This window comes from Polypterus senegalus, chromosome 1 (assembly GCF_016835505.1).
Source record: "Polypterus senegalus isolate Bchr_013 chromosome 1, ASM1683550v1, whole genome shotgun sequence".
NCBI classification, from domain to species: Eukaryota; Metazoa; Chordata; class Cladistia; order Polypteriformes; family Polypteridae; genus Polypterus; species Polypterus senegalus.
This window is the reverse complement of record NC_053154.1, coordinates 36,580,630-36,645,961: the sequence shown is the minus strand read 5'-3', so window position 1 is coordinate 36,645,961 and position 65,332 is coordinate 36,580,630. Positions and strand designations below refer to the sequence as shown.

Genomic DNA, 65,332 nt, shown 5'->3' with positions numbered 1-65,332 from the left:
ACCTGCAATTGGCACAATTAACATTTTAAAAATGTAACTGTTTATTAGAATACAATACAGCTTCACAAGCAGAGATAACTCGTTTTTTATGCTGTTTATATTTCATCATTGTGGCCAAAAAGGTGACTTGAGCGGTGCAGCAGCAGTGCCAGACATTGCACCACCCTGCCTCCGTGGGATCAAAGAAGACTGGACACAGTCAGACTTCAATCACAGATTTCATCAAAGCAAAGGAGGAATGCTGAAATCAGTATCCAAAGTCAGAAAAAATACGTAGGGCTTTTAAAGGCAGAAAATTCAAAGTGGCGTGTCATGACTGAGGCCGCTGGCTCGTTTTTTTAAGTCACACCAAAGGGCTCTCTGGCCTGTCTGTGTTCATGCTTTGCATTTTTCTGTCTACCAAAAAGATAGAAATGTCTTGTAAATAGTAATAAACCTTTTGTGATTATTATTATTACTTATTTCATAGAGTCTCCTGTGTTTAGGTGGGGTTGTCAGGCTCCTTCGAAGGAGACGTCTGCACAGGACACGTGCCTCCTTCTCTTATACTGACATGGCACTTGAAGATCGACCTGCACATTTGGCTACAAGCAGAGTCTGTAATGCAAATGATCAGCATTATATATACTCGGGTGGTCAGTCCCAGCTCTGGAGAATGTTGTACTGGCCTCACAAAACATTATGGGGTGCTGGTATTAACAAAAACCTCCTAAACCAGCCAAACCATCACTATATAATTCAATGAACAAGGGCGAACACAAACACAGCAAATTCACTGCGAATAACGCTTTGGTGAATTTCACTGATCGACGTTACCGATTACTGAAATCCAAAATGTCAAAAGAGGAAAGTAGCCGAGGTGAAAAGCAGATAAACAACTGCAACAGCCTAACCTGAAATGTTTCACAAGAAAGCGCGAGACGTGTCCTGTAATATCCAAAAGCTTCAGAACTCACACAATACCGTCTTTCATAACGGCCATCCAGTAACACCTGCTGTCATCTCCGCCTTTATTACATTTTTATGGGATTTCCAGGATGGCTTTACACAAAGTATGCGTTGATCTCCGGGTTTTAAAACTCAACGATCACGAAACGTAAACTGAGGAAGTGAAAGATTGTTCCCCATTAGGCCACGACGCCATCATTGTTAGCTTTGGCACTGCTGGTTTGGGGTGTATCCCAATGTCATGGCATTGTCACCCAATTCCACAGATTGTGCGCCGCCTGTGACACCACTGGAGCACAAAAGTCACTCCAAACATCTCCAAAGTATCCGAGTTTTACACTCAAATCTTACGAAGCCTTTTACTCCTTTCAGCTACCCAGCATTTTTGATCTCTTGCTCTCGATTCTAGGACTGACCTTTTGTGCCGGCCTTAACTTGCCTCTTGACTACGTGTGTCGTCTTTATTAAGAAGTGTGCCGTCTCGCCCCGAGTGAACGTAATAACACCAGTGATCACCTGGGTAGCAACAGACATCATTGCAAAACACAATATGGCTGTGCTCCTTAAAAACAAGCATAAAATGCTAGTGCCTGCGGTTAAAATTCAATTTAAAATGGCTGCATGATGATGCGATTGACACAATGAAAACATAAGCAATCACCACAGAGAAAAGCTCGACTTTCAAAAAGCTTTTGATAAAGTACCACACCAAAGATTAATTATGAAACTAGAAGCTGCAGACATCAGAGGTAACCTCCAAAACTGAATCTCTAGTTGGAGGGGAATGGGGTCACTAGTGGAGCCCCTCAGGGGTCCGTTACTTTATGTGATTTCTAATAATGATTACAGTTTAGTTAGGAAACTGATGAAATTTGGAGATGACACTAAAACTGGAAGAATTCAAGAAGCTTCAGAAATGGACGAACACTTGGAACATGCAGTTTAATGCAGAAAAGGGCAAAGTGCTACACGTGGGCAAAAGGAACATCATGCAAGATAGCAGACAATGCCCTGCAGGAAGCAACCTCTGAAAAGGATTTAGGGCTTTATGTTGACACAGCATTTACATCATCTAGAAAATGTGCAGTAACAATTAAAATACAATTAAAGGTTATACAGTGGTGTGAAAAACTATTTGCCCCCTTCCTGATTTCTTATTCTTTTGCATGTTTGTCACACAAAATGTTTCTGATCATCAAACACATTTAACCATTAGTCAAATATAACACAAGTAAACACAAAATGCAGTTTTTAAATGATGGTTTTATTATTTAGGGAGAAAAAAAAATCCAAACCTACATGGCCCTGTGTGAGAAAGTAATTGCCCCCTTGTTAAAAATAACCTAACTGTGGTGTATCACACTTGAGTTCAATTTCCGTAGCCACCCCCAGGCCTGATTACTGCCACACCTGTTTCAATCAAGAAATCACTTAAATAGGAGCTGCCTGACACAGAGAAGTAGACCAAAAGCACCACAAAAGCTAGACATCATGCCAAGATCCAAAGAAATTCAAGAACAAATGAGAACAGAAGTAATTGAGATCTATCAGTCTGGTAAAGGTTATAAAGCCATTTCTAAAGCTTTGGGACTCCAGCGAACCACAGTGAGAGCCATTATCCACAAATGGCAAAAACATGGAACAGTGGTGAACCTTCCCAGGAGTGGTCGGCCGACCAAAATTACCCCAAGAGCGCAGAGACGACTCATCCGAGAGGTCACAAAAGACCCCAGGACAACGTCTAAAGAACTGCAGGCCTCACTTGCCTCAAATAAGGTCAGTGTTCACGACTCCACCATAAGAAAGAGACTGGGCAAAAACCGCCTGCATGGCAGATTTCCAAGACGCAAACCACTGTTAAGCAAAAGAACATTAGGGCTTGTCTCAATTTTGCTAAGAAACATCTCAATGATTGCCAAGACTTTTGGGAAAATACCTTGTGGACTGATGAGACAAAAGTTGAACTTTTTGGAAGGCAAATGTCCCGTTAAATCTGGCGTAAAAGGAACACAGCATTTCAGAAAAGAACATCATACCAACAGTAAAATATGGTGGTGGTAGTGTGATGGTCTGGGGTTGTTTTGCTGCTTCAGGACCTGGAAGGCTTGCTGTGATAGATGGAACCATGAATTCTACTGTCTACCAAAAAATCCTGAAGGAGAATGTCCAGCCATCTGTTCGTCAACTCAAGCTGAAGCGATCTTGGGTGCTGCAATAGGACAATGACCCAAAACACACCAGCAAATCCACCTCTGAATGGCTGAAGAAAAACAAAATGAAGACTTTGGAGTGGCCTAGTCAAAGTCCTGACCTGAATCCAATTGAGATGCTATAGCATGACCTTAAAAAGGCGGTTCATGCTAGAAAACCCTCAAATAAAGCTGAATTACAACAATTCTGCAAAGATGAGTGGGCCAAAATTCCTCCAGAGCTGTAAAAGACTCATTGCAAGTTATCGCAAACGCTTGATTGCAGTTATGGCTGCTAAGGGAGGCCCAACCAGTTATTAGGTTCAGGGGGCAATTACTTTTTCACACAGGGCCATGTAGGTTTGGATTTTTTTTCTCCCTAAATAATAAAAACCATCATTTAAAAACTGCATTTTGTGTTTAGTTGTGTTATATTTGACTAATGGTTAAATGTGTTTGATGATCAGAAACATTTTGTGTGACAAACATGCAAAAGAATAAGAAATCAGGAAGGGGGCAAATAGTTTTTCACACCACTGTATTGTAAAAACTGTTGAATATAAATTGAGGGACGTTACGGTTAGACTAGATAACACACAAGTGAGGCTGCATCTGGAGTACTGTGTGCAGTTCTGGTCACCACGCTACAAGAAAGACACAGCAGCACTTGAAGTCGTGTAGAGGACAGCAACTGAGCGCACCTCAGGACTTGGAGACGTGTGAAACCGTGACAGACTCGGAGAATTAAACCTGTGTAGTCCCAAGTAGAGGCGACTGTGTGGGGTCCTAATCCGGGCCTTCTGAATTCTCCATGGAATTGATCAGGTAGGTCAGCAGAATTCTTTCAGCTTAAGGGTGAATCTCACACTCGAGGGCACCAGTAGGAATTGAAGGGAAGTGAATTTAAAACTGAAGCCAGGGAGTACTTCTTTACGCAAAGAGTTGTGGGAATCTGAAACAAACTACCGAGACATGGAGTTGAAGCAGAAACCTGGACAACCTTTAAGAAGAATCTGGGTGAGATATTGGGACAGCTTAGCTATTAGCTAAACAAACGGGCCTGATGATGATAACAATAATATTTTTATAATTACATGTTATTCTTTACAAGAAGTCCCTTGCCCCCAGAATTTACTGCTCACTGTTACTACACTATTTTATTTCCACTCTGACTAGAACTGTTTTTTTTTTCTCTCCAGTTTTACTGCTTATTCTTTAACATAAATCACAGACTGATACTCTGTGGAGGGGTTGGCGCTCTGCCCGGGATTGGTTCTTGCCTTGTGCCCTGTGTTGGCTGGGATTGGTTCCAGCAGACCCCCCGTGACCCTGTGTTCGGATTCAGCGGGTTAGAAAATTGATGGATGGACAGACTGATACTGCACTTGAACCCACCGTTTCAGCCACAGCACAAAGAGATCCAAAAGAAAGGCGGCGTCTTACCCTTCAGTCTGATGAAGCCTGTCTGTCAAGTGCAGTTGTACCCCCCAAGTTGCTTAAGTAGGGGCTCAGTAACAACAAGGGGTGTTCATTGTTGATGGCCCGTCTCCCCCGTCCTGGGCTGATACCTGAAATGAAATAAGTAGGTTTTGAAGTTCTTCAAATAAATTTACTGTATCATGAATATTATTATTATTATTACCTCCGCCCTACCATAACTAAATAGAGAATCAAGCTATACAGTAATTAATACGGACGATTACTACCATCATATGCAACAGCAGCCATTTATAAACTTAACTCCCATAATCCACAATAGGCCTGCCTGTATTATTAATATTTATTTTAATGCCAGACACCCTTCACTACCTTTAGAACCCCTTAAACCAAAATCAATGTCCCGGAGAGCTGGGTCTGTGCAGGCGCTCAAGACTCTCAGGGCACAATGATCGGGCCAATCCCGAGTCGTGAAATGTTTTTTTTGTGGAGTTTTTTCTTCTTTTTCTGTTCTTCTCGCACTTTATCCCGTCCCCCTTTTCGATTTCTATTCTCGGCGCCCGGATTCGCGACTTCTTATTTTCTTGTCTTTAGTCCAGAAGAGGGCCCGGAGATCCTTCGCCTCGAGTCTGTCCACTTTGGTTTACGAGGCAGAGAAATAAAAAAGAAAGAAAGTAAGAAGAAACGGAGAAAGGCGTCTCCAGTAACAACGGGTTAATCATTATCAGGCGGCTGTCCCTCTCTCTCTCTTTGATGTAGACCCCCTCCCCTCGTTCCTCCAGTTTTTAAAGTGACCCCTCACCAGTGGGACTTCTCGCACCTCAGCGTGCAGTCACAGAAGCAATTCGCACCTGACCTCCACTGGAATACGGCGTTTTAAATGGATTTCACACCGCTTTTTGAGGGCGCGGGACGGAGGACATCGTTACACCTTGTAATAAAAATTCAAAGTGGCGAGCCAGAGGGAAGTCGCTTTCATCCTGACTGACTTCCTGGTGGGCAGCGAGCGCCGTTTATGTTAACCCGTTTCAAAGTGCTTTGTGTCTTATGTACTAAATTGTGTGGTTGGTGAAGTTTGTATGTGTATTTTACCAGAGAACATTTCCCGGTGAAGAGTGGAATATAATGAATGTATGAATGAACAATAAACAAACCAGAAATTAACACCAGGTCCCCTGTCGTCCTCAAATTAGCCGAAACTCGGAGCGAAAGTGAAGCGCTGGGTGCAGAGTCTTACTTTACAGTGCGAAGTTGCAAACACACGTCAATAAATTATAAGTAATAAAAAAATTATGTGAAGGTAACGCACCTAAATTTATTTGCGCAGGCTGACTGCTCCTGCAGGTATGTCCTCTTTCCTCGTCCTGCCACTGTGTCTGTTAAGTCTGCATGTTCCCCCAGTGTACCTGTAGCTTTCGTCTCACACCCTTTTGATATACAAGCGTGGTGGACTCATGAATGCAGGGGTCCGTGGAGCATTCACTATCACAAGGTGCCTACCAGGACTAACAAATCGACAATACATTTAGAACATTAGAACACTCTATGCCTCGCAGTTAGGAGACTCGGGTTCGCTTCCCGGGTTCTCCCCTTGTCTGCGTGGGTTTCCTCCCACAGTCCAAAGTCTTGCAGGTTAGGTGCATTGGCGATTCTAAACTGTCCGTAGTGTGTGTCCTGCGGTGGGCTGGCGCCCTGCCCGGGGTTAGTTTCCTGCCTTGTGCCCAGTGTTGGCTGGGATTGGCTCCAGCAGACCCCCGTGACCCTGTAGTTAGGATTGGATAATGGATGGATGGAACAATCTAGACGAGAACAGGCCATTCAGCCCAACAAAGCTCGCCAGTGCTATCCACTTATTTCTTCCAAAAAAACATCAAGTCAAGTTTTGAAAGTCCCTAAGGTCTTACTGTCTACCACACTACTTGGTTGCTTATTCCAAGTGTCTATCATTCTTTGTGCAAAGAAAAACTTCAAAATGTTTATGCAAAATTTACCCTTAACAATTTTATAACTGTGTCCCCGTGTTCTTGATGAACTCATTTTAAAGTCACAGTCTCAATCTACTGGACTAATTCCCTTCATAATGTTAAACACTTCAATCATGTCACCTCTTAATCTTCTTTGTAATTCAAAAATCAGACTGTATAATATGATGAAATCACCACACACAGGAGGCAAAGGACATGCAGCAGGAGGACATCTTGACTTCACACAGCAAGTGATGACTCGAAAAGGGCAGTGATGTAAAAGAAGGGAACAAACAATAGTGACAGGCCGGATAACATGATAAGCACAGGTAACAACAAAAGACTGTACAAACAGACCAACAGAAAAAATCCAAGTAGGTCCTTCATGGCCACCAAAACAAGGATGTTCTGCCTGCCTTAAACTGCCATCCATTCCAGAGGTGGGTTCCTAGCTTGTTTCTGATTGTCAGGACAGGCTCTCGCCGCTCACAACACTGCATTTTCCGATGCACTAAATCCAATGGATACACACATTCTCAAAGTCACAATGCTATAATGCTGACTGAATACAAGCTTGCATCAGAATGAAACACGAGTGCAGATTCTCTCACAGAGCACTTGCCCTCTTTTTTAAGACTAAGACCTCCAAATGTCAGAGGCCATCAGATGGGGGTGACTTTCCCACTTGTCACCTTTGGCCGTATGGACCTTGGGATAAAAAATCCCTATAGTGGCCCCTGATGTCCCTGCACCCGGTGACGCTACAGTCTTCATTGCAGCCTCGCAGTTGCCCAGTCCCTGTAGAGTGTCTGACCATATCAACTGGGTTGAACAATACAAATCCAGTGTCTCCTCCTTGACGTCACTCTTGAACAAGTAACCAGGAGTGTCCTTCCTCTGCTCGTACCTGTCAGCTAAAGCTGATACCACATTACGTGACTTCTAGTAGCCGGGTATATCAGACTTGCCAACCACAGTAGATCTCGTTGCCAGACTTTATCAATTTATATGACTGAAAACTGCTGTCCATGACTACTTTAACAACTATATGCTGATCAGTGTTGCCATGTCCATGGTTTTCTCACCCAACTGGGCTGTTTTTGATTGTTACCCACAGGGTAACACAGTATTTTGGGCTATTTTTCAAACCCCCTTCACCATGTTTTTACCAAATTTTCATCTCTTTGTCACCCCTACCACTGCTATTTGCAATTGTATACTGTAAATTCTTTACTGTTGTAGAATCCCTGTGGGGACCCAACCAATCCGCAGTATATGATGGTATGCACCCATTCTATCACTCTGAAATATCTCTGAGGGGGCACCACCCAGGCCGGGCTTTGATGGCATGTGCCTAACGTAATTTGCTCTGACACGGCCTCCCACTTTCCAGTGTGTCATTTTGTCTAACTTAGGCACTGGGCAATTTTTGGGCAAGTTTGCTATTTTTAAGCTTACCTTGGGCTATACATTTTTTTAAGGGCCTGGCAACCCTGATGCTAATCTTCCAGCACTGATGTGCTCGCCATTATTTGTGACAGCCATTAACGTGCTACCTGATGGAGCCAGGGGTGTATGAAGGGTTATCAGGCATGGCGAGTTCAGCTACAATCTCTGCCCTTTTTCCTCTTTTCCATCCTTTCATGGTGCACAAAATACAAGACAGATCAGCCTCTTTCTGTTTGGGACGTCTAAAACACCTGCCTTCCTTATTCCTGGTCACTGCTTCCTATGAGTATTCATTGGTTGTCAGCTCTCATACACACACAGCCTGATCCTACGAATAAAGACAAAATCAAAGCTGTTTTTGGCAGCAAAAATTGCATCAATATCACAAAACCATAAGAAAGACAAGTGAATGGGGTCACAAACTCTACTAGGTTTGTCCATAACATCTCTTTTATTAAATTGCAAATAATTTATTCTAGAGTTGTATCGACAAACGTTTTTTCTGTATACATATCACCTACAGAATTTCTGTAAACTTCAATGACTTTTTCCGAGTAAGAAAACCAGTCTGAATCCTGCCACCTCCTCCGCAATCTCATATCACTCACATCGTTCGCCCTTTCTCAGATCCTGCAATCCATGAAATACACAAAGTGCTGGAAAATTTCTAGGACACTCGTGTGCTGAAAGCAGGGCATGGCCATTAGGCTAATCAATCATTCAACATCCCTTCATGCTTTCAGTCAAGTTAACATAAAATCCAGTTGCTGATGTTCTTAGCAAATACTGAACAGACAGGGGAGCTCAGAGACGGATTGAGGACTGGCTGTCATGAATACTAGTGGCAGTTATTACAAAAATATTACAATTTAAAAATACCTCTTCAGTTCTCGATTGCAACAGTGTACTTACTGGACACATCGTTCAAAAAAAAAAAAAAAGAAAGGGGGCTGCAGAAAAACTCCTACGGGCTGAGGACATGTTAATCAGTTTTATATCACATTGTTATCCAGTGTATTTGAACAAATCTGTCGTTATGTGTTCTAATACTGCACTTATCCATCCATTTTCTAACCCGCTGAATCCGAATACAGCGTCACAGGGGTCTGCTGGAGCCAATCCCAGCCAACACAGGGCACAAGGCAGGAACCAATCCTGGGCAGGGTGCCAACCCACTGCAGGACACACACAAACACACCAAGCACACACTAGGGCCAATTTAGAATCGCCAATCCACCTAACCTGCATGTCTTTGGATTGTGGGAGGAAACCCACGCAGACACGGGGAGAACATGCAAACTCCACGCAGGGAGGACTCGGGAAGCGAACTCGGGTCTCCTAACTGCGAGGCAGCAGCGCTACCACTGCGCCACCGTGCCACCATACTGCACTTAGTAATTCGTAAAAATGTATACAAGTTGAGAATCCCCAATTCAAAATGTCTGGAATAAGAAGCATTTCAAAACTTGTCAGATTTTGGAATATTTACATATGCAGGAAATATTTTGGGGACACCTTTGATAAAATAGGAAAATGCAGCAATCGACCCACATGACAACTCGTGCATATAATAATTTATATAAACCAAGTCTTGTATCATAATGTGCACTGATGCGACAAACATATTCAAACCTCAAAAGCAAATAATATGAAGTACAGACTGTATTTTAGTTTCCCTATTAAGAGGACCAGTGCTGCATAATTGTACTAAAGAACCTTTTTGGCTTTTTCATCTGTTTATATTGGGTAGCTGTGGTCACTTATTAGGGAACTGGCCAACAGTTCAGGAAAATGTCAGCCAAGCTGCAACTCCATCATGCCAGCTGTGTTAGAAGCCGTTAACTGACTGGAGACTCTACATTTAGTTTTGTATGGTGTGGGTATACATACATACTGTAAATGTAAGATATTTGCAAACGTAAGATATCTGCAGTAGTGTCCAGTTCTCCTAATGTAATCAGAGCAATTGACTTGCACTCATATTCCAGTAAGGGCACCGAGAATAAAGTTGTTTTTTTGTTAATCGTAAGCAGTGACGATCCATTAATGCATAGCATAGGTGTTGGCATTTCGGTCCCACAACGTCCTATGTAGCATATTGAAAATGCCCTGCATCTTTTATGCCACTTCGTGGCGCCTCACGGGGACCATCTCCCCAATAGTCGACTGACAGTGCTTTAATGCTATCACTGCTTCATGAGAAACCCCAACCCCAGCTGATGTTAGTATGTCCTAGCTTCATGGCGCTTCACAGAGGACAACCTGCCCCTTCAAGCTCAAAATGAATTAATCCACTTGGAATCTGAGCTTATGTTCTTCACATCTACACAAGCAGTAAATAACATTAGAGGGCACATATGTGGTGTTACATCAACTCTCAAAAAAGTCTGGATTTTAATATTTCAGATTGGGGATACTCAACTTGTACTTGCATTTTACAAGAGAACTTGTCACAGCGCTCCCGGCATGCACTCAGTTAACAGCGCTATGCAGAAATAAACAACTGAATGGAGGCTTAGCCAGGGATGGAACTGGAACAGGACTGTGGAGCTGAGGTAAGAACACCAACCACTACACTACTGCTCAGGCAATTCATTTCAACTCACTTAGGTCCGGACAGAACACAAAGCCATGCTGAACAAAGAACACCTTTATGGTTGGCTTTCAAGAATTTTCTCTTACCAAGCCCTAAACTTTACCAAGTTCTTTTACCTTCCTACATGAAAAACAAGAAATTGTGAAGCTAACATAGGTGCACTTCAGAAAATTGAATAATTTAGTTAGAACAGTGACAGATGAAATAGTTATCAGGAAGTCAAAAGAGTGATATGTATTAACAACTCACATTAATTTACCCAAATTTTAGGAATTAAAAATCTTACCTTTTAAACACACACGTCTAGCCACTCAATCTTCTACTTCTAATGTCCATTTCAAGAACAAGATTTCTGTTTATCACAAGCCAGAACACTTTTTTGCTGCAAGAGTTAAGCCACAGTTCTAAATGTTACTGAATGGCCCCGCCATTTCCACTTTGGAATTTAACATTTTCTTGCATTTAACAATATTAAGAAAAACTTCTTTCCAATGGCAAACATTTTGGTCTTCTTAAAATATACATGGATAATAATATTAATAACAATATTATACACAAATACATAAAAGGATGAATCTCAAAAGCCCCCACACCCTTATTGAAATTTCAGGTTCAGTTAATGTAAAGGCAGAATTCAAGACGGATTGTGGTAGACTTTAGTAAGATTTGGTGAACAACGACATGTAAATGAAAAAAATGAAAGTGTTTTAATTTAAATAATTCTTCCTAAAAATTATCGTTACATCAGCCCTTAACTGTTGTTTGTTGTTTACAATAACTTATCAAAGATGAAAAACGTCTACAACAATCGGTCTTCATTTCAGCCTTTTTGTCAACAAAGCTGAAACTTCTTAAGAGTATATACTTTAGGTACCCACTATGCATATATATTTTTATATGAATTTTGTTAAGTTTAGGAATCATTATTTAACATTTACAAAAACAATACAATGATGCAATTTCAAATCCTTTTGTTTCTCTTAAGTACAAGTCATGGAAACATTACAGTATTTTATATTCCCAACTAAAAGCACTGGTAAGGACTGAAGGCAAACACCTCCTCTACTTGGATAAGTTCACAGTATGGTGCCATTTAAAATAGCTTGGCATCAGAATGGACATAAGTAATCAAGACGCAAGAAAAGGAAGAAAGAATTTAGAAAATACAGAAGACACGTACACACGGTCCAGCTTAACTCAATCTTGACTATAAACATCTTGTATAACAAAGCAGCACAGTGCCACCTATACAGTGCACACATTTCCAAAGGACAGGACTGGCTGACATTTTTTCTTCTTTATATTTAATATTACTCTAAAGGGAAAAAAAACAGGATCAAAACATGTAATTCTTTGAAAACTGTTTAACTGAAATGCAAGCCACATGTATTAGTAAAATGTGCAGATTTTTGTTTATTAATAATCGCATTTTAAATTATTTACAAGTTAAATTTTTTTCATCTTAAAAAAACAATTTTGAGTGCATTTTAACTATTGAAAAATAAACACCAAGCATTCAGATACATTCTTGAACTCAAAAAAGATTTTGTTTACAGCATTTCCTGTACATTGCACATTGTAACACATTCATTTGCCATGAAACATTAAAACTTTTATATGTAAAAAGTTTGGAATCTGCAATGCAGAATTTTTTACAGATGGTGTAAAACAGCAAATCCTTTCAGACAGCCTGGTGTGATTACGAAGACTGCCTCGCTGTCCATGAATGTGTATCAGTAAGACTTCAGGTATAAGAATGGCAGTCAATAAGGCATTTCCTAAAGCAGTAGTTTTATACAAACAACAGAGTACATATTATGCATTTTCTTTAAATTACTTTTTGTGCCTATTTCAGGTCCCGTAACCGGAATTAAAAACAACGGCATAAAAAGATAAAAGTTGAAATACCGCACAGCATTTATACATCACTCCCTACTATCTGAAAAAGCAACAGATGAATAACTCAAATTTCAAATAAATTCACAAGCTAAAATGCCTTGTCTTTACATGGCAAGCAAGCACTTTTAAACAATATACACAGGACAAAAAATTTAAAACAAACCGTGCAAAAAGCAGCCCTAGAAACTTTGAAATTAATTCAAAACCTGTGAAACCATAGACTTACTGTACATTTTACAATTGAAACAGCGAACCTTGTAAATCAATATTTCTCATCAATGACCAAGAAGCAAAGTGCATAAGAAACATCAAAATGAACAGGTGGGTTCATACTCATTTTGGCTTCCTCTAGGATACAGCCTAGTGGTAGTTCATAAAGCCAGCTTAACAGCTATCTCAATTACTGAATTTGGCGCAAGTGGCACTGCCACTATTATTTCAGACACTTCAATGCAATTACAGGCTTTACAAATCAAGGCACTTGGTGTTGCTGTAGTTTGTAGTTTCTCAGGGCAGAACATGGACAACCAACAAGCATGTGTGTAGTCTCAGGGTTTTAAAAGTGACATAGAGCATTGTCCATGTAAGGGATATTAAAATCAGTAAGCTGACAAAATAGCAGCACCATAGAGCAACATAGTGATGAAAGTCATCAGGGCATATCAATCAATTTTTATAAGGAAAAAACAAACACTGCTCAGGCGCTACTTCTCAAATGCACTGGGTTTCCATTCCAGACCACAAGGTTTAGTTGCCTTCAAGTTTTTGTTGCTGCACTATCAGCTATTACATTAAGTTATTATTTGCATCATGTGATTCTAGGATTTCTCACTTTTCATCTCAAATTCTTAGGTACAGCTTAGTTGTCTTCAGCAAAAAACAATTTAGTTAGCAGTGATCAAACACACTATGGCTAACCACCTTGCGGCCAACACCTACAAACACCTGGCTTTAGTAATAAAACATGATTTTCACTTTTACGCGCAATAAGAATGTACCCCAAGACTATGTTTAATTATTTTTTCATCCATCCTTCCTCTTTCTTTGTTATTTTTAGGGCCACTATTTTTTTTTAGGAACCAACACCTAAACAGATACCAGTTCATCATGGGGCATGCTAATGCACACACCCACATTCACTCATACTAAACCAATTTAACCTTCCCAACTGAACTAGCAGGTAAGAGTTTGGGATGAACAATGAATCAAAGTAGTTTGAATTCAATATGTCTGGTGAACATAAACCTGAGAGTCAAAGTAATCTATGATGCCCTGTCTAGATATGCATTTTTTATGTCTAATGCCATTCTTAGTGCTGTGAATGTCAGCTATGACAATAAGGCACTAGGGCAAGATTGACTGAGTAAACTTTAGGGGAGGATTTCATCATCATCATCATCATCATTCAACAGGCCAAATGTTGTTAAGCGGGCCTGAGACAGATTAGGACTGTCAGTCAGGGGCAACAGCAGAACATCATCGTCATTATCAACTGCATGAGCATGAACTGGAAACTGTGTTTCAGAGCTTGCAGATTGAGGGAGTAGCCTGCCAAAGTATGACAAGCGACCTCTAAGTGCAGAAAACACAGACGACAACAAAGAGGTGCTTCTGTTCACAGGAATGTCATCAAGTGTTAACAAGGGAGCTTGAGCTGCAGCTGGTGATTCACTATTAGCAGTGTATGAGGCTGTACTTGGGCCATCTGCCTGTGGCACAGTATCTCTTTGGGCTGCGGACTGTGGCTGCCAGCGAGGTTCAAAATTAAAATTCATTTTTTGAGGCAAAGGAGGAGCATTATCTTCAGACTGATTATCATCATCATCATCTGCTGGGGGAAGATTGCTCACCCCTGTAGCTCCACCCTCCACCAGTAGATGAGCATCGCCTCCACTTGCTAGTTCAGTTCCACCTGTGTTTGAAGAAGCCGGAGCTGAAGATACGGTAGCCACCTGAGGTGCAGCACCGTTTCGTCCGGAAGAGGAAGCTGATGTAGCTCTTGGCAGCAAACCCCATCTCCTCAGTCTTCTGATAGCTCGTCTCACATACCGGTTGCGTCGTCTTCTGCGATTATGGGGGCGTTCCTGTCTCAAGAGTTGAATAATTCCTCTAATGTTCCCTAAAACTGAGGTCTATAGATATGGAATAGGAAGGAAACAAAAACAATACCAAATAAGAGAGAGAACATTTAAAGTACTAGTTTCACGATCCCCACCTAGACTCTTATATAAACCAAGCTCTGACCTACTTAGACAAATACAGTGTTGTCTTGTCAACCAATCTTTGTTTTATCTCACAGAAGCAGCTTAGTATTGTCCCATATTTTCTAATCTGACACCCTACTTACATCATGAATACAACACATAAATCTTTCAACAAAATACTAATACCAAGTACTTACATCATTGGGGTTCTCTGTGGGAAAGTCATCAACTGGAGGAATAAGGCCCTGGGCAATCAACTGCCCATAAGATGGTGGGGCTTGCTGCTGAATAAATTCAGCCTCTCGTGCAGAAATAGGGGCAAAAAAACTGTAAAAACATAAAAACATTTTTTTACACCTATGAAAACATTCCTTAGAATGGACTTTAAATATTATCAGTTGTATTCAATGTAGAATGTGGCATTTAAGTCTTAAGGCTTGCTAAAGTAATTTAAAAGTAAAATTCAAATGTATAACTTTAAATTGTAAGCTGGAGGACATCACTGCTTTTTTCCTTGTATATCAGCTATAGCACACAGAAATAGTGTTTCAATAATTTATTTCCCACGTTCACCTCCTAACAGCGCAATCCAAACCCCTAAAACTAAACCCATGGCAGAAGCTCTTAAGTCAACTTTTCCCCATAATAATAATTTAATATGTCAAACTGGAGGGAAATTGGTGTCATGAAAATGATTAGAATATGTTTGGGATGAGGGGTAAAAATGTTTTCCCTTCACCACTGTCCTTTCAAATAACGCAAGTAATTTTGTTGTATTTTATGTATGATGAGAATACAGTAACTTATCCCAAAATATTTTAAACATTCCTACAAGAGTCAATATTCAGCTCAACCACATAGATAATACAACATGTTAGATGTCTGCAACTTTTATTTAATTGCCCTCAGATAAATGCAGGATAAATTTAATAAACCAGCTTATACACTGACCTGGAAAATTGAAAGTAAAGGAAAAATACACGCCATGACAGCAGTTTAAAGAGAATCTCATTTTCAATATGACTTAGTGATTGCCTAAACCCCAACTTCACTGGCGGTCAAGAAGGTGATGAGATAGACACCCAGAGTTCCAGCATCTCTGTTTCATCTGGGGGTCTGGCTCAGAAACTCATCTCAGATTGGGCATAATTTATATGTATTCTTGTTAGGCAACAGTTTGCCATGAATACTGTGATTGGTTCTGCATCAAATAGCATAATTTCATGGCATATGAATTTTCATGAGCCTCCTGAAAACTAATGAATTTATAGTGGTATAGTCAAAACTTGGCATTGGTATTATAATGCTCAAAACAAAACTGCCACCACCCTGCTCTACATAAAGCAGGCATAAAAACAGATGGTAGACAAATACCAGTATTTTCATATTAACACCTTTTCTTAGCAGCAACCCACAGCTTATTGCATATTTTTCCCAGTGTGTACAATAATGGCAGTTGGGTGCACACACTAAAAATACATCTACAAAATTGAACATAGACATAGCATTGAATAAAATCAGAGAATGACAGGTTAGCTTAAGGTCTGTGCCAGCATACTTATGACAATTCCGAAACTGCTGAAGAAGTATCTCTTAACAGGTGCTACTGCACAACTAGCAGGGTGTGATGTCACGTGCCCATTAAGACAATACCGATGGAGCAAACCTTGTTGTCTGTTTACAAAGAATGGGAAGTCAGGAATAACAGCAGTCAGCTACAAGGGACCATGGAAATAGTCTGTTACACCATTCGTCTCTGCCAGTTAATGGTTATTACTTTAATTTTTTTGGATAAATTGCTCTAACCATAATGAAAAGGTAACTATGCAAGAACCAGAAATGTGACAATGCCTGCCTGCTAAACACTGGCTAAAAACTAGTATTATAAACTTTTAATTTAATGACAGCACTAATGCCAAATTAATGGCAGTTATACTGTATTACACACAAAAACACCAAGTATTGTTAATATTATTTGGAGCATTTGTGGTCATAAGTAATAATGACAATCCTTGATTTTCTGTCAAGCATGGTAAAATTTATAACTGACATGCTATTTTATCTTGTGCAAGGCTTTTTAGAAACACACTACTCAAAACAAAATCGAAGAATTGTGCATTGCATGTATATAGTAAGGAGACGTTGCTATTAAAAAACTGATTGCGGGAAAAGACAGAGAAATATGTCACTTAATTGAACATCATTAATTCAGCAGTAATGATTTCATGAGTACTACATGGGCACTAATGCTGTATTCATGTGCTATTGAAAAGACAAGCTTCCCAGTGGGAAATATTCTGTGAACTAACTTGCAAGTGATAGCTCCCAGTGGGTTAATTCAGAGGAAATCCTGTCACCTGAACTGGATGGGCTGTGATGTAATGTTGACCTCTCACCTCATTTCATTATACAGCATATATAATAAACACTAATCAGATTAGCTGAAAATGACATTTAGTGGATACATGTTATCTGCCAACAACGTAATAATCACCTAAGGGGTTACCCATGCTTTTTATTTTAATTGAAAAAACAGAAATTGGCTATAACATGTCCTGCCGTCCGTGGAAAGAAGGCAGGCAGATGCACAGTCCTAATGGCAATAAGCGCAAAAGGAGGATGAGAAACTGGATAAGTTGTAAACTTACATACCTCTATGCATACATGTAACTTGTATGCTTAAATGTTTGTTATATATTTTTTTTATGCTAACATAACTCCTTACTGAATTAAATAACCTATTTAAGCATAAAATACTTCCTTGTACAGAACATTTTAAATAAACACTTTCATTTTATATCTGCTTTTCTGTGAAAAGAACATTATTTTAGCATTTGTTCTTAATGTTTCTTTAGACTAGAGGTAGGTAAACTATTGCCTAGCTGGACAAATGTGACATGGGTGTAAGCAGCCCACAGGCTGCTTGTAGAAATTCATAATATTCTGGCCTTTGCGAGGTGCTCTTAACAAGATGATGTGTTGGCTGGTGTATGCGTAGTTGCCATGTGGCGTCATCTAAAAAAAAACAATTAAACAAATGAGCTTTCACCATACAGGGACAATCTCTAGTACAGGTAGAGACTGGGTAAAAGGGTAAGTGTACATGTCTTCAGCAGCTTGCAGTTTGTCTTGCATGTGTCTCTTTAAAGAACATAAGTGTAAGCATTTTGTCAGCAATGGATTTTATTTACAGCACAACCTGGGGTGTGACTCCTGAGCCCTGAAAAAATTATTATAAGAAGAGCGATTTTCAACTGTGAAAGAGGAGATTAAAAGGAAAGAGGGGTTTTTCAGATTGACCAAACCATATTATTGCTGTACTTCAATGTGTGTGTTTGTTGAGGCAAATAGTAAAATGCACAGTAGCATCACAAGACTTTGTACAATGTATTTTTCAAGCTCTTCATCACTTGAAGGAGGTAGTTATGGTTCCCAGATGAGCTCATTTCAGTTTTGGTATGGAGTTGACAATTTATCTTTGCTCATTTTTCAAACTTTACAACAATCTGAGTGAGCTGCAACAGGTAAAACCCATTTTTCTAATTTCAGTAAACAGAGTTTAAACAGAAGACTGGCCTGCACTAGGTATACAGCTACAATTACCTTCCTTTGTGGTGACTTTGGTAATCTCACTTACAGAACTTTAGGCTGCAAGACTGATTTTGCAATTGTTGATAAACTTTATATTATTTTGAAATTGTTTCCAAGGCTTTTCAAGTTTGCTGTGTGCATTATATTTGGTAGCACAGTTACAAGAGATCTCTTCACAAATGTAAATTAATAAAAGCAAATACTGTATAGCAATGCACTGGCATAAATTGTAGAGATGTCTAAACATCATGGTTGCCGAAACAATTTGTACAGAAGCAAGCAGTTTCATGTTCATGACTAGAACAAAGTTAATAGCTAAATCATTTTACTTAAAAATTGCTCTCCTATTGGTACTTGAGAACTGCTCTTATCACCCTTCAATAAAAAAACTTTTATAATCAAATCATTTCTTGAAAAAATATTTTTGAAGTTAATTTTAGCTATCTGAATACAGGTGCTGGTCATAAAATTAGAATATCATGACAAAGTTGATTTATTTCAGTAATTCCATTCAAAAAGTGAAACTTGTATATTAGATTCATTCATTACACACAGACTGATGTATTTCAAATGTTTATTTCTTTTAATTTTGATGATTATAACTGACAACTAATGAAAGACCCTAATTCAGTATCTCGGAAAATTAGAATATCAATTAAGACCAATGCAAAAAAAGGATTTTTAGACATGTTGGCCAACTGAAAGGTATGAACATGAAAAGTATGAGCATGTACAGCACTCAATATTTAGTTGGGGCTCCTTTGGCCTGGATTACTGCAGCAATGCGGCGTGGCATGGAGTCAATCAGTTTGTGGCACTGCTCAGGTGTTATGAGAGCCCATGTTGCACTGATAGTGGTCTTCAGGTCTTCTGAATTGTTTGGTCTGGCATATTGCATCTTCCAATTCACAATACCCCATAGATTTTCTATGGGGTTAAGTTCAGGCGAGTTTGCTGGCCAATCAAGAACAAGTAATGCATTTGTGCAGATGAAGCAGGAAAACAAGTTATAGAAAATATGGCTATTTGAAACCACATGTGGCTAACTAAATATACTGTAGTACACCTTGTGTTTTATGTCTTCTGTACCTGTTACAATTTCTCTCTCAAATACTTCAATTCCCATTTATCACCAATGTGCCATATTTTTTGTGTTTGTATTGTGAAGTGGAAGATGCAATACGCCAGACCCAACAATTCAGAAGAGCTGAAGGCCACTATCAGTGCAACATGGGCTCTCATAACACCTGAGCAGTGCCACAGACTGATTGACTCCATGCCACGCCGCATTGCTGCACTAATCCAGGCCAAAGGAGCCCCAACTAAATATTGAGTGCTGTACGTGCTCATACTTTTCATGTTCATACCTTTCAGTTGGCCAACATGTCTAAAAATCCTTTTTTTGCATTGGTCTTAATTGATATTCTAATTTTCCGAGATACTGAATTTGGGACTTTCATTAGTTGTCAGTTATAATCATCAAAATTAAAAGAAATAAATATTTGAAATACATCAGTCTGTGTGTAATGAATGAATCTAATATACAAGTTTCACTTTTTGAATGGAATTACTGAAATAAATCAACTTTGTCATGATATTCTAATTTTATGTCCAACACCTGTATGTGCTAGACTACATGGTTTATAAATGGCCCACTGCATGAGTCATTATTGACAACTCGGCCAGCCACCAAAAAAGATTGCTCAGCCCTGCTCTACAGTAAGTAATGTATGCTTGGCTATGTATGAAAACTAGCACTGGCAAACAAATACTGAAATATCTAAAGTTTGCCAAACGATGGAAATGGAGGGCATGGCACACATGCTTGAAAGCCAAAATATAGCACGAAAATTAATAAAGTACTAGATTATAAACACATCTGCATCAAACTTAAAACCTTTATTATTAATGTGGGTTGTACAAATTGGACTTTATGATGTGTCCTTATTATTTCCACTCATTCCTAGATGTTGCTTACCTTTATGCTATACACGGCCTGGGAATGCTTGCAAAGGTTCAAATTTGTGAAATCTTAAGTGTCAACTGTGAGCACTCATTGAAGATATATTTGAAGTAATGCATTTGTGCAGATGAAGCAGGAAAACAAGTTATAGAAAATATGGCTATTTGAAACCACATGTGGCTAACTAAATATACTGTAGTACACCTTGTGTTTTATGTCTTCTGTACCTGTGACAATTTCTCTCTCAAATACTTCAATTCCCATTTATCACCAATGTGCCATATTTATATTATCTTTACAACTTGTGTTTGCTTCAGTCCTTGCCAATCATATATAAAACATAAAACACGAACCAATAAAACAAGTTGTCCGTCTTAGCAGTGGTGTCACCCAGTTCAGTATTCAGGGCTAGATTAAGACCCCCAAAAGCGCCTGGGTGACTTGATGGATAGAGCTCCTTAACAGAGAACTGATCATACTTTAAACAATGCAGCAAATGGACACCTGGCTGTTTGATGCAGCATGTTAACAGGTACTACTGGGGTCCCAAAAGTAACTCAATTTGATTTGATTCATCTTGCAGGGGTACCCACTTGTTGATTTCAGCCCGAAACACTGCACAGAATTTTAGAGACAGTCATTTAGGTGTCACCTGGCACAGTCTACACCCCCTAGTGAAAAATCAGTGCATCCCAGCTTAAACAACAAATATTGTAAAAACAACAACACTACAAAGAAAATTTGGAAATTACATTACATCAGTTAAAAATAAGAAATTCCCTGAAAGACTAAACTGATATTAACTCAAGCAGTGTTTACTTACATAACCAGCCATAAGAAAAGGATAGGCAGCAGACTAACCTGTATTCGCGGGCACGTAGGGAGTACAGCTTACACGTACAGCCCATGGCAATGACAAGTAAAAGACCACAAATGAGACTGCCCACTGTCGCTGCTGTGATGACCTTCCGTGGCACAGTAAATGAACAATTCATCTCATCAGTGCCATCCTTACAGTCTGGTTGACCATCACAACGCCAAGTCTCAAAAACACACCTGAGGACAAGGAAATACAAGGCATTTGGGATTTAATAATATGTTTACAGTAACTGATACATTTTGGTAATATAACCTTTATTACAATATTTCAGCTGATAATTGGTCTAGTGTTATTAATAAGAAATACATGACATTAAAGATCATTATTTTTTTATGAAGATCAGAAATGGTACAGTACTACAAATACTCTTATTTTATTGATTTTAAAAACTGCATTGCAAAGAGCACATTACCTGTCATTAAGTTATCAGTACACTGTATACACACACACACACACACACACAGAGGACATAACCTCTTAACTGAAAGAGTTCACATACCTTTGCCAGTTTTAGTGTGCTACTATCTAGTCTCCAGCACATATCACTTTTGTTAAGAAAAACAAAATGTTACATAAAAAGTTGCATCATTAAAATGTCCACCATTAGGCCACAAAAGTGTGAAATAATCTGCACTTAATTATGCAGAGTTTTATGGGTGGTGGGCCACACTGGTGAATTAAAAAAAATGTAACAAGGCTTCATACCTTTCTGCATCACAGTGAAATGTGCCCGGCTGACAACTGTGGCAATTTCTCTCATCTGTGCCATCAGTACAGTAGGACTGAGAGTTGCAGCGCTCAGCTGCTGAGAAGCAGGTTCCTGTCACACCTCCTGGGTGACTCTGTCGAATACCCCCACAAGGAAACATGCCAGGACCACAGTTTCCACAGCCCTCTTCATCTTTGCCTGTCTCCACACAGTTCCAGATGCCATCACAGCGTTCCTGGTGTGAATAGCAATCCAGGCTACCACCTCCACAAGGCAATTGCCATGGCAAGCAATAGCCTGACACTTGATAAGTTGCATTAAATCCACGAGTAGAACTGCCAGCTTCAGAACGATAGACCACTGACATATGGCCAGAAGTGGACTCGACTGTCACTCGTTTGTTGTTGCTTAAATCATTTATCTGAAAAATGCAAAGTAAAAAGTGACATGCATTAGTTTCAACACAAATTTGAACTAAATAACTGCAGTAATTTAGACTACGGATTCATCCAACTGACTGCCCAGTGATTGTAACTGAACAATTTCCATTCATATCCAATCAGGCTATGAATAGTAGACTTATAATGGTTTTATGTTAACATTAGCCAACTGACTGCAATGCCACCTTCTTCTTCATCTCCCTCTTCATCTATTCCAACTTTCATGTGGGGTTGATGTGCTTGATCAACTTTCTCCAAACAGCTTGGTCCTGAACCTCCTCACCAGTCAAGCCCTTTTACTTTATCCATCCACCTCTGCTCTGGCCTCCCTCTCTTTCTCCTTCCCTGTACTTCCATTCCTGTCACTCTTTTGCCCACATATTAACTGTCTATCCTCCTTCCCTGTAATCACTTAGACATTTCTCCCACTTTTGTTGTACCTCTCATTGTCCCATTTCTTATTTTGTCCTTTTTTTTTTTTTTTTTAGTAATTCCACATATCCATCTCAATATGCTCATTTCTGCCACATCTAACTTTTTTCCTGTGCTTCCTCTACTGGCAGGGTCTCAGCTCCATACATTACTGCTGGTCTTACGACTGTTCTAAAATCCTTACTTTTATCCTTCACCTTAATTGTTTGATCACACAATACTCTAGTTGTTCCATCCACAGTCTACTCTAAGGGTTATCTCCTGATCATCATTAAACTTTATTTAATTTTGCCATTGGGGGTTTGGGAGGGCGGGGCAGGGTTGCAAACCAGTCCAACGCCCAAATAAATAGACAGGAAAAGTGTCAGGAAGGGCATCCACCTTTAAAATGTTAGCCAAAACTTTAATGATGGAATCGTTCCAATCAGCTTGGGACTAGAATGACATCTTACAGTAGCAAAATACTACACAAGGTTCCACTCATGTCAGCTAAGAACAGTAAGCTTAGGCTAAAGATTCCTGGTATAACAAATTTTGATTTATTTGTGACATGCTGATGACTAGGGTCGAAATCATAAGTACAAACTGGTGGCAATAGTGTAATAGTGTTGGTAATGTTTTCTTGTCACAGATTAAGTCTCTTAGTATCAGCAGAGTGCATACACAAGCATCATTAAAGACCATGTATATATCTTTACGGCCAGAGCCTGCTTCATTTCAATTTGACACTGCATATCACACAGAGAACCACAGACACATGGAAATATTGCCAGGCAGTGTGTTGACAGTAGAACTTTAGAAAGCATCACAACAAACAATTTTATTTTGGAGAAACTAGGTGAACAGGATTGAAGAGCTTTGTTGCACTAAATGGCCAATTTGTGACAAAATTTTTCTAATGTTCCAATCTACAATGTCTGTATATACAAGTTATGACCATGAATATCCACTATTAAAACCATGCATTCCCTAGTACGTACTTATCAATAAAATTAATATTTTGTAATACCAAAATAAAACAACAAAATACATTCTTTAAAAAAAAAGTTGTATATACATTTACCACAAACATCAAACCACTGCCACAATGGAACAAAAAATTTCTAACCATGCGAAGTAGATGATCTTCCTTCAAGTCTCCCATGTCATAAACTTCAATGCTGTCGCTGGCTTCAAGATCAACAGAAACCAGATTAAGAATCAACTTTCTTGTATCCCCTGGATCAATCTCCCATATGCACTCCTGGGCCCTATTTTGATGATAGTTTGCAGGAATAGCAAAACGTGGTGACGAAAAGACTCCATAAAATTTTGTCAGCCTCCCTCCACAGGGGCCCTCTTGAACTGGGGGACAGTTATTTTCATCAGTGTTTCCTGGACAGTCAGCGAATCCATCACATATCTGACTGACAAATATGCAATGGGGCTGCTCTAGTTTTGTGTATTTGTCACAGGGAATGGTTGAGATGGGACAAGTCTTTCTTTGTAAGAAGGGACTAGTTGGAGGGCTGTAAGACAGAGGACAGTCAGATTCATCAGAATTGTCTTTACATTCATCTTGTTGGTTGCAATGCCAAGCATTTGGCACACATTTCCGATTTGCACAAAGAAATTCATCCTGCATGCACTTTTCTGAGTCCAGATAACCTACAAGAAAACAAAATTTCAACTGTTCATAGAAAAGACATTTTTCAACAAAAGTTGTGGCTGTTATACTACAAAATTAAAAAATGTGTGCGGCTGCATCTATCTAATGTGTTCACACATACACTGATCATAATAAATGACAGCACATTTATTACATATAAATGAATGACTCAGAAGGATCTGTCACTTATCTAACTTAAACAAAAATGGGTATACCTTTAATGTATGTCAAACGAAATCCAGAACCATGCAGTAGTCTCGAGTGGTAGGTTATAGAAACATTTCCTCCAAGGAGCTCAAGAGGTTCTGGCAATACAGAGCCACAAAGAGTGATAGGCTTTAACAGTGGGGTTTCCACAGATAGCCATTCCAAAGAACAGGATACATTGAAGCTTGAAAAACTGGGAAGAAGAATGAGATGCAATTAGAGATGAAATCAGAGAACCTCTCATAATGACAGGGTCAAAAATAATATTAAAGTAACATTTCTAATCAGCAATTTTACTATTAAGGTAGACATTGTTGTGGTACAAATTGGTATAGACATGTTTACCAGTTTGTTTGTTTAGAATCAAAACATACTTTATTGGCCAGGTACACTAATGTGTACTAGGAATTTGTCTTGATAGTATTGGTGTAAAATACAAGGATAACACAGAATACAAAAGATAAATATAAAAGGACAAAACATAAAATGTTAAAATATGATGCAGCACACAAGGGCAATGCAAAAAATAAAGTGATAGTAGGATTACAAATGTCCTGGCTTTCTAGTGTATACCAGGTATACATAGATGCTGAGTAAAAGCTCAGTTGGGATTAGTCAGAATAATTGCACATAGATAAATACTGTTTAGATGATGTGCTGTTTTAGCTCTCCTTGCACAAAGACGTTTGCAGGAGGGAAGTCTTTGGAAAAGGTGATGCCTTGGGTGAGTGGGATCAGTAATGATTTTTGTGGGCCTCTTCCTTACACTGGACTCTTATAGGACTTCAATATGTGGTAAGTTACAGCCTATAATCCTTTCATAGGCTCTGATGATGCGCTGTAGATTGGCCTTAGCCTGAATAGAGGCAGTACCAAACCAGACAGTTATAGATGAGGTCAGAATGGACTCGATGATAGTTTTGTAGAGCCGGACCTATACTGCTTGAGTGAGACTGAAGTTTCTCAGCTGACACAAAAAGAACATTCTCTGATGGGCTTTCTTAATGTGACAGTATTGTCCCACTTAAGGACTTGTGATTTCACAGTGTGTGGTGTTATGGGTCCACAGCTCGTTGAGTAAAGGCCATTTTTAAATAGATAATCACTGCACCGAGAGGCTTCGTGAGGCGTTGTTGTGTGAGCAGCGGGCGATCGTCGATGTGGGCGTTTCTCACCGTGTGCACAGGTGATGAACTGCCCACATTCGTGATTGCTCCCGTGGCTAATGCTACAGCTGGAATGGCCCCTCACGTTTTAAAAGAAGCGCGAGTCGGTTTTAAAGGGGTGAAAAAAGAAACGATCGGAGAGTGAAAGGAGAGGAGAGGACGGAGGTTATCGGGAGCAGTAGAGGAAGCAGGTCGGTGAGAGAGAGCCTCAAAGAGCGAGCGAGCGGACGGGCGAGCGAATGAGCGCTCGTAGACAGCTGCGAGGAAGCTGGGTGTTAGGCCGACACCCAGGCGTTTGTGTTGGTGTCGCTCCCGCTGAGCGATCAGGTAGCGGGAGTGACCAGGGAAGGCGACTGGCCGCATGAAGGCCATGGAAAGGCAGCGGAAGTCGGGAGACTTGGTGGTGGGAATCCCCAACGTGAGCGACCTGGCCGTTGTGGGAAACCAAGTTCTCCGGGACTGGGATGAGTGCCATACCGAAGCCAGGGATCGGGAGGTCTCCAGTCTCGTGCGTGTGTTTCAGGAGGGCAGCTGCAGAGAGCGTCTTGCCTGCTGCGATGCCCAAACGGGATTAGCAGGTGAGACGCTAACAAATGATGCACCGGATTTGTTTGTTGTTGTTTTTAAAGACTGCTTCCACAAGAACATTTTAACCTCTGGTTTTAAAGGATTGTTTTTTCTATATTTTGGTTTTACTCCTCGTTTTCATTTAATGGATTATTTATTTATTTATTGAAGAACTTGGAGAGAACTGCACTATTTATGAACACTTGTTTTGTTGGTTTTTAATAAAAGCACTGTTGCACTTTTTGCACCACCCCTTGCTCAAGTGTTTATTTGCCTCCACTGACTAGCTCACTCGGTAACATTATCGACGGTGTTGGGTTCAAGAGTTCCCAAAAATCAAATGGGAGTGTGGAGCCAGAACCCACATCGTCACACAGTGCCCAGGAACTTAAGGCAAGTGATAGGTGAGCAGGTGACTGTTTCCAAAAATATGTGATCATCTCCTAAGTTCATTGAATGGTAAGGACCAAATTATTATGGCTGCACCACAATGTCAGATTTTTCGAAAGTCTTCATTACCAAAGACGTTAAAGTTACTGGTCTGTAGTCATTCAGACCAGTGACCTTTGATTGTTTCTATCTTGAAGCAGACAGAAACAATGCACAGATCCAGATATTGGTTGAAAATGCCTGCAAATGCTAAAGACAACTGGTCTGCACAATGCCTGAGTGTAGAAGGGCGATGCTAAAGTTACTAACTGAGAAGCCTGATGACCATATAAAAAGCTTCCACAATGTTAATCACCGACCACTCCTGTGAATTAACAGGACCACTAAGATGCTTACAGCCATAAACAGCAAAAATTAAAAAAACAAATCAATAAATTAATGCAGTATTTACAGTATATCGTTCCCAATTCATAATATTTTATTAAAGAGGGAAATGTCATACAATGCTTAGCACTGCAGTCTCACAAGTTCAATTAATTAGATTCAGTTCCTAGCCTGATAACTGCCAATGTTGTATTCTCCCTGTATTTACAAGGGTTTTCTCAAAGATGTCCAGTTTCTTCTCACACTCAAACTGACTTTGTATTAATATGTATGGAAGTATGCTTAAGTGTATCCTGTGATGGAATGCCATCACTTCCAAGTCTGGTGTCAGATTTGCACTCACTGCTGTAGGGACAGGTTCTGGCTCTTTGCCACTTTGAAACTGAAAACACAGACTCAGAACAGCTGTGTCTGAAATTAACAGTACTTATGCAAGCTACAAAACACCTTTATGTATCTTTAAACATGTAAAGTTCACAATTTAGGACTCCTACTAGAAGCACCCCTTGCTGGTGGAATGGCAGCCAATCTGTCATTTGCTTCATCTTGTCTGCTCTGTCCAGTTTTACCTTTCTCAGACATATGACTCCATCACATTTGAGAGGTTACACTGCTGTTCACTAAGTCTAGGTGTCATTGAGATCAAACTCTAAACCTTTTTCTATCCTGACAGTTTAACAGCCTTAGTGAACCTTGGGACAGCTGATAAACAGTTTGTGCAAAAAAACACCACAGCTTTTTATTTATTTATTTTTAAACTGACAGCATATTCTAAAAATAAGAAATCAGCCAGTTCTTCTTCTTCTTTCAGCTGCTCCCGTTAAGGGTTGCCACAGCGGATCATCTTCTTCCACATCTTTCTGTTCTCTGCATCTTGTTCTGTTACACCCATCACCTACATGTCCTCTCTCACCACATCCATAAACCTTTGCTTAGGTCTTCCTCTTTTCCTCTCCCTGGCAGCTCTATCCTTAGCATCTTTCTCCCAATATACCCAACATCTCTCCTCTGCACATGTCTAAACCAACACAATCTCACCTCTCTGACTTTGTCTCCCAACCGTCTAACTTGAGCTGAGCCTCTAATTTACTCATTTCTAATCCTATCCATGCTCGTCTCATCCAGTGAAAATCTTAGCATCTTTAACTCTGCCACCTCCAGCTCTGTCTCCTGCTTTCTGGTCAGTGCCACTGTCTCCAACCCATATAACACAGCTTGTCTCACTACCGTCCTGTAGACCTTCCCTTTCACTCTTGCGGATACCCGTCTGTCACAAATCACTCCTGACACTCTTCTCCACCCATTCCACCCTGCCAGCACTCTCTTTTTCATATCTCTTCCACAGTCCCCATTACTCTGTACTGTTGATACCAAGTATTTAAACTCATCCACCTTCGTCAACTCTACTCCCTGTATCCTCACCATTCCACTAACCTCCCTCTCATTTACACACATGTATTCTGTCTTGTTCCTACTGACCTTCATTCCTCTCCTCTCTAGAGCATATCTCCACCTCTCCAGGGTCTCCCCAACTTGCTCCCTACTATTGCTACAGATCACAATGTCATCAGCCAACATCATAGTCCACGGGGACTCCTGTCTAATCTCATCTGTCAGCCTGTCCATCACCACTGCAAATAAGAAAGGGCTCAGAGCTGATCCCTGATGTAATCCCAACTCCATGTTGAATGCATCTGTCGTTCCTACCGCAGACCTCACCACTGTCACACTTCCCTCATACATATCCTGTACAACTCTTACGCACTTCTCTGCCACTCCCCACTTTCTCATACAATACCACAGCTCCTCTTGAGGCACCCTGTCATATGCTTTCTCCAGGTCCACAAAGACGCAATGCAGCACCTTCTCTAAACTTCTCCATCAACATCCTCAGAGCAAACATTGCATCTGTGGTGCTCTTTCTTGGCATGAAACCATACTGCTGCTCACTAATCATCACCACACTTCTTAACCTAGCTTCCACTACTCTTTCCCATAACTTCATGCTGTGGCTCATCAATTTTATTCCCCTGTAGTTACTGCCGTCCTGCACATCCCCCTTATTCTTAAATATCGGCACCAGTACACTTCTTCTCCACTCCTCAGGCATCCTCTCACTTTCCAAGATTCCATTAAGTAATGTGGTTAAAAACCCCACTGCCATCTCTCCTAAACACCTCTGTGCTTCCATAGGTATGTCATCTGGACCAACGGCCTTTCCATTTTTCATCCTCTTCATAGCTGTCCTTACTTCCTCCTTGCTAATCCGTTGCACTTCCTGATTCACCATCTCCACCTCATCCAACCTCTTCTCTCTCTCGTTCTCTTCATTCATCAGCCTCTCAAAGTACTCTTTCCATCTGCTCAACACACTCTCCTCACTTAAGGAGTAAGTGAGTAAGTTTCCATCTTTATCCTTTATCACCCTAACCTGCTGCACATCTTTCCCAGCTCAGTCCCTCTGTCTATCGGTACAGGACCTAATCTCCCTCCTTAGTGTCCAAACTCTCATACAACTCATCATATCTATCTCCTTGTACTCTTGTCTATTTTCTGCATCTCTCTGACTATCCCACTTCTTCTTTGCCATCCTTTTCCTCTGTATACTCTCCTGTATTTTCTCATTCCAGCACCAGGTTTCCTTTTCCTCCTTCCAGATGTCATGCCAAGCACCCTTCTTGCTGTCACCCTTACTACATCTGCTGAAGTATCCCAACTGTCAGGTAACTTCACTGCCACCCAGTGCCAGTCTCAGCTCCTTCCTAAACTCAACCTTGCAGTCTTCCTTTTTCAACTTCCACCATTTGATCCTTGGGTCTGCCCTCATTCTCTTCCTTTTCTTGATCTCCAACGTTATCCTACAGACCACCATCCTATGCTGCTTAACTACAATTTACCCTGCCACCACTTTGCAGTCTTCAGTCTCCTTCAGATCAACTCTTATGCATAGGATGTAATCTACCTGTGTGCATCTTCTTCCACTCTCGTACATAAACCTATGTTCCTCCCTCTTCTTAAAATACGTATTCACCACAGCCATGTCCATCCTTTTGGCAAAATCCACTATCCTCTGACCTTCTTCAAACCTCTCCTTGACACCATACCTACCCATCACCTTCTCATCTCCACTGTTCCCTTCAACAACATGCCCATTGAAATATGCTCCAATCACCACTTTCTGTCCCTTGGGTACACTGTTCATCGCTTCATCGAACTCACTCCAAAAATCTTCTTTCTCACCCACTGCACACCCAACGTGCGGTGCATATGCACTGACAACATTCATCATCACACCTACAATTTCCATTTTCATAATCATTACTCTGCCTGACACTCTTTTCACCTCCAAAACCCTCTTGACTTACTGTTCCTTCAGAATAACTCCTACTCCATTTCTCCTCCCATCCACACAATGATAGAACAATTTGAATCCACCTCCAATCCACCTGGACTTACTCCCCTTCCATTTAGTCTCTAGCACGCACAATATATCAACTTTCCTTCTCTCCATCATATCTGCTAACTCTCTAGCTACCAGTCATACTGCCAACATTCAAAGTTCCTACCCTCAGTTACACTCTCTTTACTTTCTTCCTCTCCTCCTGCCTCCGGACTTTTCTCCCCCCTCTTCTTCTCCTTTCTCTTAATAATAGCAAATTAGAGAAAGGTGTTAAATACTGCAATGAAAGCGAGTGAGAAAATAAAACACATGAAATAAACTGCTCAAAAAAATTAAAGGTACACTTTAAAAACACATCAGATCTTAATGGGAAAAAATCCAGCTGGATATCTCTACTGATATGGACTGGGTAATGTATTAGGAACAAAGGATGCCACATCGTTTAATGGAAATGAAAATTAAAAACTTACAGAGGGCTGAATTCATACACACCCCGAAAATCAAAGTGAAAAAATGATGCGGCAGGCTAGTCCATTTTGCCAAAATTTCATTGCAGCAACTCAAAATCGTACTCAGTAGTTTGTATGTCAGACCCTCAGGCCACCGTCATGAAGTCTTTTCTGATTGTTTGGTCAGAGACATTAACACCAGTGGCCTGCTGGAGGTCATTTTGTAGTGCTCTGGCAGTGTTCATCCTTTTCCTCCTTGCCCAAAGGAGCAGATACCGGTCCTGAAGATGGGTTAAGGACCTTCTATGGCCCTGTCTAGCTCTCCTAAAGTAGCAGCCCGTCTCCTGGAATTTCCTCCATGCCCCTGAGACTGTGCTGGGAGACACAGCAAAGCGTCTGGCAAGGGCACATATTGATGTACCATCCTGAAGAAGTTGGACTACCTGTGCAACCTCTGTAGGGTCCAGGTATTGCCTCTTGCTACCAGTAGTGACACTGAACGTAGGCAAATTCAAAACTAGTGAAAAAACATATGAGGAGAGAAAAATGTCAGTGGCCTCCACCTGTTAAACCATTCCTGTTTTGGGGGTCATCTCATTGTTGCCCCTCTAATGCACCTGTTAATTTCATTAACACCAAAGTAGCTAAAACTGATTAGAAACCCCCTCTGCTACTTAACTGACCAGATAAATAGCCCAGAAGTTCCACTGACTTGATGCTATACGCTGATTAAAAAGTGTTCCTTTAATTTTTTTGAGCAGTATATAAAGTACAATGCATGAAATATATAGGTATAGGTACAAGCAGAAACTACAGTGACAATATAAGAGGCACTAAATTCCTATGCAGTGCTTCACCTAGTGGAAAAGGAATAATTGTTGATTTCTAAAGAAGTCAAAAGAAACCAAAGCCTGATAATGTAAAAATGTCTCAGTTCTGAGTAAAGCAATCACAGTGAAAGCTGACGATTTAGAATAAATGTTGCCTTCAATGAAAATAAACAGTACTTACTTATTATCAAGTAAAACAAAAATATCCAAAAATTGTAACAAAACCTAATTTGCCAATATTGGAAACAACTACCTAGTTTGTTCATCGTACTACCATCTTTTCGGTACTACTCAAAATAATAACCACTAGCTACACTTGTTCTCGTTATAAAATGTCCTTCAACATCTCCTCTCACCTGACAGTAACTATTTGTCCCACAGGAGCTTCAATCAGCCAAGTGCAATTCTGTTCATGTGAATACCATTTTGTGAAGAAGGAGAACTTTATTTCTCCTTGACGAGAAGTTAGAACCTTAGGAATTCCCCAACATGGACCTGAAATTAAATCACACATATAGAGTTTACAATAAAGCAATATATACCTTTTAATTCAAACATTTCATAAGCAATAAATATCTGAAAATACCACAGGTACTATAATGGAAAAGAGAAATAAACTTCAAATATTCAAAGTAGCTTATTTGGTAAATCTGTCACAAAAATCAGTCTAACATAAGACTTTTGCTACAAATGAATAGAAGAGTATTCAAATGTATAAACAATAAAAATTAAAACAAGGCTAAAAGAAAATACAAAAAGAGCATTACATGCAAATTTCTAAAAGAGTGCAGCCTCTTAGTATATCATGCATGTTATTTTAAAACATTTATTAATGTAAAAAAATACCTAGGATGTCCTGAAAATGTGAGCCTATGAAAAAAATGCAAGAAAACTTTGCAGTGTGCACAATATGAGAGACAGAGGTTAAGCAAAACTCTTCAAGCACAAGTGCTATTGTTACCACTACAAAGATACTGTCATTTTTCAATTAATAAAATACATACTGCTACTGTATATACAGGGTGAGGCAGAAAGGACGGACGTCTTTGAAATGGCTAGAACTCACCACTAGGTGGAGTGACAGATGTGCAGTAGGTGGTGTTAGGTTCGCGAAGTCTTAGCATTTTTTTATTTTCTTTTTAGTTGAAGCCATGGAGCCGTGGACAATAGAACACCGCGTTTTTGCCTAGGACTGTTTTATCAAGAACAACCAATCTATTACCGCAGTTCAGCGTGAGTTTCGTTGCCATTTCAATATCCACAGAAATAAAGCTGTTCCTGCTCGTAACACTATCCTAGGTTGGGTTAAAGCACTTCATACACGAGGTACACTAACGAACAAAAGACCGCCAGGGGCTACACGAATGGCATGTACCCTTAAAAATATGGAAAGTGTACGACTAGCCCTGCTGCGCAGTCCAAGTCGATCTGCTCGGAAGCATTCTTCTGAGCTTGACCTCAGATATCGTTCGGTAAGGAGTATTTTGCATTTAGACCTGCATTTCCATCCCTACAAATCGTCAAATGCTTTTTCAATATGAACTCAAATCTTTCAATAATTTTTTTTGTAAGAAAAAATGAACAATATTGTGATTTTGTAAAAAACGTCCATCCTTTCTGCCTCACTCTGTACTACATGACTAAACATGTTTTGTCAAAATTGACTAACAGTGTAAAAAATTGTATCTGTTACACTTTTCTTGTCTATGAAAACATCCCTGGAGTAGAGATGTAGTTATTGCATAATGTAACATTGTAAACAGCAAGCAGAGAAATTGAGTAGCATAACAAAAACACATATTTGAATCAGAGTAATCATGCCATGCAATGCTAAGTACACAGAGCACTTTAGTTTATGGGTGTGATGTTTCAAACATATAGGCATTCAATTAACAAGAAGCAAAATACAATTAAAAATACAACTATACATAACAAAACACTGATCTACCCAATGCAGGACTAACTGCTGTGTAAATGGTTTACCCTAATATCATCTTCAGTAAAGTATTAAAACAATTTGTCCACATTTCTCATTACCAAGGGAGTTCTGGAAGCAAGAAAGACACAAAGGGGTAAACACTTCTATTAGGTATTAGGTTCAGGTGTTACTTCTAAATTCCTACTGGAATTTCATGTCACTTTATCGCAGTGCTTCTCACATAGTGGGGCGCGCCCCCCCATGGCTCCGTCAAGGGGGGCGCGTTTGACCTCGGGGAACATGCTTTTTTATTTTCCTTTTAAATTTTTTTTGAATTTAGAATGCACTTTAAATCTTTTCTGTTACATTTAATAAAGCTATTCTTTGTTGTAAATTGGTCCATATTTCTTTCTTTTTTTATTCTCTTATACGTTAATAAGGATACAGTGTTATGCAGAGGTGTACTTATAACAATTTTATAGACAAATGATACTATTTATAGTCGCTGGGGCGAGATGTTTTCTTCTTCCTAGGGGGGGCATGACAGAAAATAATTGAGAAGCACTGCTTTATCGGCAGGGAGGAGGGAAGAGATATTTTTCCCAACAGACCTAAACTTAACCAGTAACTGGAGAGACCCTGTAAAAAAAGAGGCCCTGGACTCAGTCCTGAACAAATACAGGGGCTGCATATTTCTTTCTTTATTGAACCTCCTTTTTTATTTTACACTGCATTTCCTTCAGAATTGATCTCCCACATATGAATACTTTCTCCCTGGTACAGGATAGCTTCCTATTACCTTACTAGGAAAAACTAATGAAGAAAATGGAGGGAAGGATTCACTGTCCTGTTGGATTCTGTAATAACAATGCAGCAAGTTTGAAACTTTTCCAGAAACATTTAAACAACAGTACAACATCAAGTTGCATTATTGAGCATCATCTACAAGCTTGTTAAAGTTTCTCTTTCAGCTTAAATTGATTTTTAAAACAAAGATTATGTTGCTTCTGCCTTACTCCGAATACTTGCTGGGACTGGCTCCAGCTGCCCCAAAACTCTGCCCAGGATAAGCACATTAGGAAGATGGATGTATGGATTTATTCCATTGAACAGGTAGAGAAGACCGTAATGTTGCCTTGCAATATAAATATTTGGCCACTCCTGTGCTATTTTATTGGTAAATCATCAAATTTTAAATGTTGTTTTAAAGGAAACATTACTACATTTTATATAGCAAATTAACTTGCATTCACATTAAAGAATGTGGACACTAAGAAAGAGGTGGGTGATGTACTGAATGATCTCATTTGTCAGACCTCTTTATGTTCTTACATGAGTCCAATTAAGACAAAAAAAATCTACTGCGAGGACAAAAGGCCTCTGTTTAATTTGAATGAAAACATGCAACTGCTATGGTTCCACAACTAGTTTTGGAGATCATGCTTCTCTTAGCTGGGCTGCCTATCTTTCTGGCAAGTGCCACTGAAATGCAGACCTCTGGTTTAGAGTTTGAAATATTAACTTGATGAAAAATTTGCAAACTAAAAAAAAAAAAAAAACCTTCAACAATAAAACTGTGATTACTGACAATAGTATTGCACATTTCATGTGAGGAATATTTAAAGAATGCATTCCATCCTAAAAAGTTTCACAGCCCCAAAAGTAGATAAAAAGGGCCCCAGCTAAAACAAGGTAGATCCTGGCCTAATTATACCTTAATAAGTGGGCTGTCCTACTTATACTCTGTCTATGATGTAATTAACACTTTTTAAATTCTGGATTCTTTCTGGTATATGGGTGAATCTGCAACTACAGATTGTTGTAAACTTGCAAGACTGAAAATGGTGGGTAATTAAAAATACAGCATAAGCAATTGTTAATATTCTACATTAGTAACTATTCTTATAAAGCAAGCAAATTAACAATCATTCAAAATGCTCAAAATTGAAAATGGAGTCATCAGTTAGTATTCCATAGTATACATTGCTCTGTTTTTGACAGTCTCATTGAAAATTAAACTTTTATATAAAGAAGTCTGAGGTTATTAACCAGGAAGCTGATAAACTTACAACTTGGGAAAGGCAACTAAGATTCACGTGGTCAGACCACTGCCTTTTTAATTAAGTTAGATAAACAATGAGATAAAATTTCACTTTTTTCTGTAATAATTAACATTTTCATAACCAAGATAACGTTCATAAGCATGTTGTGGCTTGCAGGGGAACCATAATATTGCTTTTGATAAGAGTGATTTACAAAATAGGTTGTTTATTCTCAGCAAGGTATTTGCTCAAGTGTGAGACTGTTAACTGACACCCTTTTTTAATAGTATGTAACAAAACAAGGCATTCAAGAAAAACAGGGTGCATCCTCACTGCTTCCCTTTTCACGCTTATGGTGGCAGTTAAAAGCAGTATGCTATAGTGTACATCACTCTTCAAAGTTTTTGCAGTGAAAGTCAATGATATATAATAAAAAAACACACACATTTAAGAAGGAAAAGTACATTCATTTGTTGCAAAAACAAAACTTGAGGACTGACATCCTGTGTGCTGTAAACTGTCCAGTCCAAAAGCACAGAATCTTTCCCATACCGATGGCAATTTACCCTCCTTCAGAGATCAAAGTTTGGCTCTCACACTCACAGTGGCATCACTGCAGTGACCAATCCAACCAAAATGTAAAACAAAAATGTGTTTTTAACTCCAAAAGATAACATAGTTATCTTCTGTGAAAGTAGAGCCATCACTGCTGAAATGGTATGGACTGATGGACGGAGATACTGCAGTTCAACTTTGCGCTAGAGTGAATGCAAAGTAGCACACATATGTGATGAAACATTGAGGGAGAAAAAAAAAAAACAGTATGGAATTGACTAATATTCTGTACTTACTAAACAAATACTTTGAAGAAAATCTGAAAATCTAACAGGTATAGAAAGATACAGACAAAAGTAAAAAGGAAATCAAAGTAAAACTTACCAAATTCATGTGTCAGCTTGGTAGTCATAAAACTGTGCACTGAAGGACAAAAGTAAAAATATCAATTAAACAGACTGTGTAGGCATCCTGGAAAAGAACTTAAAAATGGTTAAAAAACTACAGAGACAGTCAAAAAGGTCAAACAATGTCAAGAAGACATATTTAACTATGGTACTTAAAAAGGAAGGCTGTCAAAGGAAAGCTTTAATAAAATGCAAAGAGGTTATGTCAGCAGCTTTGCTACTACTGTAAACAATTAACAGCATAATGTTATGGCTCTTATGTTAGATCAAAGATGTCATTAACACAATGATCTGCACTCTCAACACATGAAATTGAATCAACATTGCTGGCATGGCTAATTTAATATTACTGATAATATACTACTTGTAGTGCCATTCATGTATCATGACTTAAGAATGAATAAATGTTTTGGGTTTTTTTTCATTTCTAAGTGAAGTTAGATATTCTACCTTTATGATAATGTACAGCTATGGAACATTTTCATTCCTAGTTAACTAGACAATAAAAATAAAGCACTGCAGAATAAATTAGACGAAACTATTTGCAAAAGCAAACAAAAGATATTTACCTGCTATCAGACCCTTTAATAATGTATATTTTTGATGAACAAAAGAAATTCAATTGGTGTGTGCATGTGTTTGAACAGTTGAGTAAGTGAGTCTTGCATTTGGCCATCAGCTATCACTAGTCCTGACTGGATAAATAGATTAGAAAATGGGTGTTGAGAAGGACTGTTGAACTTAACAGTAATAAGCCGATTCATGAAAAAATAATTACTTTTGTGTAAAATAACTGCAGTACAGCAAAAATGTCAAAAAGAATCATTACTATACATATTTTTTATCTATTCAGACCTTTTAACTATAATAGTAAAATGAAAAGTTTATTTCTTATACTTGTTACATCTGAAAAAGATGTGAGCAAATTGCATTTGCCCAAAAGGAAACTCTAGAGAACAGCAATCTCTTAAAAGTATGCACCACCCTACATATCAATGACTAGCTACTACATTAAAGGTGAGGATGTTATATTCTGTAGCATACACACAAAAACATATCAAACCTTTGCTAGAACAGCAACTGTAACATGACAGTAGCCAATAAACACCACAAACATGCCTTTCATAAATAAACAAACACCTTTCAGCAAACAATGTTACCTTTAAAAAAGAAAAAAAAAAAAAAACAGGGTCAAGACAAACTTCTAAAATAAGTAAACAAAATGACAGGAGTCTGACTGCACAAGTACATACCTGAAAGGGAATATATTTCACTGATCAAAGAACAATGAAGAATCTGACATGACTGTAAGCAGTATTGTGCCACTTCTTTTCTTTCAAACTTATATCTGCTTTCCTCTAGAACAAAGCCATCCTGGCAAGTATTTGTGGCAGTCCTGTGATAAGTATTTATATAACTCTGCTGCAAGCACAATACATTTTGCTTGGTCTATTGTAGGTTAGCACAAAACTACAGCACCAAAAACCAGCCAAGGAGAAAAATATTGTTTACATTTCCAATTTTATTCAAAATTAATTCAGTTTGCTCTGCCTATGCAACATGTTGACTTGTATTGCTGCTATTGTGGGTAACTTATACTGTACACGAATTGATAAAGCATTTTTATTTATTCACTTCATATTTTTATCATTTAGGGATTGCTCTTAGTTGTAAGTTCAAAAATATTCAGGCCGATGATTTAAACAAAGTGAAGAATAGGCATCATCTTTCTAGACGGATGCTCACAACTAAGATGAAAGGGCTAAGGATGGCTTTCTCTGCATTTATAAAGTCAGCATCAAAATCCTAAAAACCCATGCTTTAATCATTTTTCTGTGCAGACCTTTACACGCTCAAGGGTTATGGGTAGCCGGCATCTGCTCAAGCAATAATGGGTTCCACATATCAGTCTTGAATGAGATGTCGATCATTACAGAGCCCTGTCTTTCCCTCACACTGTGCCAGTTTATAGTTAACAATCAGACTAAGAGCATGTCTTTCAAATTTGGAAAGATACCAAAATCCAAAGAGGAAGCACTGCCAACTCCACACAGCAACACTCTTGAACAAAAATTTAACTGGAGTCCGAGTGCTCTGTGACAGACACCAATGCTGTATAGTCATTGCAAAATGGTCACTAAAACTTACTATAATTTGACTTCCATCTATTATGCACTAAGACATCAGTACTACAGGGTTTTGGAGCTTGGTCTTGGAACCCACCATATGTCTCAGTTTCTGTTTATATAGTTTTTATTTTAAGCGTCCATTCAATTCACCGAGTACAGGATTAGAGCACTGATGCATACCTATAACTAGTATATATTTAGTTAAATTCTAAGTAACATTATAACACACGAAACAGACAATTTAAACTAGATACACTTAAAACAGAAGTAATGTCAACATAAAAATATGTGACACTATAAACACCACTAATATTATACTTGAGATAAGGCCAGCTGACATCTGAGTTGAGTTACTTAAACTACAAGAACCTGTTTAATTGGACAGTTGTCTCCACTTGTATCTAATAATCGGGAATTTATTTTATGATAAAACTTTACAAATGACATTACAATGCAATGTATCGCAATTAGGAGGCATACAGTGGCAAGCAAAAGTCTGGGCATCCTTGCTTAAAATGTCCGTTACTGTTACTGTGAATAGTTAAGTGAGAAGAAAAAGAAGATGAACTGATCACCAAAAGGTATAAAGTTAAAGATGACATTTCTTTTGAGCATTTTATGCAACATTAGTTGCATAAAATTGTTTTGTACAATTGTACAGTGAAGAAAAGAAAAGGAGCACCTTGCAAAGATTTGGGCACTCCAAGATATTTGAGGTCCAAGATATTTGGGACTTCCATTAGCTTGTAAGGGCTATGATAGTTCACAGTCATTGTTAGGAAACCCCAGATGATGCAAGTTGCAAAGCTGTATAAATTCTCTGACTCCTCAAAACTTGTCCCAACAATCGGCAGCCATGTGCTTCTCTAAGCAACTACCTAGCACTCTGAAAAAATAAAACAATGAATGCTCATAAAGCAGGAGAAGGATACAAGCCGTTTACTCAGTTTGTAATGTTATTTAAAAAATGGCAGTTAACAGGAACAATGGAGGTCAAGTTGAGCACCAGAAGACCAAGAAAACTTTCTGAAAGAACTGCTCATTGGATTGCTAGAAAGGCAAATAAAAACCACATTTTTCAGGAAGATTTAGCAGACTCTGGCGTGGTGGTACACAATTCTACTGTGCAGGCACACCTGAACAATTTATTCCCAGACAAGTCACCTACCACCAACTGTCAGGTCTGTAAGGATACAAAAAAAAAAACTCCAAATATTTCACACATTCAAAAGATAGTTGTGTTAACAAAAACCTAAATATACAAAAGTGCAAGTCTTAGGGCATTTAGACGGTTCACAAACATATTTGACTTGATGTCTTTTGGATTAGTGTATTGATAGAAAACAGTGTATTTTAGAGTTGGCAACATTCCTTTTGCAAAAAGTGAATGTAGTGGGAAGTTAATAATAATGACACCTCGTATTGGCTAACTAGAAAGATTACAATATGCAAGCTTTTGATGCAACTCGGGCCCCTTCATCTTGCCTGAAGAAGGGGCCTGAGTTGCCTGAAAAGCTTGCATATTGTAATCTTTCTAGTTAGCCAATAAAAGTGTCATTTTGCTTCACTTCTCACTACATCCATAATGACTAACAAGATACAACACCCTAGTGCTGCAAAAAGTGAAGGAACACAATAAGCTATTTGAATGTCTTAAAAAAAAAAAAAGAAACCAACATAGTAACAGACCACTTTCGCAATTTAAAAATGCGATTTATTGGTAACTATGTAGGCCCAGTGCTTGATAGAGCAAATATCACAAACAAGTGTTAATGATCAATGACATCACGGGCAGGGTGAACCAAGCAACTAACTGCAACAGAAACAGCTGGGAAGAGGTAATAAAACTGGGCAAAGGTCAACCATGTTTAAACAGGTGAGGTTAGAGCAGATCTAGCTGTTTAACCTGCAAATCCTACATCACAGCAAAAGTCAGCATTGCAACAAGACAAAGTGTTGAAACTGCATCAGGCATTTCCAGATGTGCTGTCCAAACTCTTCTCTAGCAAACGAGAAAATGTATTTTCCCACCCTTATATTAGATGATATTCAGAAGCACTATCAGCTCAAAACTGGCAGAAACAACTGGGACCCTGATACATATTTCTAAATTCAGAAGAAGTGTCATCAGAAGTGGTCTTCAGGTTTCAAACAAATAAAATATTCCTTCGAGGTGGAAAGAAATTCAAGCAATACACCTATCCACAAAAAGAAAACGACTGGGGTGCTGTAAAATAGAAGTAGTTATCCTGGATGGAGGCAGATTTTTAATTTTTTGCTCTGATACAGACATTTTGTCCATCAAAGGGCTAGGCAACAGTGATGTTCAGTGCAAATTGCCTGAAGGTGAGGGCCCATATTTCCGCAAATTAAATGAATGATTTAATCAAAACTGATGGCCCCCTCCCTGATGAGGAGTAGAGCCAGTTTCTTATACTGTACATCAGTGATCAGGGGTCCCAGTTTCATTGTGAAGCATGATAATGACCGCAAATACATGGCCAACATAAAAAAGAAAACCTCTTTGCAGTGACAAGATGAACCAGGAATCCTGCAGCAGATTGTATGGGCCCCACAGAGACCTGATCTCATCATCATCATCATCATCGTGCCAGTCTGGGATCTTGCAAAGACTGAAGCAGGGAAGATGAACAAAGTCTGCAGTGGAACTATGCTGAGCTCCCCAAGAGGCTTGAAACAACCGACCAACTGAGTAACTTCAGAAATTTCATGCAAGGGCACCTGAGAGAAATGTTGCTATTTTTAAGGCAAAGAGAGTGTTGCACCAAATATTGATGCAATTTTTGTTTTTTGGTTTACAGTACTTTCTAGGATGTTTGTTCATGAATAAAAACTATTAATGGCATTATTTTTAAAAGCCTTCCAACTACAGCATTTTTTCACAAGTGCCAAAAACTTTTGCACAGTACTGTATATTATTGATTTCAAGGATTCCGTGGTTCTCAAACGACACTGAGCTGGACTCCTTGAGTGGCTGAACACCCATCCGTTTTATAAAGAGAGGGAAACGGAGGGTCACAAAGCAACACAGCAACTGGACCCTTTATTAGGATTCAGTCTGATCATCTATGAAATCAGTATCAGGGCTCTTTGGTGATTGGCCTCCTTCAGAAATTAGTGACACCTGGGACAGAGGTCCCCAAAGATAAGTCCCACTCCTAGGTAGAAAAAAGAGACACTCTTACTCTTGCATCTCTCATGGGTTTTACTTCTTGTGAGAACCTGGAGATCCAAAAATGTCTTGGCAATAATGGATACAATGAGGCTATTAGAAATAAACTGGATACATTAGAATTAAAAGTCAAGACGGAGGTAAAAAGCTTAGGGGTAATTGTTGACTGTAATCTGAATTTTAAATCGCATATTAATCAGATCACTAGGACAGCATTTTTTCACCTAAGAAACATAACAAAAGTTAGACCTCATATATCTTTGAAAGATGGTGAGAAATTAGTTCACGCATTTGTTTTCAGCCGACTAGATTACTGAAACGCACTCCTCTCAGGACTACCCAAAAAAGACATAAATCGTTTGCAACAAGTGCAGAATGCAGCTGCTAGAATCCTAACTAGGAAAAAAAAATCCGAACACATTTCTCCAGTTTTAATGACACTACACTGGTTACCTGTGTCATTCAGGATTGACTTTAAAATTCTGCTTATGGTTTATAAAGCCTTAAATAATCTCGTCCCATCTTATATATCGGAATGTCTGACACGTTATATTCCAAATCGTAACCTCAGATCTTCAAATGAGTGTCTCCTTAGAATTCCAAGAGCTAAACTTAAAAGAAGTGGTGAGGCGGCCTTCTGCTGCTATGCACCTAAAATCTGGAATAGCCGGCCAATAGGAATTCGCCAGGCTAATACAGTAGAGCACTTTAAAACACTGCTGAAAACACATTACTTTAACATGGCCTTTTTATAACTTCAATTTAACTTAATTTAACTTAATCCTGATACTCTGTATGTTCAATTCATCATAATAACTATTCATGGTGGCTCTAAAATCTGTACTGACCCCTACTCTCTCTTCTGTTTCTTTCTTCCGGTTCATGATGCTCCAACAATGATGGACGGATTAAAAGGCAGAAGTCTACGTGACCATCATCATCATCAAGCCCTTCCGTGAGAACCCTAAATCCAAAGAAGACTGTTTCATTTATGTTAGGTAGAATGCCCAGAGGGGACTGGGCGGTCTCATGGTCTGGAATCCCTACAGATTTTATTTTTTCTCCAGCCGTCTGAGTTTTTTTTGTTTTTTCTGTCCCCGGCCATTGGACCTTACTCTTATTCTATGTTAATTAATGTTGACTTATTTTGCTTTCTTATTATTATTTTTCTATTCTTTATTATGTAAAGCACTTTGAGCTACTGTTTGTATGAAAATGTGCTATATAAATAAATGTTGTTCATGCACTGGAGTTTAATTTCTAAACATAACTTTTAAGAGATAGATGGTTTTATCATGACTTCTTTTTGACAAGAAGAAGGAAATTCCCGGCTAAGTTAGTAGAAAAGGCTTTAGCCACAACTGCTTTGGTTGAACCTGGCAAGGGCGGTATGCAGTGCTACACTACTCAACCTGTCTATGAAACCCAGGCAAAGCGATTGCCCTTTTAATCACAATTTGAGACAAAGTACAGAAAGAAGTGGAGCAGCTTGTAGATTTGTGCAAGTTCAATAACCTGCCTCTCAATGCTGATTAAACTAAACAGATAACTGTGAACTTCGGGAAGACCCAGTCTGCCCACACTCCACTTCTACACCTTTCTCCACCTTTTCTACATCAAAGGTTCTCTGGTAGAAAGAGTGAAAAGCAGCAAATTCCTTGGTTATTGCACCTAGCAGAAGACCTGATGAGGCCTACCAACTCCTCCTCGACCAAGAATGTACAAAAGTGACTCCACTTTCTGCGCTGGGTAAAGACAGAAAGCCATCGAGGTGATATCCTCATCACATTCTATAGGGGCAATGTGTCCTGACCAGCTGAATCACTGTCTGGCATTGGAATTGCATCTGACAGCAAATCAATATAATGAATAGTGCACACTTTGGAGACCACTATCAGGACTTCTCTCATTTCTATCATGGACATGTTCACAAAGGGCTGCATCCATAATTCCACCAGTTTTGTGAACCCTCAATCTTGTTTTCCTGCTTCCGTCAAGAAGAAGGCATCTGAGACACTGCCAGACTGAAACAATATTTTCTTCCCACGGGCAGTCAGACTTCTGAACACAATGTTACCCCCGTCCCTGTATGCGCACCCATACCACAGGGTCAAATCTAATTATTGTTCTGTATTCCTCTTTACATCTCCTATCTTCACTGACTGCTATTTGTCAATATAATGCTGGATTTTTGCAAATACTGTTCCTTGCTCTGCATCCCCTTGTGTGAAATTACCCACCCCTTGTAACGTTACATTATGTACACTAATGGTTGTCACAGTAAATTTTAAAACAATAACTAATAAAAATCAGCAGTAGTTACAAATGTACTACATACATATAAATAACCTACTAGGAGCAAAGCCGAAGGGTGTGGGCTGGCGTAGGGTTCAGAGTCCAGACAGCCATAGGGTAGAAGCACTGGCGTAGCTAGGGGGGATTGGGCAGATGGGGCGATCCATCCTGGTGGTACTTTTTAATACATTTTAGCACTAGACTTTTCAGACAATTTGTTTGATAGGGTTTTGATAAGCCAATGTGTGTCATCTAGGTCAAAATTACACCATTTGCAATGTTTAAAAACTGTTACAAATACATATGTTGCAAAGTTACATTTTACAAATGTGAATCTTGACCACTTTGCCAACTTTCTCTGACCGAAGACTCTCTCAGTTAACTTTCTCCGGCCTAAAAGGACGAATCATTCAATCTCATTATTAACATTTTATTATTCTTATAATCTCAAAATGAAGCAAACAAAAGAGAGCGGTGCTGCTTTTAGAAAAAATAAAAATGTGTGGGAACAAGAATAAAGGGGCCTTATTGAACCAATTCAGTTGTAATTAATAACTACAAATATAGTTACATTTCTTGTCATTTTCATTATTTGTATGATATGTACTATGTTTTATTTTGTTGCCCCGGGAGACACAAACTCTAGCTACGCCACTGGGTAGAAGCTGTTACAGAACATTGCAGAACTGGTTTGGATGCTACAGAACCTTCTGCCAGATTGAAGTGGGACAAAGGGACTGTGGGAGGTGTGGGATCAGTCCTCCACAATTCTGTAGGCTTTACAGATCTTTATAAAGATGTTAATAGGGAACAGAAAGGTGTTGCTAACAATCTCTTCTGCTATGTACACTAGCCATTGTGTACATAGCAGACGGTGATGCAGTTGGTCAGAACGCGGTCAGTGGTGCCCTCTATAATGTGCTGAGAATAAAGGGAAGTAGGCTTGCCTGTCTCAGCTCCCAAAGCACGTGGAGACTCTGCTGCACCTTCCTGCCAATGGAAGTGTTGTTAATTGGCAAAGCAAGGTTAGCTGCTAGCTGCACACCAAGGATCTAACTCTTAAATACACTCCAACCGTGCCAATTACAGTATGTGCCACCAACTAATCTACTAATAAAAAAACCTTTAACATTATTATATCCCAATATGAGGGCTTCTTACAAAGTTTGCATAAAGTGGAATGGCATTGCTGGGCACACAGTGGGTTAAAAAGAAATGCCTAAATAAAATAATCTCACAGACAAAAGCGGCGGGCACATAATCATAACTTCATTCTATGGCGGATGTCGACCTCTAAGAAAAAGTTTCCGACAAAAATCAAACGCCTGCACCTGTAGAAGTAACCCTGTGTTGTCGCCTAACCCCTGATTTGGGTTTCATCCGTGACAGAAGGCCGTTGGTTTCGATTCCTTCATTCCCTCCTGTGCTTACTTCTGACGGCAGGTGTACCTCCCATCCTCCCTGTGACTGCGGCTCCTACTCACCTTGTGGCTGCGACAAAAACGTGAAAAACATGACGACGGCGAACGATGGGGCTCCGGACGCCATGGCCCCGGCCGTGTTCACACTCCCCAGGGAACTTGAGGCGCCGACTTCAGCAGCCGCTCACTTTCCGAGCGACATGTCGGGACGCGTCTGCCAACCTGTTGTTCTTCCTGTCCGCAGTTCACGCGCCTCCTGCAAGCCGTGACATCGGTGGCGCGCGTCTCACACGCTTTCCCCAAACTGTCTGCCTGTCTGAAACATTCTTCGTGGGGTTCGCAGACGACAAAAAGGCGGCGTACCGGGGCCAGTGACACCCACACTGCTCATCCAGGAACTCTCGGGTCACTCCGCCGTCCTGTCAGGTCACGTAGGCTGTCCGATCGCTGCTGCGGCGTCTCAGATTGTTTTATTCAGGACACATTAGTTTAAAAAAACAAAACAAACACAATACGGAGTAGGCCGGTCCTCGACTGGCAAGCTCCACTCCAGCGATATTTCCGCATTGGGAGATGGTTGTTTGTTTCTTCCTTGAAGTGACGCCTCAGGCTGGCAGTGGCGACGTAACTTCGTCTCCCCTCCCAGATGACGGGTGGGACGACATCTGCACGGAAGGAGGAAGCGACGAGGCTCGGCGGGCCTAGTGTGGGACCGCCAGCCGCTGAGCAAGTTACGATGTGACGTTGTTAAATCCACTTAATCCAGAATCGTGTGGCGGGGATCAGACCCATCTCGGCAGCCCTGGGCACCGTTTAGAAAACGCAGGGCTGGATGACACACGCCACAATTTGGAATCGCAAAGTAACCCAACATTCATAGAATAAGGGTTGTTAAAGAAAACAAAAATAAAACGACGTATAAACTGTCCTCACAGCCCACACCCAGACGTGAGACTCCAACAGAGGGCGCTGGGTCTGCGGAGATTCGTGGCCGCGCCTGTGCTGAAATGTAATTTTAAATTGTAGTACGGACGCATAGAGGTTATTGTTACATAGTTTACCATTGCTTGATGATAGTACCCCACTTCCATAAAAAGAATTAAGTGTTGAAGAATGAGCCTTAAGTTTAATTAAAACCATTTATTCTGTTGCAAGTTGGGTGTAGGGTCACAAGGAGCAGGTACCTGTTCCAGCAGCGTGTAACAACCCTGATGTTGTGTTTCTGCTGGGATGCAATTGTCTTATTTTTCCCAATGTCGCTCATTTTTTATGTTATCAGTTTGGATTATTTAGTTTTAAGGTGTGATTGGTTTCCCAAAAGGTGGGGCTACCCGCCTATCACTGCATCAGAGGCTCAGGAAAACCCACAGTCCCTTGGGGTTCATTGAATGTGTTTGCAGTAGTGGTGAGATCTCCTGTGTGTATTGCTTATGATTTTATTGTGAATTATTGGGCTTTTGACCTTATGCTCCACTTTTGACTTTCTGTTCTAGATTTGTGATTGGGACTTATTTGCTTTCCCTGCTGTATCATTTGTACTCTTTGGAGCTTCTTTGTTTAACAGAGCCTATTTTGGAAAAAAAAAATACTTATAAAGATTGTTTGTTGCCCTTTTTGTTTGACTAGCCAGGGTTAACAGATTTTGTGGGCATTTACAATTATTATTTGGGACTTTAGCTTTGGGATTGTCTAGTTCATAACACCTGGGCAGGGTGCCAGCTCATCCCATGACATGCCAAACTCACACACATACACGCAACAATCCTTAACTGACTTAAATGGGGCTAAGCTGGAGTTGCTAATTAACCAAAGAAGTCATTGAGATGTGGTTGTGAAAAATTGGATTATCCACTTTATTACTAGGAGAACATGTAAACCTCACAAAGGTATTTTGGCTGTATAGTCTTCATCAAGGAAGGTATTTATGTAGCTGTTAGGTAGTAGTACAAACCGCCTTGCCCCTGTAATTAAGAATTAACATATCGTAACAACCCAAAGGTACGAGAAACAGGAATGGATTCAGCCATCTTATGCCATTGTCACTGGCCTGAAAGCACCATTGCTTTCTTCAGTGTTGCCTCCAGCATGACACCAGGTATCTGAACCATACTTTTCTAGCTGCTTTGCCCCCTTACTCTGCTCACTTGGAGTCAGAGGCAAACTAGCTGCCACACTTTCCACAAGTTCCATGAGGTGACCCAAGGACAGGGTCTGTCCAAGGGTCACCAGCAACCACACTCACAGGTGAATTCACCTCCGCAATCAGAAGAAATGTAATAAAGTGCTACTCATAGTTTTGGATCTGCAATCCCTTCTTTCACACTGTTCATGGGCTGCTTGTAAAACTGGCTTCTTCTGACATCCCCGGCCCCACTGCAGTCTGTGGCTTCACGGGGAACATGTCCATCTTAGGTCTGGATGCATGGTCACTACTCTGCCCTGCTCTCAAGCGTAACAAGGAGTTCATCCAGCAGGACACTGAAGTGGTGCAAAGCAAATCAGTCAGTCCAACCTGAATCGGACCGCTGTGAGTGTAGTCAAGAATTTCACCACCATTAGTGTTAAACCAATCCTCTGTCTCAGAGTGATCAGTCAGTTTTATTGCACTTTTAAAGACCCAGGGGGCACAAAAGATGGAGCAATATATCCAGCCACCTTATACCAGGCTGCTGGTGTGGCCCTGAAAAGAACTGTTGGTTTCTTCCAGGTTTTCTGTGGTGGGATGCACTCCCTGCTGCTCTATTCCCTCAGCCTGTACACTCATGCATCACCCAACTCCACCTCACTCTGCTCATCCGGGGTAAGCGGCAACCCGACTGCTATTCTACCCCCCACTTCCACAAGCTGACCCAAGACAAGGGTCTGTGTGAGGCACGCTGGCAGCTATGATCATAGCCCAATACGGCCCATTGGCCAGGAGACGCTTAATAAAGCGCTTCTCACGAAATTCACATTTAAGCAAACATAAATTCTGTGTACAGTGGCTCCAAACGCACTGAAACAGATCTGCCTCAAATTTGGGTCAGGGAGGTTCGGGTGATTGCCAAGTGCCAGGCACTGACCAACCACCACCAATTCCTTGACCCGCCTACTCCCAATTCACAGTTACTTTTCACATAAACATGAAAATATAAACACGGACACGTTTAAATATTTTAATAAAGCATCACACCAAACTCCTATTTAAATCCATCCTTTTAAGTTAAGGTAAAATCTAGAATTAGTAGTTGAGCTGATGCATTGTTAAAAACTGAAGGCACGTCCGTCTCGCACGAACTACGTAACATGTCATCAGTTGCCAGGTGAAAACGGTGTGTGCCATTTTAACATTTTATGTAGCGCTTATCGAAACGGCCGAGACTGTCATCTGAGGCGGGGCCGAAAGTTTCCTTTTACTTGAAATGATCTGCTCCCAATGTCTGTGCATGGTGCATTTTGGCCTGTTTTTCTTGAAATTGTCCGCGATTTGTAAAGACTGCAAATATCTATTAGCATTTCCACGCCCCTGTATCCTGTGAAACCACCTGTTTTTCTTCCCGTCCGATGACAGTGAAATGTCATACAACCTCCTTCATTTAACGTTAATGACCTGACAGTTTCATAGACAGTTACAATTCACTCAGCAAATGACCTTACAGTCACAGCTGCCCCTGCCCTACTATTAATAAAATCGGACACGGTGTTATAGGGATCAACTAATTATGGCTGATGAAACAATCTGTCAAAAAAAGAAATTCACAAAAGGGTGTCCAAAACAGGAATACAGAGGTGAGATAATTCCAGCACAGGAAAGTGTTTTCATGCTATTCACAGAAACCTGGTTTCTAAAATGTCATGTAAACCCTTATTCCGGTTAGACAAACCGGGTTATTTGTCTCCGAGGTCTGACTTCCCTGCGAGTAACCCAGTTGTTTGGCCATGTAGGCTAAACCCTTAGCCGAGGGGCAGTTAAGGAATTTTGTAGTCATACTCTTTGCATTCTGTTCTCCTGCTTAGGTTTACACACGCCTGATGAAAGCGTCCACAACATACATTTCCTCAGGCAAATGCTCAGGCGATCGCATTATTCTTTCTGTCTAAACATTTCAGAAATCGCTAAATTTATGTTGATGAACTGAATGTACAGTGTGGTAAGCTCAGCAGCACAATCTGAATAGTAAAAGGGTAACACATTAAAAGTAACGTGCGTTAAGCAGTGCGATTACTTTATAAAGTTAATAGTAGTCGAACGCAATACTTATGTTACTGAAATAAAAAATCTTGTGGTACTATTGTCGCAGCAGCACTGGGTAAGGCAAGAAGCACACGTAGCGCTATGGCGCTCCTTTGCACAGGCCAATCGTACAACAGCCAAGCAGAGCGGAACAGAAACATATTAATAAAGTGTCAAACTAGTTTTAATCCAGTTATTTGCTTACACATACGGTATGTTGAAACCGTGTGATCGGGTGACACTGCAGCCATATCGCGATTCTTCGAGGGTTCCTGTCGGTGACGTATAAAGGGATAGATGTTAATTTATTTCACAGCACATGAAGAAATAACATTATGTATAAAAACAAGAAAATGATCACAGATTTCATGCTCGTTTTCGCATTCACAGAGGTCGATAAAGATGTTTAATTTTCTTTGGGCCGTTTAATCGCATTGGAGCGTTTTGCCAAAGAAGAACTCCAGAAGATAACTTGCTCATGTAAATGCGGATTTTTAACAAACCAGGTTTCTGCCTTAACCAAGTTGCTCGCCTATGCCGGTTATGTAATGTATGTAAACGCACTTAATGAATTAGTTGGTATGGGAAGATAATCCTGATCTGAAACAACTGGTGCTCCTGTCCAGGCTGTTACATGTAAATTGCCTTCTGAATTTCTTCAGTTACTGTTAGTAAAGTGCGAGTTTAGTCCCAGGGAGCTGCATTTGTGAACTTACCAAAAGGAGCTCAACTCTCATCCTTGTCTGCAGTGTTTGGTCATACAGCACCTGTTCCCCTTTCTCCGAACCTACAAAGGGTGCCACAATTGTGGGAGATTTCCTACATTTTCCAAGTCATCTTAAGGACTACTTAGCAGTAATTCTCACATCACACTCACGAAAACACTAATTTCACATTAGGGATGATCTATTTATATATCTGTTCGTTTTATATTATTTGTTTAGCAAACCTTATATTTTAGTACTTAAGGTTGCTGCTGATGTTTGAAGTGAGCTCCTTATTCTTCACACATTGTTCTGTATATTGACTGTAATTGGATTAAAAAGACTTGAAGATGTTAGGTTATGTTAAATTAAGATTTAAAAACGCAGCTTTGCTGACCCGATATTTATTAGCTATTACATATTTTAACTAAACGTCCCTTCTGCCTGTCACTCTCCTTTTATTCAGTACTAAGTTGGACTGACTGTATTAATTTACCAAGTACTGTAGGATTCTTGATCATTTTTCCTTCAGTCTCATTATTTTGATTTAGAATGTGTTTGCTTTATCATCATCCTTGTAATTTTATATTGTAAATTAATTTTTTTTTTTTTTTTGTAGTGTTTCGTTTCGAAACAAAATAAAGGCTGATTGTGCCTTGGAATGGAAGGGCTTGCATGCAGAAATAATTCCTGCATTGTGTTCTTTGCAACCAAGATGGATTGTGCCTTTCTGAGATCCAGAAGTGTAAAAGTGAGTTTCAGAAAATGGATAATATGCTGTTATTAAATAAAAGTGAAACTGGGGAATTAATATCTGAAAAGCAATATACAGCTCACCTTACAAAGGCATCAAATATAATGATTTTAATTAAAGGATGTGATCCAGACATGATGAGGCACTTAAAATCTCAGCAACAAAGATTGCAGCAGCACCATAGAAATGAAGAGAGTAAAGACAGCGTTAAGGACAAAGATGTTTAGTTGTCAATTTAACATCATATAAGGATGATTTAAAACAGTTGGTTGTGATGATTTCTGAAAGTTTTTTGGCATTCCATCCATCCACCTATTCCTAAAATTCATTTTATCCTGTTCATGGTTGAAGAGAACAGAGCCCATCCCAGCAACATCTGGCAGAAGAGAAGAACCAACACTGAACTTAGGTGCCAGTCCACTGCAGTGACAACACACTAGCATTCACTTACATAAGCGGCCATATGAAAGTTGTTATTAATCTGAAATGCACATCTTTCGTATGAGTGTAAAAAAAACCTATGCCTGTAATGGGAGAATGTGCAAGGAGCTGAGAGTGCCAAGGCAACTCTAACTACTGCATCAAAATGCTGCCAACCATTGACATTATTGATCTTTTATGTTCGATCTGAAAGCTGAGACCAAAGGTTCATCAGACTGATCAAATGAAATGAGTGGGCACCCTTAAAGTCCATTGAGGCTTCACAGAATCTACTATTATGACACACATATATACAGTACTGGGTTTTGATCTTTAGTCTGACATATATAGAGCACTGTAAAAGACTCATTGCAAGTTATCGCAAACGCTTGATTGCAGTTATTGCTGCTAAGGGTGGCCCAACCAGTTATTAGGTTCAGGGGGCAATTACTTTTTCACACAGCGCCATGTAGGTTTGGATTTTTTTTCTCCCTAAATAATAAAAACCATCATTTAAAACTGCATTTTGTGTTTACTTGTGTTATATTTGACTAATGGTTACATGTGTTTGATGATCAGAAACATTTTGTGTGACAAACATGCAAAAGAATAAGAAATCAGGAAGGGGGCAAATAGTTTTTTCACACCACTGTATCAGTAATCTAGTTTGTGTTCCTTTTTTGCTGTTATAAACATTTCTCTTGCATCTTCCAACTGAAATAAAATATACTTAAATTCATTCAGTTGTAATTTTACAATTCATAATCTTCATCCAATTTAGTGAGTGGGTATGTTGACATAGTGGTTCATGTCTTCTAGCCCTTGCTGCTGGGAAAGGTTTTGGCTCTCTGTGAAGTTGGTAATGGAAAAACCGAGTTAAAAATGAATATCAGAACAAAATCTCAATTGCGTAAAAAAGGTAATGTACTTCTAAAAATGAGCGATATGAAATAATACTGTACCATTTTAACATTTGCTATTGAACTGTGTTGCCATTTGTAAAGATAAATTAATGAGTAATTTTAGACTGTAGGAAATTTTGTTACACGCATGTTTTTAATTCTAATTAGATGTGAGCTGGTACTCAATTCTTTGATTTGACCTTTTGATTAGGCTCATTTCCTACAATATTAAGAGGGTCTTTTGTAAGGAAACAAATAAAGTAATTTGTTATTCTGTTTCTTTCATTTGAAGGAATACATGTTTGTAAGCAGTTAAGTGTTAAGTGACATCTCAGTACTGTTGACAGGTGTTCTTCACCAATTGGCAAAGAACATTTGTTAGATGTCACCAGTGCCAGTCGAAGCCCATTTGGAGCTTTAGGTGTGTTGACAGATGTTGCCCCTCATTGTTTTTAGTTGGTAGTCAGCATTAATAAACTACAACAACCTTGGGGCGTGGGGGGGATCCCCTTGGTGTCTGGAGCGCATACCTCTTCAATAGCACAAACAACACTGCTTTAGATAGATAGATAGATAGATAGATAGATAGATAGATAGATAGATAGATAGATAGATAGATATCTAAAGCAGTGTTGTTTGTGCTATTGATGCATGTACCATGGACTTTTAAGGGGTGCACACTCGTTGGTGTACTGATCGTGTGCACTTTTACTTTCCTAAAGTCAGTATCATCAGAGTTCTATGATCGGGGATGGGGTCCCCTCAGTGTCTACAACACACGTACCTTCAGAAACCCAAACAACATCACTCTGTGTAGATACTGCAGATGTTGTTATCATTCTTCTACAACTCCCCCAGGGGTCTCTCTTTGTGTCTGGTGCATGCCCCCCTCAGATGAAGATGCCCAAGGTGGCCACCTATGTCACTTAATTGATTATTCAGCCCTGATGTCACACCCTATGAATGCCTGTATACCTGCATGTTGACAGAAGATCAACCCCTGTGAGGTTCTAATGTGTAGGTTTAAGAGACAGCAGCCTTGGATATAGATGACTATGTTTGGGGAAGGCAATGGGAACAGTCATGTTAGACAATGTCTATGTGTGGATGGTATCCCTATTGAAGGTTGGGATGGCAGTGGTAGTCAAGGGAACATCATAGTCATCAACATTTGCAGATGATGAAGAAATGTGTACCTTGCAAGGGTGGTGACTGAGTAGACCTACACAGAACACTAAGATAAAGAAAATCAAAAAGAGTATAAACTCTCATTTGGATTGGTAGTTAGATAAAGGATCATTAGCTACAGTTAAGATATTTTGAAATGATTTCTGTGCGGTTATTTTTGGGTTTTGTTTTTTGATTTAAACCTTGTTTTTTGTTTGGTAATTTGGCTTCAATCCCCTGTGTTTCCTTTTACATTTCCTTAAATGTTTCTGTATTTTCTGGTCTTTGCTTGCTAGTTACACTAGGTAACAACATAACTTTTGCTTGCTCACATGAATCAATATGGTTACATCCTACAGTATTTCTCATGTTGAATTCATATATTTAATCAGACTTTACTATATTTTACTCATCTTTCAACTACCAAGATCACCAATTCATCAACAAAGAAAGGATACGCATGTACCAGCAGCTCATACAGCAGCACCCTTCCTCTTGCTGCTATAGGTGAGTTTACTGTAACAGTACAAAAAAAATCACGTGTTTAGAAACAAATCGAAGAGGAAAGCAATTAAGTAAGCCTATATACTACTGAAATGACTAAAGTAATATTATCTGGAGATTATTGTAGCAAAAGGTACTCTCGCTTGAAGAATAAGTAGTACTTATTCATGAATATTTTCCCGGATGGTTATTTCAGAGCAGCATTATAACTAGTGTCACATGGGCACATGCATGACGGTGGGCACCCCAAACTTTATTAAACATTTACAGCATAAATCGATCAGAAGTCAATACAACCAACATTGCCATATCAACTAATTCTACTACTTATATTCACAATAGAAAGATGTAAAATGTCCTGTTTAAAGTCTGCAGGCTTTTGTGGCATCATGGGAGTCCAGTGCCACCCAGCACTACATACAGCCCCCCAGTGCTACATTATCATTATAATGAACTGGTGTTATCAACCTGTGGCTAAACCAGCGTTTCTCAACCTTTAAGTATTTGCGACCCGAGTTTTCATAACAGTTTTAATCGTGCCCCCCTAACGTTTTTTTGAAAGGAGCCCACTAATACCAATTTGTTCTTTTTTAATTAATGATATAACATAGAAGCATATTTTATTATACCTTTTTAACTTTTATCGACATTTATCTAACTCTGTATTTATTTTTCTAGTATCAGAATGTAGTTTAAGTTAATTTGTTTTGCTTTTTTCATATTTTTGATTCTGGTTTTCTTTTTTTCATATCTACACGCCCCCCATAGCATTGGATTAGAAAGGAAACTGTAGTTGTTCTGAAGGCAGAAGATCAGGAATACAATAAGGTCTGCGCTGTGTTACACAATTTGTACTCTTTACGAACAGGCTGATTGTGCAGCGAAAAGTAAACACAGGGCAGGATTACAGCTAATGCAAGCTGAAAGAGTCCCTTAGTGGTTTAACATGTAACTGACTAAACTGACATTATGGTTTATCGGTGCCCAAAGAGCCACTTTTGCATCTGTGTATCTTCAAACTGGAAAGCAAATCTTTAAGATAATTGTCGCCTTTGGTATTTCCGTTATACAATAAATCAGTTTCTTTCCAAGTTCTTTCGTATTTATGAAATTTTAATGAATTACTGGATTTTATCTAATGTTAATAGATGAGAAACTTACTTCAGTTGCTTTTCTCCTTTCTTCAGGCAATATTAATACTGATTTTATTGGCCATTTTGTGCTTTAGTTATTTTTCAATTGCTAATTTTTGTACACTGGGTATAATTTCAAAACTTTGATGTTTTAGAAAGCTAAACAACAATTAGTCATATACGGTGGCTCATAAGGGCAAAACGCAAAAAACAAATTCAACAACAAATCAAATGAAAAAACAAAATAAAAAAAAACACAAAGAAATTAATTACCATAGTCATAGACCCTCCAACACCAACATACATTGGTCAGTGCCATCTTTAGATCACTTGATCACTGCTGTCGATAAAAGTTACTGAGCCACCATAAGCCCAGTTTGTGCTCCATTTTTAACTCCATTGTAAAGTGCTGTTAAGAAGCCCATATTTAATGTAGTCTACTAACATATGTAATTGCGTTCTGTCTTCACTGTTATTTTTGAATGTGACTCATTGCTACAAAAATACTTAATGAACAAAACTGTGATAAGTGACTTTCAGGTGAAGTATTTAAAAAATGCAAAATGCTCCTACTTTCATATCGGTTAAGTTAGTCAACAAACACACCTGAATGTTATGCCATGTGTACATTGGCTAAGTTGTTGTAAAATATCATCATGTTTAGCAGATGTCTTTATCCCAGCAAACACTAATTCTTACAATCTGAGTTATTACCAGTAAACAAATAATAAGAGAACATAATTAAAATTGAAGCACTAGTTGTAATGAACCTCAGTTGCTTTGTTGTTTATTTTGACATTGGCACACCTCCATTTTATGCATGCATGGATTGGACGGAATATAAAGAAACAACCCCATTTCTAGATTAATACAAAATGTCACTGCTCTGTCTCTATAAAAGATAGTAAGGTGCATTACCTGGTATACTCATTTTGGGATAAATATTAAAAATCTTGTCTTTTCCTTTCAAAACCTTTTTGGTTAGGGCATTGGAATTGCTAGTTTGGTAAAGACATTTTTACTGTGTATATCTGACTATCGATTTTTGCATTTTGTTTTGATTTTGACAATTATTTTAAATGTGACAATACTATTTGACTTGATTTGCCTAGAAGTTAGTCGTTACATTAAAAAAAGTTAAAAAAAAACTACATATATACAGTACATTGTTACTTTCACTGTAACTATTATTTTGGATTTGTGTATTCCCTTTGATTATGAAGGAGAAGGAGGCATGACAAAGTAAAAGGATTGGTAGCTTACTGTCTCCATGTACAGTAAATGTGCATTTGACACATTTAGACAAGATGGTGCTCATCAGCAGTTCCAAAGTATGACATTTGGAGAGAAAGATTATGGGCAAAATCTGGCCAACTATTACTTCAATGGTGATAACTAACAATGAACCTCACTGGTGCTTTTATAAAAATACACAAAATTACAGAATGGATGTTCTCTTTCCCATTTTTAGCAAACCATGTCTCAATTATACCAAAATAAAAATATGTTTAAAGGCACATTATATTATCCTGATTTGCTTATGTACATTATTGAGATTTATTGTTTTGCTGTTAATATAAATTATAGGTTTATGTATATGAATGTGGTATGGTTTAACAGTTTATTGTTAGTACATTATAGTGGTAAATAATCTGTAAACCCTCTGTGCCTGTGCTTCAATTGTCAATTGTTTGTAACATTTGAGTAATTTTAAAGTGTGATCTGTTCCATTTTAAAAATGTTTTTTTGTGATTCCACCCTTGGGTGAGAGTCCCTAGGGCAGCGTGTTTTTAATCTTCCTGAAAAACAAACAGAATTGATCTCAATTACAAATAATGTGGCAAATTGTCTAATTTAATGCTAGTGCTAATGATGCATTATAGTTTACACCTTAGCACAGACTATAAAGACAGGACTGCTGATTTAATTTATTTAAATTTATTAAAGTAAACACAAGCCCTGGATGCCAAGTTAAACATGTAAAGCCTCATGTATCTTGCTATTTCAGTACTTTTTGGTTATATAAAAAGTCACCCATTCATTAAATGGTTTCATGCTGTAATTCTGACAGTGGTAACACATTTGCTTTATTTCACAGCATGCTAGTATTAGGTTAAAAAGTGCATTTGTAGATTCATTTTTTTTGGTTTCTGTTTTTGCCAAAAGTTCTCTAAAAGGTTCAGTTTACAGAGTGATGGTTTTTGACGCAACAAATTTAAATGGGCTTCTTTTACATTAGATTACCGTTGTATAATGAAAAATGTGCAAAATTCTATTTACAGAACAAACTGTGAATTTGCTTTATAATGAGTCAAGTCAAGAAAATCCAGTGGAGGCTTGTGTCATCCTTTAGAATAAAACCTTCACATGGAATAATAAATTCCTGGTATTTACTAAAATTTGGGCCTTTTGACATTCCATCATATGAAATAACGTTATATTAGTGAATAAAACGGCATGGTTGAGACAGGACAGAAGTAAACTCAGGTGTCCCAGGTTCATTCCTGCACTTTGGAAAACTGAAAGCTGTATATGTATAGGCAGTCTGGCTGAGGACACACATACAAGAAAAATCACAAGGCCAGCAATTCCGTCCACAGCTCAGACTCAATGTGTATTCTGTACTAGTGAGGACCTTTATTTTTTAGCAAATGTGGAATTGTTATACAATAATTCTGCATCTATTGTACATGGCAGTTAAATGATTTTATAAATATGTGAATAATTGGACTAAGCACTTTTAATTGATAGACTGCTTTAAAGATTGGGTAAATGTAAATGTCCAAGTCCATATCATTCATCTGTTTTGTGAACCAAGTTTCCCAGTATTTGTTAATCATGCAAGCAATTCTATAAGGACAAACAAAGGATGGTGTACAGTAACACAGGCTTAAAGTGCAATAGCAAGACAGATTTAGTCTTTGTATAAAATGTGTTGATGGATAAAACCGCATTGCTTGATCAGAACTGACCGGGGATAGAAACTGACCTCTAATTCTATGCATTGTATATTTGCAGCAATGTTTTTTTTGTCTTAATTTTTTGGTGATTCTGGCAAATTTGTTGCTTTTAGTAATTATTGGGTAGCACATGATGACTACAAAGTTCAATTCAATGCATTGTAATTTAGTCCTTTCAATTACTGTCACTTGCATATTAAGACACTCATATACAAAGCATTTAACACATGGATTATGTTCAGTTTTGGAAACTTTGGAGATATAGTATGTATGTTGACAGAGTACATTTTTATTGAGATATTTTAAAATATAGTGCAGCAACACTTGAAATAAAATTGCTTCTATAAGAATGTGTAACAATTAAAAATTCTGAGCACGCTTGCTGATCGATTGGAGCATCTTAGTGAGACATTCACGAATCGGATCGAAATAGCCGAACATCTAGCTGCCTGTGCCGAGGAAAGAGCAGTAAATGTCAGTTCGGAATGTAAAAAACTCGGAGAAAAACTTGGAGACAGACTGGCTGCTTTAGAAGATGGGAATAGAAGGTATAATGTCAGAATTGAAGGCCTGCCGGAGAATCGAGAAAGTTTAAACCCGGTGAAATTCGCAACTGAACTTTTTTCTAAAATAATCGGGGGCGACTTTAAAGCAGAATCTGAGATAGCAGCGGCTTACCGCGTACGCGGATCAAACACCGTCAGACCCCGACCAAGATCTTTTATAGTTCGTTTTGAACGATTATCATTTAAGTTAGAGGTGATGGAACTCCTCAGGAAAAAAGGGGAAGATATTATATATGAAGACTGCCACATTCGCGTCTTCCCTGACTTCTCTCCAGCAACAGCTATAAACGCCGCCTTCTATAATATTAAACAGCGGCTACGGCAAGCCAATGTCAAATACGGCCTCCTGTATCCGGCAAAACTGAAAGTGGAATGGCAGGGTCATTTCTATGTTTTCGCTAGCAAGGAGGAGGCAGAAAATGAGTTAAGAAAGCTGATCCCGGGACTATTCTGATACATAATTGTGAGTCATGGCGGTAAATGATAAAGCTAGGATTAATAATCTACTGTCTGATCTATTTGTTTTAAAATACGGGTTTTTATCAGCATATATTCTCATATTCTTATATTATTATTACTTACTTATTACTTATCATTACTTAGTATTACTAGGGCTAAATGTTTATGTTTTATTGTGCTTAATTACGTTTTCCTCCTCTTTTTTCTTTTCTAATTATTTCATGTGTACCCTAAATGAGACTGTTCAATATCATACCCTTGGTTTGCTGTTATTGCTATTACTGCATTAAGACTTGTTATGCTTGTTTTGGACACATCTTTAACACCATCACCTGGGTTTATTATCTGGGGATATCATCTTAATGCACTAAAATTGATGAAGATTATATGTATATGTGTATGTATGTATATATGTATATATATATATATATGTATATATGTATGTATATATATATATATATATATATATATATATATTAATTTCTTTTTTTTTCTTTTTTTTTCTTTTTCCTCTTTTAAAGACTATATTGGTAACAGATATCTCTATCTTTTAACCTTAAAGCGCCACTGCATGGGGGCTTGATGTGCTTTGGACGTGCTCTGTCTCTGGGTATGTCAGAGGACTGGGACTGCATGAAGTGGGTTTTAGCCTCACCTGGGGAGGCAAAAAGGGAGGGTGGGGGTTAAGGGGAAGAGAAAGAGAGCAGGCTTGATCTATATCTAATCTATCATCTCAATCTTTATAATTATAACTATCAACGTAATAATAAGCTGCATGGCAACAACTCTTGGGGGAATAGGAAATTAAGACCTAAACTATTTCACTTCCAGTTAAGACTATAATATGACACCAAAAACTCAGAATCAGTGTCTCCATGATGGGACAGTTAACTTCGTAAGCTGGAATGTTAAAGGCCTGAATCACGAATTAAAGAGAAAGAAAGTACTTTCTCACCTAACAGGTCTAAATGCTAAAATAGTATTTTTACAGGAAACCCACTTACTAAGTAAGGATCAGTTCCGCTGCAAAAGACTGGACTGGCCAAATGTTCCATTCTAGTTTTACAAAGAAAACTAGAGGGGTGGGAATTCTCATACATAGAACAGTACCATTTGTAGCATCAGATGTAGTATTGGATCCTGAAGGGAGATATGTGATGGTCATGGGAGACTTATCTAACTGTAAAATGATTTTGATAAATGTTTATGCACCTAATGTTGATGATAAGGAATTTATACAAAATTTATTTGCATCCATTCCCAATCTGAACACTCATAAACTTATAATGGCTGGGGACTTTAATTGTGTTCTAAATCCACTTTTAGATAAGACTTCCTCCACAGGGGAACGCAACTAACACCGCAAAGATAATTACAAAGTTTATAACTGATCACAACTTATCAGATCCCTGGAGGTTTTAAACCCAAATTCAAGAACATATTCTTTCTACTCACCAGTACATCATTGCTACTCAAGGATTGATTACTTCTTTATAGATAATAACTTCTTGCCTAAGATTAAATCTTGTAAATACGATGCTATTGTTATTTCAGACCATGCTCCGATGATCTTGGAGCTGAAATTACTAAGCCCCATACACTCACCCGCAGATGGCGTCTCAATCCGCTTCTATTAGCTGACGAGAATTGTACTGAATTTATATCCAAACAAATTGAATTCTTTCTAGAGACAAATACATCCCCTGAGATCTCTGCAGGAATACTCTGGGAAACTCTTAAGGCCTTCTTAAGAGGACAGATTATCTCATATCTTTCCCACAGAAATAAATCCGCGAAGAAAGTAGCAGAGATAAAAGCGAAATTACTAAAATAGATGAAGAACATGCCAGACTACCAAGCGAGACTCTACATAAGAGGAGGCAGGCTCTACATTCAGAATTAAACCTCTTGACAACTAAAGAAACCGAACAACTAATTTACAAATCCAGACATCATTATTATGAACATGGAGAGAAAGCTAATAAGCTTTTAGCGCAACAAATTCACAAGCAAGATGTAGCAACGCAATCTCGTAATTACTAACACGAATGGAGATAAAATCATCGAACACAAAAATATAATGTACACTTTTAGAGACTACTATAAATCCCTATATACTACTGAGTTTAAAGAAGACAATATACAATCTAATGCATTTCTGGATAAATTACAGATACCACAAATTGACGCTATTAGTGTGGAGGAGCTCGATAAACCTCTGTCATTATCAGAATTACTGGATGCTATAAAGTCACTCCAAGGTGGAAAAGCAGCAGGCCCTGATGGCTACCCTGCAGAGTTTTACAAGAAATTCTCCGCTCAGCTAGCTCCCTCCTATTAGCAACATTTACAGAAGCCAGAGATAACCAATCTCTTCCACAAACCTTTCGCCAAGCACTAATCACTGTCTTCCAAAACAAAATAAGGACTTATTACAATGTGCATCATACAGACCAATTTCACTTCTGAATAACGACGTTAAAATACTCTCTAAAATCATAGCTAGAAGGATGGAGAAAGTGCTCCCTCAGTAATATCACAAGACCAAACTGGATTTATTAGGGGCCGACACTTATCTTCAAATCTTCGACGCCTGTTTAATGTAATATACTCACCAACTAAATCAAACACCCCAGAAATATTATTATCATTGGATGCAGAAAAAGCATTCGACATGATTGAATGGAAATACCTTTTACTATTTTGGAGAAGTTTGGGTTTGGCCCAACATTTGTGCATGGATTAAATTACTGTATACTAACCCAGAAGCTTCAGTTTGCATCAATAACATTTGCTCAGACTACTTTAAACTAGAACGTGGCACAAGACAAGGATGCCCTTTGTCACCACTGCTGTTTGCAATTGCCATTGAACCACTGGCAATACATTGTCGAAATACTGATCAGATAAAGGGGATTAGCAGAGAAGGACTGGAACAGAAAATCTCATTATATGCAGATGACATGGTACTGTATATATCGGACCCAGAAAATTCTGTGCCTGCAGTCTTAGCAGCACTCACAGAATTTCAAAAGCTCTCTGGTCTCAGAATTAATCTGAATAAAAGTGTACTCTTTCCGTGAATTCAAGCATATAATATTAGATTAGACACCCTTCCTTTTATCATTGCAGAACAGTTTAAATACCTCGGGGTAAACATCACAAGTAAACATAAAGCTCTTTATCAACAAAATTTCGGCGTCTGCATGGAAAAAATTAAACAAGACTTGCATAGATGGTCAACCCTTCATCTCACACTAGCTGGAAGAATTAACACTGTTAAGATGAATATTCTTCCTAAGCTCCTTTTTATTTCAAAACATACCAATATACATTAATAAATCGTTTTTAAGCAATTAGATTCAACAATAACCTCATTTATTTGGAATTCTAAACATCCACGCATCAAAAGAGCGACCCTACAAAGACAAAAGGCAGAAGGCGGCATGGCTCTACCTAACTTCCAGTTTTATTACTGGGCGCAAATATACAGTCGATAAGAACCTGGACACAAATAGAAGAACATACACAGGCATGGACCGCAATAGAAGTAAAATCCTGCAGTACTTCTTTGTATTCCTTGCTTTGTGCTCCAATAAACACACGCTATCGGCAATACACTAATAACCCAATTGTGCTCCACTCACTTAGAATCTGGAACCAATGTAGAAAGCATTTTAAGACGGAGAAGCTTCTTTCTGTGGCACCCTGCAAAAGAACCACCTCTTTCAACCCTCACAAACATATGCAGTTTTTAATATCTGGAAAAATTTGGAATTAACTTGCTTAGAGATCTTTATATAGACAACGTCTTTGCATCCTATGAACAATTACATTCCAAATTTAACATTCCAGCTACAAATTTCTTTCACTATCTTCAAATCAGGAACTTTGTTAAACAGAACCTTCCAGATTTTCCTCATCTTGCACCCTCATCCACGCTGGAAAAATTATTGCTCAATTTCAAGGAGTTAGACTCCATCTCTACAATATATAAAATCCTTTTACAATCCCTTCCTTTCAAAGATCCAAGAGGACACTGGGAAAATGACCTCTCAATTAATATATCAGAAAAGGAGTGGAAAGTAGCAATGCAGAGAATTCACTCAAGCTCCATATGCAAAGCATACAATTATACAACTCAAAATTATATATCGAGCACATCTGTCTCGACTAAAACTCTCAAAATGTTTCCAGGGCATGATCCAACCTGTGAACGCTGCAAAAGCCCCAGCCTCACTAGGTCACATGTTCTGGGCCTGCACCAAATTAACATTATTCTGGACAAAAATTTTTAATTACCTCTCAGACAGTCTTGGACTCACAATCCCTCCTAACCCATTAACAGCTGTGTTTGGGGTTCTTCCAGAGGGTCTTAAAGTGGAGAAAGACAAACAAATTGTGATTGCATTCACTACACTGTTGGCACGCAGACTTATTCTGATAAACTGGAAGAACCCAAACTCTCCTCTTTTAAGTCAGTGGGAAACTGATGTGTTATATTATTTAAAATTGGAAAAAATCAAATACTCAGTTAGAGGATCTGTGCAGACTTTTTTCAAAACATGGCAGGATCTAATCAGTAATATTTTGAAATGTTTATAAAGCACAGAGAATTTGTTGATTTAGGTATTTTTAAAAGCCTTAAATTTTACACCGTTTGGCTTGCTCTCTCTCTCAAGGGTGGGGATCGATCTGTTCTTAGCATAATTCTTTTTTTTTGTAAAACTTGATTGCTATGTATTGATTGTAATAAAATTAATAAAATAAAAAAAAAAAAAAATTCTCAAATACTTCTTCTTTCGGCTGCTCTGCTTCTGTCCTTTGCATCTTGTTCTGTTACGCCCATCATCTGCATGTCATCTTTCACTAGAACCATAAACCTTTGCTTAGGCCTTCCTCTTTTCCTCTTCCCTGGCAATTCTATCCTTAGCATCCTTCGCCCAATTTACCCAGCATCTCTCCTCTGCACATGTCCAAACCAACGCAATCTCGCCTCTCTGACTTTGTCTCCCAACCGTCCAACTTGAGCTGACCCTCTAATTTACTCATTTCTAATCCTATCCATCCTCGTCACACCCAATGCAAATCTTAGCATCTTTAACTCTGCCACCTCCAGCTCTGTCTCCTGCCTTCTGGTCAGTGCCACCGTCTCCAACCCATATAACATAGCTGGTCTCACTACAATCCTGTAGACCTTCCCTTTCACTCTTGCTGATATCCGTCTGTCACAAATCACTCCTGACACTCTTCTCCACCCATTCCACCCTGCCTGCACTCTCTTCTTCACCTCTCTTCCACAATCCCCATTACTCTTTACTGTTGATCCCAAGTATTTAAACTCATCCACCTTCATCAATTCTACTCCCTGCATCCTCACCATTCCACTAACCTCCCTCTCATTTACACACATGTATTCTGTCTTGTTCCTACTGACCTTCATTCCTCTCCTCTACAGAGCATATTTTCACCTCTCCAGGGTCTCCTCAACATTCTCTATACTATCGCTACAGATCACAATGTCATCAGCAAACATCATAGTCCACGGGGACTCCAGTCTAATCTCATCTGTCAACCTGTCCATCACCATTGCAAATAAGAAAGGGCTCAGAGCTGATCCCTGATGTAATCCCATCTCCACCTTGAATGCATCTGTCGTTCCTACCGCAGACCTCACCACTGTCACACTTCCCTCGTATATATCCTGTACAACTCTTGCATACTTCTCTGCTACTCCCGACTTCCTCATACAATACCGCAGCTGCTCTCGAGGCACCCTGTCATATGCTTTCTCCAGGTCCACAAAGACATAATGCAACTCCTTCTGGCCTTCTCTAAACTTCTCCAT

General features: G+C 39.0%; 1 protein-coding gene across 1 annotated transcript; it reads right to left on the bottom strand.

Moving 5' to 3' along the window:
• Positions 1–13,418: 13,418 nt before the first annotated feature.
• lrp10 (low density lipoprotein receptor-related protein 10) lies at positions 13,419–46,632 on the bottom strand. The gene is made up of 9 exons (XM_039746323.1): positions 45,766–46,632; positions 36,642–36,680; positions 32,099–32,237; positions 24,565–24,749; positions 23,810–24,348; positions 21,826–22,250; positions 21,102–21,296; positions 14,884–15,013; positions 13,419–14,614 (listed from the first exon to the last, which is right to left on the bottom strand). Exons 1-9 carry the CDS (start codon positions 45,827–45,829, stop codon positions 13,853–13,855), a joined length of 2,478 nt encoding a protein of 825 aa, XP_039602257.1. The 5' UTR covers positions 45,830–46,632; the 3' UTR covers positions 13,419–13,852.
• Positions 46,633–65,332: the final 18,700 nt, after the last annotated feature.

What these genes read in the sequence shown, in the direction of transcription:
- lrp10 (XM_039746323.1), bottom strand. Translation starts at nt 45,829, where the DNA reads ATGGCGTCCGGAGCCCCATCGTTCGCCGTCGTCATGTTTTTCACGTTT. An exon ending in TCGTTTGACATACATTAAAG is followed by an intron (nt 24,349 to 24,564) that starts GTATACCCATTT and finishes GTTTTCTTGTAG; the next exon opens with GTTATCTGGACTCAGAAAAG. An exon ending in AAGATCATCTACTTCGCATG is followed by an intron (nt 22,251 to 23,809) that starts GTTAGAAATTTT and finishes TGCATTTTTCAG; the next exon opens with ATAAATGATTTAAGCAACAA.